Source organism: Pimephales promelas, chromosome 24 (genome assembly GCF_988280905.1).
Source record: "Pimephales promelas chromosome 24, fPimPro1.hap1.1, whole genome shotgun sequence".
Taxonomy (NCBI): Eukaryota; Metazoa; Chordata; class Actinopteri; order Cypriniformes; family Leuciscidae; genus Pimephales; species Pimephales promelas.
Window position 1 is genome coordinate 11,830,532 of NC_142792.1, and position 50,644 is coordinate 11,881,175.

The following is a 50,644-nucleotide window of genomic DNA, read 5'->3' on the forward strand; positions in this document are numbered from 1 at the left end:
AATGGAGGCTCTAGCCCCTTCCAGAGCTGAGATATCGAAACTCAAAAATTAGGCCCAAAAAAAAAAACGACAGTGGTACCCCTTACGTTTTTTTTTTTGGGCGAAAAATTAAGTTTCTCCAATCTTCCAAAATTCTGATAGAGGGCCATGAGACTTAGACCTGAGTGCAAAAATGGAGGCTCTAGCCCCTTCCAGAGCTGAGATATCGAAACTCAAAAATTAGGCCCGAAAAAAAAACGACAGTGGTACCCCTTACGTTTTTTTTTTGGGGCGAAAAATTACGTTTCTCCAATCTTCCCAAATTCTGATAGAGGGCCATGAGACTTAGACCTGAGTGCAAAAATGGAGGCTCTAGCCCCTTCCAGAGCTGAGATATCGAAACTCAAAAATTAGGCCCGAAAAAAAAACGACAGTGGTACCCCTTACGTTTTTTTTTTTTGGGAGAAAAATTAAGTTTCTCCAATCTTCCCAAATTCTGATAGAGGGCCATGAGACTTAGACCTGAGTGCAAAAATGGAGGCTCTAGCCCCTTCCAGAGCTGAGATATCGAAACTCAAAAATTAGGCCCGAAAAAAAAACGACAGTGGTACCCCTTACGTTTTTTTTTTTGGGCGAAAAATTAAGTTTCTCCAAACTTCCCAAATTCTGATAGAGGGCCATGAGACTTAGACCTGAGTGCAAAAATGGAGGCTCTAGCCCCTTCCAGAGCTGAGATATCGAAACTCAAAAATTAGGCCCGAAAAAAAAACGACAGTGGTACCCCTTACGTTTTTTTTTTTGGGCGAAAAATTAAGTTTCTCCAATCTTCCCAAATTCTGATAGAGGGCCATGAGACTTAGACCTGAGTGCAACAATGGAGGCTCTAGACCCTTCCAGAGCGGAGATATGGAAACTCAAAAATTCGGCCCGAAAAAAAAACGACAGTGGTACCCCTTACGTTTTTTTGGGGGGGGCCAAAAATTAAGTTTCCCCAATCTTCTCAAAACTCTGGATTCTGATAGAGGGTCATGAGACTTAGAGCTGAGTGCAACAATGGAGGCTCTAGACCCTTCCAGAGCTGAGATATGGAATCTCAAAAATTCGGCCCGAAAAAAAAACGACAGTGGTACCCCTTACGTTTTTTTTGGGGGGGCCAAAAATTAAGTTTCTCCAATCTTCCCAAAACTCTGGATTCTGATAGAGGGCCATGAGACTTAGACCTGAGTGCAACAATGGAGGCTCTAGCCCCTTCTAGAGCTGAGATATGGAAACTCAAAAATTCGGCCCGAAAAAAAAACCACAGTGGTACCCCTTACGGTTTTTTTTTTTTGGGCGAAAAATTAAGTTTCTCCAATCTTCCCAAAACTCTGGATTCTGATAGAGGGCCATGAGACTTAGACCTGAGTGCAACAATGGAGGCTCTAGAGCCTTCCAGAGCTGAGATATGGAATCTCAAAAATTCGGCCCGAAAAAAAAACGACAGTGGTACCCCTTACGTTTTTTTTTTTTGGGCGAAAAATTAAGTTTCTCCAATCTTCCCAAAACTCTGGATTCTGATAGAGGGCCATGAGACTTAGACCTGAGTGCAACAATGGAGGCTCTAGACCCTTCCAGAGCTGAGATATGGAATCTCAAAAATTCGGCCCGAAAAAAAAACGACAGTGGTACCCCTTACGTTTTTTTGGGGGGGGCCAAAAATTAAGTTTCCCCAATCTTCTCAAAACTCTGGATTCTGATAGAGGGCCATGAGACTTAGACCTGAGTGCAACAATGGAGGCTCTAGACCCTTCCAGAGCTGAGATATGGAATCTCAAAAATTCGGCCCGAAAAAAAAAACGACAGTGGTACCCCTTACGTTTTTTTTGGGGGGGCCAAAAATTAAGTTTCCCCAATCTTCTCAAAACTCTGGATTCTGATAGAGGGCCATGAGACTTAGACCTGAGTGCAACAATGGAGGCTCTAGACCCTTCCAGAGCGGAGATATGGAAACTCAAAAATTCGGCCCGAAAAAAAAAACGACAGTGGTACCCCTTACGTTTTTTTTTTTTGGGCGAAAAATTAAGTTTCTCCAATCTTCCCAAATTCTGATAGAGGGCCATGAGACTTAGACCTGAGTGCAAAAATGGAGGCTCTAGCCCCTTCCAGAGCTGAGATATCGAAACTCAAAAATTCGGCCCGAAAAAAAAACGACAGTGGTACCCCTTACGTTTTTTTTTTGGGGCGAAAAATTAAGTTTCTCCAATCTCCCCAAATTCTGATAGAGGGCCATGAGACTTAGACCTGAGTGCAAAAATGGAGGCTCTAGCCCCTTCCAGAGCTGAGATATCGAAACTCAAAAATTAGGCCCGAAAAAAAAAACGACAGTGGTACCCCTTACGTTTTTTTTTTTGGGCGAAAAATTAAGTTTCTCCAATCTTCCCAAATTCTGATAGAGGGCCATGAGACTTAGACCTGAGTGCAAAAATGGAGGCTCTAGCCCCTTCCAGAGCTGAGATATCGAAACTCAAAAATTCGGCCCGAAAAAAAAACGACAGTGGTACCCCTTACGTTTTTTTTTTGGGGCGAAAAATTACGTTTCTCCAATCTTCCCAAATTCTGATAGAGGGCCATGAGACTTAGACCTGAGTGCAAAAATGGAGGCTCTAGCCCCTTCCAGAGCTGAGATATCGAAACTCAAAAATTAGGCCCGAAAAAAAAACGACAGTGGTACCCCTTACGTTTTTTTTTTTTGGGAGAAAAATTAAGTTTCTCCAATCTTCCCAAATTCTGATAGAGGGCCATGAGACTTAGACCTGAGTGCAAAAATGGAGGCTCTAGCCCCTTCCAGAGCTGAGATATCGAAACTCAAAAATTAGGCCCGAAAAAAAAAACGACAGTGGTACCCCTTACGTTTTTTTTTTTTGGGCGAAAAATTAAGTTTCTCCAAACTTCCCAAATTCTGATAGAGGGCCATGAGACTTAGACCTGAGTGCAAAAATGGAGGCTCTAGCCCCTTCCAGAGCTGAGATATCGAAACTCAAAAATTAGGCCAGAAAAAAAAACGACAGTGGTACCCCTTACGTTTTTTTTTTTGGGCGAAAAATTAAGTTTCTCCAATCTTCCCAAATTCTGATAGAGGGCCATGAGACTTAGACCTGAGTGCAACAATGGAGGCTCTAGACCCTTCCAGAGCGGAGATATGGAAACTCAAAAATTCGGCCCGAAAAAAAAACGACAGTGGTACCCCTTACGTTTTTTTTGGGGGGGCCAAAAATTAAGTTTCCCCAATCTTCTCAAAACTCTGGATTCTGATAGAGGGTCATGAGACTTAGAGCTGAGTGCAACAATGGAGGCTCTAGACCCTTCCAGAGCTGAGATATGGAATCTCAAAAATTCGGCCCGAAAAAAAAACGACAGTGGTACCCCTTACGTTTTTTTTGGGGGGGCCAAAAATTAAGTTTCTCCAATCTTCCCAAAACTCTGGATTCTGATAGAGGGCCATGAGACTTAGACCTGAGTGCAACAATGGAGGCTCTAGCCCCTTCTAGAGCTGAGATATGGAAACTCAAAAATTCGGCCCGAAAAAAAAAACCACAGTGGTACCCCTTACGGTTTTTTTTTTTTGGGCGAAAAATTAAGTTTCTCCAATCTTCCCAAAACTCTGGATTCTGATAGAGGGCCATGAGACTTAGACCTGAGTGCAACAATGGAGGCTCTAGAGCCTTCCAGAGCTGAGATATGGAATCTCAAAAATTCGGCCCGAAAAAAAAACGACAGTGGTACCCCTTACGTTTTTTTTGGGGGGGCCAAAAATTAAGTTTCCCCAATCTTCTCAAAACTCTGGATTCTGATAGAGGGTCATGAGACTTAGAGCTGAGTGCAACAATGGAGGCTCTAGACCCTTCCAGAGCGAAGATATGGAATCTCAAAAATTCGGCCCGAAAAAAAAACGACAGTGGTACCCCTTACGTTTTTTTTTTTTGGGCGAAAAATTAAGTTTCTCCAATCTTCCCAAAACTCTGGATTCTGATAGAGGGCCATGAGACTTAGACCTGAGTGCAACAATGGAGGCTCTAGACCCTTCCAGAGCGGAGATATGGAAACTCAAAAATTCGGCCCGAAAAAAAAACGACAGTGGTACCCCTTACGTTTTTTTTGGGGGGGCCAAAAATTAAGTTTCCCCAATCTTCTCAAAACTCTGGATTCTGATAGAGGGTCATGAGACTTAGAGCTGAGTGCAACAATGGAGGCTCTAGACCCTTCCAGAGCTGAGATATGGAATCTCAAAAATTCGGCCCGAAAAAAAAGACGACAGTGGTACCCCTTACGTTTTTTTTGGGGGGGCCAAAAATTAAGTTTCTCCAATCTTCCCAAAACTCTGGATTCTGATAGAGGGCCATGAGACTTAGACCTGAGTGCAACAATGGAGGCTCTAGCCCCTTCTAGAGCTGAGATATGGAAACTCAAAAATTCGGCCCGAAAAAAAAACCACAGTGGTACCCCTTACGGTTTTTTTTTTTGGGCGAAAAATTAAGTTTCTCCAATCTTCCCAAAACTCTGGATTCTGATAGAGGGCCATGAGACTTAGACCTGAGTGCAACAATGGAGGCTCTAGAGCCTTCCAGAGCTGAGATATGGAATCTCAAAAATTCGGCCCGAAAAAAAAACGACAGTGGTACCCCTTACGGTTTTTTTTTTTGGGCGAAAAATTAAGTTTCTCCAATCTTCCCAAAACTCTGGATTCTGATAGAGGGCCATGAGACTTAGACCTGAGTGCAACAATGGAGGCTCTAGACCCTTCCAGAGCTGAGATATGGAATCTCAAAAATTCGGCCCGAAAAAAAAAACGACAGTGGTACCCCTTACGTTTTTTTTGGGGGGGCCAAAAATTAAGTTTCCCCAATCTTCTCAAAACTCTGGATTCTGATAGAGGGCCATGAGACTTAGACCTGAGTGCAACAATGGAGGCTCTAGACCCTTCCAGAGCTGAGATATGGAATCTCAAAAATTCGGCCCGAAAAAAAAACGACAGTGGTACCCCTTACGTTTTTTTTGGGGCGGCCAAAAATTAAGTTTCCCCAAACTTCTCAAAACTCTGGATTCTGATAGAGGGCCATGAGACTTAGACCTGAGTGCAACAATGGAGGCTCTAGACCCTTCCAGAGCGGAGATATGGAAACTCAAAAATTCGGCCCGAAAAAAAAAACGACAGTGGTACCCCTTACGTTTTTTTTTTTGGGCGAAAAATTAAGTTTTTCCAATCTTCCCAAATTCTGATAGAGGGCCATGAGACTTAGACCTGAGTGCAAAAATGGAGGCTCTAGCCCCTTCCAGAGCTGAGATATCGAAACTCAAAAATTCGGCCCGAAAAAAAAAACGACAGTGGTACCCCTTACGTTTTTTTTGGGGGGGCCAAAAATTAAGTTTCCCCAATCTTCTCAAAACTCTGGATTCTGATAGAGGGCCATGAGACTTAGACCTGAGTGCAACAATGGAGGCTCTAGACCCTTCCAGAGCTGAGATATGGAATCTCAAAAATTCGGCCCGAAAAAAAAACGACAGTGGTACCCCTTACGTTTTTTTTGGGGCGGCCAAAAATTAAGTTTCCCCAAACTTCTCAAAACTCTGGATTCTGATAGAGGGCCATGAGACTTAGACCTGAGTGCAACAATGGAGGCTCTAGACCCTTCCAGAGCGGAGATATGGAAACTCAAAAATTCGGCCCGAAAAAAAAAACGACAGTGGTACCCCTTACGTTTTTTTTTTTGGGCGAAAAATTAAGTTTTTCCAATCTTCCCAAATTCTGATAGAGGGCCATGAGACTTAGACCTGAGTGCAAAAATGGAGGCTCTAGCCCCTTCCAGAGCTGAGATATCGAAACTCAAAAATTAGGCCCAAAAAAAAAAACGACAGTGGTACCCCTTACGTTTTTTTTTTTGGGCGAAAAATTAAGTTTCTCCAATCTTCCCAAATTCTGATAGAGGGCCATGAGACTTAGACCTGAGTGCAAAAATGGAGGCTCTAGCCCCTTCCAGAGCTGAGATATCGAAACTCAAAAATTAGGCCAGAAAAAAAAACGACAGTGGTACCCCTTACGTTTTTTTTTTTGGGCGAAAAATTAAGTTTCTCCAATCTTCCCAAATTCTGATAGAGGGCCATGAGACTTAGACCTGAGTGCAACAATGGAGGCTCTAGACCCTTCCAGAGCGGAGATATGGAAACTCAAAAATTCGGCCCGAAAAAAAAACGACAGTGGTACCCCTTACGTTTTTTTTGGGGGGGCCAAAAATTAAGTTTCCCCAATCTTCTCAAAACTCTGGATTCTGATAGAGGGTCATGAGACTTAGAGCTGAGTGCAACAATGGAGGCTCTAGACCCTTCCAGAGCTGAGATATGGAATCTCAAAAATTCGGCCCGAAAAAAAAACGACAGTGGTACCCCTTACGTTTTTTTTGGGGGGGCCAAAAATTAAGTTTCCCCAATCTTCTCAAAACTCTGGATTCTGATAGAGGGCCATGAGACTTAGACCTGAGTGCAACAATGGAGGCTCTAGACCCTTCCAGAGCGGAGATATGGAAACTCAAAAATTCGGCCCGAAAAAAAAAACGACAGTGGTACCCCTTACGTTTTTTTTTTTGGGCGAAAAATTAAGTTTCTCCAATCTTCCCAAATTCTGATAGAGGGCCATGAGACTTAGACCTGAGTGCAAAAATGGAGGCTCTAGCCCCTTCCAGAGCTGAGATATCGAAACTCAAAAATTCGGCCCGAAAAAAAAAACGACAGTGGTACCCCTTACGTTTTTTTTTTGGGGCGAAAAATTAAGTTTCTCCAATCTCCCCAAATTCTGATAGAGGGCCATGAGACTTAGACCTGAGTGCAAAAATGGAGGCTCTAGCCCCTTCCAGAGCTGAGATATCGAAACTCAAAAATTAGGCCCGAAAAAAAAAACGACAGTGGTACCCCTTACGTTTTTTTTTTTGGGCGAAAAATTAAGTTTCTCCAATCTTCCCAAATTCTGATAGAGGGCCATGAGACTTAGACCTGAGTGCAAAAATGGAGGCTCTAGCCCCTTCCAGAGCTGAGATATCGAAACTCAAAAATTCGGCCCGAAAAAAAAACGACAGTGGTACCCCTTACGTTTTTTTTTTGGGGCGAAAAATTATGTTTCTCCAATCTTCCCAAATTCTGATAGAGGGCCATGAGACTTAGACCTGAGTGCAAAAATGGAGGCTCTAGCCCCTTCCAGAGCTGAGATATCGAAACTTAAAAATTAGGCCCGAAAAAAAAAACGACAGTGGTACCCCTTACGTTTTTTTTTTTTGGGAGAAAAATTAAGTTTCTCCAATCTTCCCAAATTCTGATAGAGGGCCATGAGACTTAGACCTGAGTGCAAAAATGGAGGCTCTAGCCCCTTCCAGAGCTGAGATATCGAAACTCAAAAATTAGGCCCGAAAAAAAAACGACAGTGGTACCCCTTACGTTTTTTTTTTTGGGCGAAAAATTAAGTTTCTCCAAACTTCCCAAATTCTGATAGAGGGCCATGAGACTTAGACCTGAGTGCAAAAATGGAGGCTCTAGCCCCTTCCAGAGCTGAGATATCGAAACTCAAAAATTAGGCCCGAAAAAAAAACGACAGTGGTACCCCTTACGTTTTTTTTTTTTGGGCGAAAAATTAAGTTTCTCCAATCTCCCCAAATTCTGATAGAGGGCCATGAGACTTAGACCTGAGTGCAAAAATGGAGGCTCTAGCCCCTTCCAGAGCTGAGATATCGAAACTCAAAAATTCGGCCCGAAAAAAAAACGACAGTGGTACCCCTTACGTTTTTTTTTTGGGGCGAAAAATTAAGTTTCTCCAATCTCCCCAAATTCTGATAGAGGGCCATGAGACTTAGACCTGAGTGTAAAAATGGAGGCTCTAGCCCCTTCCAGAGCTGAGATATCGAAACTCAAAAATTAGGCCAGAAAAAAAAACGACAGTGGTACCCCTTACGTTTTTTTTTTTGGGCGAAAAATTAAGTTTCTCCAATCTTCCCAAATTCTGATAGAGGGCCATGAGACTTAGACCTGAGTGCAAAAATGGAGGCTCTAGCCCCTTCCAGAGCTGAGATATCGAAACTCAAAAATTCGGCCAGAAAAAAAAACGACAGTGGTACCCCTTACGTTTTTTTTTTGGGGCGAAAAATTAAGTTTCTCCAATCTCCCCAAATTCTGATAGAGGGCCATGAGACTTAGACCTGAGTGCAAAAATGGAGGCTCTAGCCCCTTCCAGAGCTGAGATATCGAAACTCAAAAATTAGGCCCGAAAAAAAAAACGACAGTGGTACCCCTTACGTTTTTTTTTTTGGGCGAAAAATTAAGTTTCTCCAATCTTCCCAAATTCTGATAGAGGGCCATGAGACTTAGACCTGAGTGCAAAAATGGAGGCTCTAGCCCCTTCCAGAGCTGAGATATCGAAACTCAAAAATTCGGCCCGAAAAAAAAACGACAGTGGTACCCCTTACGTTTTTTTTTTGGGGCGAAAAATTACGTTTCTCCAATCTTCCCAAATTCTGATAGAGGGCCATGAGACTTAGACCTGAGTGCAAAAATGGAGGCTCTAGCCCCTTCCAGAGCTGAGATATCGAAACTTAAAAATTAGGCCCGAAAAAAAAACGACAGTGGTACCCCTTACGTTTTTTTTTTTTGGGAGAAAAATTAAGTTTCTCCAATCTTCCCAAATTCTGATAGAGGGCCATGAGACTTAGACCTGAGTGCAAAAATGGAGGCTCTAGCCCCTTCTAGAGCTGAGATATCGAAACTCAAAAATTAGGCCCGAAAAAAAAACGACAGTGGTACCCCTTACGTTTTTTTTTTTGGGCGAAAAATTAAGTTTCTCCAAACTTCCCAAATTCTGATAGAGGGCCATGAGACTTAGACCTGAGTGCAAAAATGGAGGCTCTAGCCCCTTCCAGAGCTGAGATATCGAAACTCAAAAATTAGGCCAGAAAAAAAAACGACAGTGGTACCCCTTACGTTTTTTTTTTGGGGCGAAAAATTACGTTTCTCCAATCTTCCCAAATTCTGATAGAGGGCCATGAGACTTAGACCTGAGTGCAAAAATGGAGGCTCTAGCCCCTTCCAGAGCTGAGATATCGAAACTTAAAAATTAGGCCCGAAAAAAAAAACGACAGTGGTACCCCTTACGTTTTTTTTTTTTGGGAGAAAAATTAAGTTTCTCCAATCTTCCCAAATTCTGATAGAGGGCCATGAGACTTAGACCTGAGTGCAAAAATGGAGGCTCTAGCCCCTTCCAGAGCTGAGATATCGAAACTCAAAAATTAGGCCCGAAAAAAAAACGACAGTGGTACCCCTTACGTTTTTTTTTTTGGGCGAAAAATTAAGTTTCTCCAAACTTCCCAAATTCTGATAGAGGGCCATGAGACTTAGACCTGAGTGCAAAAATGGAGGCTCTAGCCCCTTCCAGAGCTGAGATATCGAAACTCAAAAATTAGGCCCGAAAAAAAAACGACAGTGGTACCCCTTACGTTTTTTTTTTTTGGGCGAAAAATTAAGTTTCTCCAATCTCCCCAAATTCTGATAGAGGGCCATGAGACTTAGACCTGAGTGCAAAAATGGAGGCTCTAGCCCCTTCCAGAGCTGAGATATCGAAACTCAAAAATTCGGCCCGAAAAAAAAACGACAGTGGTACCCCTTACGTTTTTTTTTTGGGGCGAAAAATTAAGTTTCTCCAATCTCCCCAAATTCTGATAGAGGGCCATGAGACTTAGACCTGAGTGTAAAAATGGAGGCTCTAGCCCCTTCCAGAGCTGAGATATCGAAACTCAAAAATTAGGCCAGAAAAAAAAACGACAGTGGTACCCCTTACGTTTTTTTTTTTGGGCGAAAAATTAAGTTTCTCCAATCTTCCCAAATTCTGATAGAGGGCCATGAGACTTAGACCTGAGTGCAAAAATGGAGGCTCTAGCCCCTTCCAGAGCTGAGATATCGAAACTCAAAAATTCGGCCAGAAAAAAAAACGACAGTGGTACCCCTTACGTTTTTTTTTTGGGGCGAAAAATTAAGTTTCTCCAATCTCCCCAAATTCTGATAGAGGGCCATGAGACTTAGACCTGAGTGCAAAAATGGAGGCTCTAGCCCCTTCCAGAGCTGAGATATCGAAACTCAAAAATTAGGCCCGAAAAAAAAAACGACAGTGGTACCCCTTACGTTTTTTTTTTTGGGCGAAAAATTAAGTTTCTCCAATCTTCCCAAATTCTGATAGAGGGCCATGAGACTTAGACCTGAGTGCAAAAATGGAGGCTCTAGCCCCTTCCAGAGCTGAGATATCGAAACTCAAAAATTCGGCCCGAAAAAAAAACGACAGTGGTACCCCTTACGTTTTTTTTTTGGGGCGAAAAATTACGTTTCTCCAATCTTCCCAAATTCTGATAGAGGGCCATGAGACTTAGACCTGAGTGCAAAAATGGAGGCTCTAGCCCCTTCCAGAGCTGAGATATCGAAACTTAAAAATTAGGCCCGAAAAAAAAACGACAGTGGTACCCCTTACGTTTTTTTTTTTTGGGAGAAAAATTAAGTTTCTCCAATCTTCCCAAATTCTGATAGAGGGCCATGAGACTTAGACCTGAGTGCAAAAATGGAGGCTCTAGCCCCTTCTAGAGCTGAGATATCGAAACTCAAAAATTAGGCCCGAAAAAAAAACGACAGTGGTACCCCTTACGTTTTTTTTTTTGGGCGAAAAATTAAGTTTCTCCAAACTTCCCAAATTCTGATAGAGGGCCATGAGACTTAGACCTGAGTGCAAAAATGGAGGCTCTAGCCCCTTCCAGAGCTGAGATATCGAAACTCAAAAATTAGGCCAGAAAAAAAAACGACAGTGGTACCCCTTACGTTTTTTTTTTGGGGCGAAAAATTACGTTTCTCCAATCTTCCCAAATTCTGATAGAGGGCCATGAGACTTAGACCTGAGTGCAAAAATGGAGGCTCTAGCCCCTTCCAGAGCTGAGATATCGAAACTCAAAAATTCGGCCCGAAAAAAAAACGACAGTGGTACCCCTTACGTTTTTTTTTTGGGGCGAAAAATTAAGTTTCTCCAATCTCCCCAAATTCTGATAGAGGGCCATGAGACTTAGACCTGAGTGTAAAAATGGAGGCTCTAGCCCCTTCCAGAGCTGAGATATCGAAACTCAAAAATTAGGCCCGAAAAAAAAACGACAGTGGTACCCCTTACGTTTTTTTTTTTGGGAGAAAAATTAAGTTTCTCCAATCTTCCCAAATTCTGATAGAGGGCCATGAGACTTAGACCTGAGTGCAAAAATGGAGGCTCTAGCCCCTTCCAGAGCTGAGATATCGAAACTCAAAAATTAGGCCCGAAAAAAAAACGACAGTGGTACCCCTTACGTTTTTTTTTTTGGGCGAAAAATTAAGTTTCTCCAATCTTCCCAAATTCTGATAGAGGGCCATGAGACTTAGACCTGAGTGCAAAAATGGAGGCTCTAGCCCCTTCCAGAGCTGAGATATCGAAACTCAAAAATTAGGCCAGAAAAAAAAACGACAGTGGTACCCCTTACGTTTTTTTTTTTGGGCGAAAAATTAAGTTTCTCCAATCTTCCCAAATTCTGATAGAGGGCCATGAGACTTAGACCTGAGTGCAAAAATGGAGGCTCTAGCCCCTTCCAGAGCTGAGATATCGAAACTCAAAAATTAGGCCAGAAAAAAAAACGACAGTGGTACCCCTTACGTTTTTTTTTTTGGGCGAAAAATTAAGTTTCTCCAATCTTCCCAAATTCTGATAGAGGGCCATGAGACTTAGACCTGAGTGCAACAATGGAGGCTCTAGACCCTTCCAGAGCGGAGATATGGAAACTCAAAAATTCGGCCCGAAAAAAAAACGACAGTGGTACCCCTTACGTTTTTTTTTTGGGGCGAAAAATTAAGTTTCTCCAATCTTCCCAAATTCTGATAGAGGGCCATGAGACTTAGACCTGAGTGCAAAAATGGAGGCTCTAGCCCCTTCCAGAGCTGAGATATCGAAACTCAAAAATTAGGCCCGAAAAAAAAAACGACAGTGGTACCCCTTACGTTTTTTTTTTTGGGCGAAAAATTAAGTTTGTCCAATCTTCCCAAATTCTGATAGAGGGCCATGAGACTTAGACCTGAGTGCAACAATGGAGGCTCTAGCCCCTTCCAGAGCTGAGATATCGAAACTCAAAAATTAGGCCCGAAAAAAAAACGACAGTGGTACCCCTTACGTTTTTTTTTTTGGGCGAAAAATTAAGTTTCTCCAATCTTCCCAAATTCTGATAGAGGGCCATGAGACTTAGACCTGAGTGCAAAAATGGAGGCTCTAGCCCCTTCGTGAGCTGAGATATCGAAACTCAAAAATTAGGCCCGAAAAAAAAAAACGACAGTGGTACCCCTTACGTTTTTTTTTTGGGGGCGAAAAATTAAGTTTCTCCAATCTTCCCAAATTCTGATAGAGGGCCATGAGACTTAGACCTGAGTGCAAAAATGGAGGCTCTAGCCCCTTCCAGAGCTGAGATATCGAAACTCAAAAATTAGGCCCGAAAAAAAAAACGACAGTGGTACCCCTTACGTTTTTTTTGGGGGGCGAAAAATTAAGTTTCTCCAATCTTCCCAAATTCTGATAGAGGGCCATGAGTAAATTTTCCCTATGGAAGTCAATGGGGACCAGCAACTGACCACATTCCCACATTATTCAAAATATCTTCTTTTTTGTTCAGCACAAGAAATAAATTACTACAAATTTGGAACAACATTACAGTGAATAAAATGAGAGAATTTTTATTTTTGGGTCAACTATCCCTTTAAGAACAAGCGGCTGCATTTTTATTATTAGGGCTACTGTCACTTTAAGACCTGTACGCGACACGTTTAATATACACGGAGCATTTGACAAGCAGATTTCTCTCAATTTTGTCGGTTTGCTTTGAGTTTAGACATAACCAACTGTTCTTATGTAAACCTTGTGTGTATTTGAGAGTATTAGCGAAATAATACTCAAAAGATAACTTAGTCCAGCAACCAGGCACTGTTAGACAAGCTTTTAATGCATGTGCGCGTCGGGTGTTCGCGCTCAGAACAGCGCATATGAATGACATGTTTAACCGTGAAGGTTTTAAAGCACGTGCAAATTAACTTTTGTGAACTCGCTGAACTGATGTAGCCGTTCCTCTGCGTTAATATTTCTCGCGTTGTACACTAATGCTGTTGAGACGGAGGTGTCAGGACTGCAACTGACAGAATGCACGATATAGCTGCTACATATTTGTACAAAAGCAGTCAGCAGCTTGCTTGGAGCAAGGATCATAGCGCAAATTTGAAATATATCGATATATCGCCCAGCCCTGGTGACCTAAGTTAACTGTGATGTCCTAATCAAATACGTCCTTGTTTAATCAACTGAGGAAGTTTCGTGGTCATATCTATTATTTTAAAATCTTACCCTATTCACCTAGTGTTTGGCCTTAAAAGTTGGTATTTTGCAAATATATATACATAAACGACAACAACAACAACAACAACAAGTTTATTTATATAGCACAATTCACTCCATCAAAGTACTTCAATGTGCTTTACAAAAAGTAAAAACATCATGAAAAAATAGCAGATACAAAACATGCACAAAAAAGATAATAAAGATTTAATAAAAAATAAATAGACAAATTTAAAACTACACAGTATAGCTAAGTTTAAGATCTCAGTCATAAGCTTGTGAGAAAAGAAAAGTTTTCAACTTAGATGTAAAAATCAATACATTCGGGGCACATCTAACATCTTCTGGTAGTTTGTTCCAGTCGTGTACAGCAGAGATGCTAAACGGAGCTTCTCCATATTTTGTTCTAACTCTGTGCTCCACTAGCTGACCTGAGTGTATTGATGTAAGAGTCCTGTTAGGTTTATATTTTTCAAACATTTGGGAAATGTACTCAGGGCCTAAACAATTCAGTGCTTTATAGACTAAAAGCATCACTTTAAAGACTATTCTATAGTTAATTGGGAGCCAATGCAAAGTTTTAAGAACTGGAGTGATGTGCTCTATTCTCTTGGTCCCAGCGTTCTGAACAAGCTGCAGCTGTTTTACAGTCTTCTTCGGAAGTCCGGTTAATAAGCCATTACAGTAGTCCACCCTACTAGAGATAAAAGCGTGGATAAGCCTTTCTAGGTCTTTTTGAGGCACCGATCCTTTAATTCTCGAGATATTTTTCAAATGATAGAATGCTGTTTTGGTGACCGCTCTGATATGACTATTAAATGTATAGATCTGAGTGTATCATAACAACAAGATTACGCACTTGAATCTAATTCTTTAATAACGCTTATTCTTTTATTTTTGTTACCAAACACAATAACCTCGGTTTTATCTTGGTTTAGTTGTAAAAAATGTAGATTCATCCAGGTTTTTATTTGTTCTATACAGTGACATAAAGCGTCTATTGAACTATTGTCATCTGAATCAAAAGCCATATATATTTGAGTGTCATCGGCGTAACTATGGTAATTAATGTCATTATTCTGTATAATCTGGCCTAAAGGTAGAACTGATCCCTGTGGCACTCCGCACGTCATGGCCACCCTATCAGATTCAGAATTTCCGATCTTACCAAAGTAGCTCCGACGATTCAGGTAAGATCTGAACCAATCAAGGACTATTCCGGAGACTCCTACCCAGTTTTCCAGCCTATCTATAAGAATTCTATGATCAACAGTGTCAAATGCTGCACTGAGATCTAATAGAACCAAAACTGTTATTTTATCAGAGTCAGTATTCAGCCGTATATCATTTAAAACTTTGATTAGTGCTATGTCGAGGTCGAAAACCTGACTGATGTGTATCCAAAAGACCACTTAATGTGACAAAGTCATTTAGTTGGGTAAACACAGCTTTTTCAATAATCTTGGCTATAAAAGAGAGATTAGAAATAGGTCTATAGTTATTCATAATCGAAGCATCCATCGTTCTCTTTTTTTAATATTGGCTTAATGGCAGCGGTTTTCAAGGACGTTGGAAAAATGCCCGATTGCAACGAACTATTAACTATTTGCAGCACATCTGTTACTATAGAGCTAAAAATTGTTTTAAAAAAGTATGAAGGCAGTATGTCTAGACAGCACGTGGAAGATTTAAGATGTCTAAGTATTTCTTCTAGAATTTTTTGGTTGATTACATTCAAATGTGACATAAGCAAGTTTTGCCTTGGTGCTTGTAGTGGCGGTACAGAGTCATTATTAGACTGTGTAATACCAATAATCCGTCTAATAGTTGTAATTTTTTCACTAAAAAAACATTAATTAATTACATTTCATAGTGGACGCAAACTCTGATGGTATTTGCCGTATTAGATGCATAAGCTTGTCAACCATGATAAATAAGGTACGTGTATTATTAATACCATTGTTAATCATTTCCGATATATAGAGCTGTCTAGCCTTGCGTAGCGCAATATTAAAATTGCCAAGACTTTGACTTGGCCAAGACCTTTAGAAATAACCAGACCTAAAATATGACCATGAGTGTGTGTACGCTATTGATCCTGGATCTGGATGGACTGGGAGAATCTCGAGAGGGACACGGTGGCTCTGAAAATCGCACGACCACTGCGATCGTCCCACAGGCAACGTGTGGACTCCCCTCTGGATCTGTAGACGCTGGCCAAAATCAGCAGCCCCATGTAGGCCCAGAGATCTGTGGAGAGCAGGAGAGAGAGATCGCTGATTGGGAAAGGACACAGGTGTGCGAGAGAAAAAGCAGAACAAAAGTTGACTCCTGACAATTTGGGGATATCTGTAAAATGAAAGATGATATATTTTTTAAGAACAAAGATTTGTGTAGCTTAGACATGGATAATGATGAACAACTTAAACAGTGAACATGATTGCTGTTGTTGAATGGCAGATATTGAACTTTAAATTGAAAGGGCATTTGCAAAATCTGAAAAGCAGCAATTAGATCTTACGATTGATATTAGAGTTTGTTGAAATTTGTCGTAACATAGGGTGGAACAAAGTACATCGGGCCGCTTTCGGCGGTCGAAGCGGTGTCTGTGATGCACGGTGCTGTGGCAAGACAAATCTGAATCACCCAACCTTAATCTCACAGAGATGGCGAAGCACGACCTGGAGCAACTGTTGGTAAGTATTGTGATGAATTATTTTGTAAATAAATGTTGTGGTGCATGGAAATATCAAATGTTTTTGTTGAGAAAGTTGGTCTACGTTAAGCAAAAGCAGAGGAGGAAACCCGGCACGTCAAGGCTGTTGCCACGGCAAGCAAGGAAACGGGCAAGGAAGAATCGTATACCGTCTCCTGACGGGCTCCACTTTTGCTGAGGCCAGGTTCGAATACAAACTGCACTAATGTAGTAAAACGTAGTACAATATTGACTGTAAGAGAGAATCAAATGATAAATGAATTAGACAAGTTACGGATGGCACAGAGCGTAAATGGGTGAACCGTGTCACTAATGCGGGGGAGCATCTCGCGGGATATGTGACGGCTGAAGTTACGTTAAAAGTAACTTTGGAAGACTCTTGGGCTCCTCATTGAAATACAGGCTGATGGTCGACCTGCTGGGCATCGCCGCCTGTCGCACCTCCACCGGTGCCTTTTGTGCAGGTGTGCTCCACCTCTTTGGCATAAGATGGGTCATCAGCTGGGGACCACCAGTCATCGATGTTTCGCTCCTTTAACCCCGGTACATCTCCTGGTGGCGGAGCGATGGCAGGGATCACTCCCTGCCACCCCCTGCTGATGCCCTAGATGTTACTTGGCCCCCATCCCTTGCTGGCAGATGAACCGTTGAGGACCCAACAAAGCCCCTGCATCCCACTTCAACTGGCCACGTGGTGGCTTTCCAGCCAGCCTCTTTGCAGGCTTCTACCAGATCTGCGTACTTGGCACGCTTCCGTTCGTTGGCAGCCTCCATTCCCTCCTCCCATGGGACAGTGAGCTCCACCAACAAGATGGTCTTGCATAACTCTGACCACATGATCGGGTCTGGCCGGAGCAAAGTTTCCACGATCTCCCTGGGGAATTTTTTTTACAATGACAAGGTCTGTCTACTTTAACAGCACTTACTCAAAATAACAGCAACAACAAAAGAACAAGTAAGTACTTGACAATCTTGCATATGACTAAATAAATTCTCAGTAAATACTAAGTAAAGGGTTTTTTATTTGATTTTTTAAACCCAACTTAACATTCTTCAATCAGTCTTTTAGGTCTCATTGCATGACGACGTGGTCTTCCCCCACCTATCTCAGTGGAAGGTGAGTTTTTTGTGATGTGTTCTGTCAAAGCTGTAGAGCTAGGTGAGTGTTTTCTCAGTTGGTCCATCAGAGATAACTATGTCTGTACTTTCCATACACTTTCAGCAGGTGACGGCGATTTCTTCGCAGTGTGTTGCCATACTCAGTAAGTACCTCGTAGGATCTTGGTGTTGTCTCTTTGATGACCTTCGCTACAGGTCCCCATTTTCCATCACATCTGATGTTCCAGTGGACATAACTGTTTGGCATTCCTGTCATAGGCTTTGCTCTGGCTGTTCACCTTTGCATAATCTCCGTGTCTCTTTTGAAGCCGGTGTTCTCCTGAGGGTAGCCGTGTTCTCAGCTTCCTGTTCATGAGAATTTCAGCAGTGCTAAATAAGGATCCTCTCCAGTCTCAGCAGACGCTTTACAATCTGCAATCTACAGCGGACTCGATGTTACATGCTCAAAACCGTAAGTATCTGCAAAGTCTCTGTAATCCTGACTGCTGAACTGTGGTCCGTTGTCACTCACCACAGTCGCTGGAATTCCATGTCTGGCGAAGATGGCTTTAGTGCGTTTTATCACTTGTTGTGCTGTTGTGTTAGTCAACATCGCCAGCTCCGGATAGTTTGACTTGTAGTCCATTATGACAAGGTAGTCCCTCCCCGCTAGGTGAAACAAGTCTGTACCGACCTTTTTTTGCCGTATTTTGTACTGATTTGGTAAGCAACCGACACCCTGGAACAGATCCTTGTATTCTCTCATTATCTCAGCAGTAGAATCGGCACACGTGTCCATCCGTTTGCTGTGTGCTGTGCCCCTAGTAGTCACTAGAGCGCTATCAATGACATGAAATCGGACCTTTCAGACCTAAAATCGGCCGTCTATCCTCCTCTACTAGAACAAACAGAGCATTTATGGTGCGTCCTTCTCCTTTAAGACTCGCTCTGAAAACACCCATATGTGGAATCGGCTGATCGTTGAATGCCCTCAAGTCCAGTTTGTTTGGTCTCACTTTTGGCCTAGTGCTCATCTTATTGTAGCATTTTCTCGGCAGGACATTTACTTGTGCACCTGTGTCTATTTTTCATTGGCACAGTCACACCATCCACCGTCAAAGGTGCAATCCATTCATCGTCATTACTGTCCATATTAGTCAGAATTCAGAAAAGCGGATGTTAGAACAGCGCATCAGCACAGCACGTGAATGATACGTTTACTTAGCAAGACTTTGACGCACATGCAAATAATGAACTTTTGTGAATTGCGGTGTTGAGGTGAAGGCGCCAGAATTGAACCGATAGAATGCACGATAGCCTACTATAAGTTTTCTTCAAAAGCAGATCAGATATATTTGAATTGTCCACGATCAAAAACCGTGAGACGCACGCACACCCCTAGTTGGAAGTTTAGTTGCTGGCGCTCATGCTTCGTTCGTGGTCGTCACGTGCGCATAGGAAACAAAGTGAGGATTTTAACTCTTTAATTGGCAAATTCATAAATGATGTCCCTGATTTGGGAAAAAAAAAACACACAAAATGACTTATTTTCAATATAAAATATGATTGTGGACTGGATTTTTTTTTTTTTTTACCTTTTATCACAGTCTTGGACATGTGAAAGATTAGAAACAACATTGGTTTTGATGCATTGTTTGTTTTTGTGCAGCATCACAATTTCACTTTTTCTCCCTCATTTACTGTTCGTGGCTGTTTTTGCCCCATTGACTTCCATTATAACCACATTTTTTGATTGCAAAGCCATGACACCATAAAATCGTGCATTTTTGATTGTTGATGGTTTTCCCTGTTGGGAAGAGGTAAAATTTGTCATTTTTACTGTCGATAAGCAGGTGGAACCATTAACCCTTTAGACAGGCCCCTTTATGGAGTATTATAGCATATTACAGTGTGTGTGTGTGTGCGTGCGTGCGTGCGTGCGCGCGCGCGTGAGTGAGAGAGTGTGAGAACTCACCTTGATGCATCTGAGAAAATAAAAATATACAATGCAGCTCTCAAAACTGAAAGTGCTGAAGTTTTTTTTGCAGGAGGTATTGTGTACAGTCAGATCCTGGTTTGGATGTGGCACCCTCGTCGTCATCATCTCAAGCTTCCAATGAAGACGAGGAGGATTCAGAGGGGAGTCCACACGTCTCCTGTGGGATGATCGCAGTGGTCGTGTGATTTTCAGAGCCACCATGTCAGGATCATCAGGATCAAGCCAGGATCTGACTGTCCTGAGTCTGCGGTCAGAGTGAGAAGACAATACCTCCTGCAAAAAAACTTGAGCAGATGCATAAATACACTTACTTTGTTTTTGAGAGCTGAAGTGTATATTTGTATTTTCTCAGAAGCATCAAGGTGAGTTCTCACACTCTCTCACTCATTCACTCACTCACACTGTAATATGCTATTGTAAAAAGCCAGAAACGAAGCTTTTTTTTTTTTTTGCACAGGCCTGTCTAAAGGGTTAAATGGTTCCACCTGGTTATCAACAGTAAAAATGACACATTTTTTAAGAGGAAAAAGTGTAATTAAGACTAAAAAAAAAAAAAGCCACAACAGCACATAAGGGTTAAGTGCAAGTCCAACGAGGCCAAGTAGTAGGGGTGGGCGATATGGAAAAAATATCATATCACGATTTTTTTAGGAAAATCACGAGCACGATTTTTTATCACGATTCTTTTTCAATTTGGTATTAATATTTTGGAAGTGGCTGTTCATTACAGCCAAACTAATGTCCCTATGTTAAAAAACAAAGCCTTAGGTAACAAAAGAAAAAAGAAAGCCACACATTTAGGCCAGTGGCGAAGATAAAAATCTTTGTCATTATTTTTTTTGTTATTAAAAAAATAAGACAAGATAAACATTACACAAATTAATATTCAAATTAAATAAATAGTGCATTAATTTTTCAGATGCACTAGGTGTATTTAGCAGTAGCATTGAAGAAAGTAATTAAATTAAACAAATATGAAATTAAAATAGACTTCACTGAATACATTGATTCTTATTAAAGCTACTATTAAAGTTCTCAGTCAGAGAGTGATTTTCTCCTTGTGTTTTTTTTTTGTTTTCTTTTACTAAAGGGATAGTTCCCTCAAAAATGAATTAGTTTCTTTCTTCTGTTGAAAATAAAAGTTATTTTGAATAATGTAGGTAACCGAACAGTTGCTGCCTGGTCCCCCTATAGTTTTTTATCTATAAAAATAATCTATAGGTTCTCTCCTGGAAGTTAATGGGGACCAGCAACTGTTTGGTTACCCACATAAAAAAAAAATCGTCTTTTGTGTTCAGCACAAGAAAGAAATGAATACAGGTTTGGAACAACATTAGAGTAAGTAAATAATGACAGATTGTTTTTTTTTTTTGTGAACTATCCCTTTAAGGACATGTGGCAGTACTATTTATGGGCTCTATGCACGGCGGTATTTCCGGTGAAGCATTAGGGATGCTCGATAACTTCCGCCGATCATAGAGTCCAATGCAATACCGAGAATTTATATTGAATTTTATACTCCATGGTTATACTAATGAAACGTTAGTCACAAAAACAGATAAAACAGACACCCCTCGTTGTGTTTATGCTTCTTTTTAAAATTATATTAAATAAATATAACTATATATAAAATTACATCTGAACGTGTGTACGTTTCGTTTCAAAGACGGGAGGACAGTAAATTTTGAAGACTCTGCCATAATCCCGTTTTCCTCGGTTCTCCTCCGCTTAAATCTACACAACCGGAAATGGACGAGCATCCTTACGTCAAATGCGGAACTTATGCGTGCATATAGCCCATTCCTGTCGCTTTTAGACCAGCACGCGACGCGTTTAATATAGACGCATCTTACACCAGATGTTCTCTCAAATGTTAGCTTTTACTTTAGACACAGCCTGTTTTTGTAAACATTTTGTGTATTTAACAGTATTAGCATAATAAGACTTGAAAGATAACTTGACAGGCTTCTAGTGCCTGTGAGCGTCGGGGGGTATGCGGTCAGGAAAGCGCACGGTAGAACAGCGCATCAGCGCGTCAATTAAATGTTTAACCGGCAAGGCTTATGCAAATAATGAACTTTTGTGAATTGCAGTGTCCCATACGGTACCTATTCATTCACGTGTGGTGTGTAGGCTACGTCGCGTTTGTACAGTTGAGACGGGGCGCCAGAACTGAACTGATAAAATGCACTGTAACACGATACTACGATATTTCTTCAAAAGCAGATCGTGGAGACATGTTAATCGTCCACGATTAAAAATCGTCATATCGCACACCCCTACCAAGTAGGATCTTGGCCAAGTCCAAGTCCATTGGCTCATTTATTGTGGTTCTGGGCAAAAAGAAGTAAAATCTGGACGGAGGTTTTTTTAGTGTATTTTTTTTTACTCAAAGATACTTAACCCTTGTGCATTGTTCAAATGCACTACCCTTTCGTTATGTTCGTGGCTGAAAAAAGCCACTACTTTAAACCGCTGTAAAAATGTATCAGATAAATATTTTGTTAACATTTTTTTGCATAAATCTATGAACCGACCTCGGTCCTGATCAAAAGTGCTAAATTTTAAGGGAAAAATTGAGGATTTTAACTCTTTAATTGGCAAATTCATAAATGATGTCATTGATTTGGGGGGGAAAAAAAACACACACACAAAATGACTTATTTTCAATATAAAATATGATTGTGGACATGTCAAAGATTAGAAACAACATTGGTTTTGATGCATTGTTCGTTTTCGTGCAGCATCACAATTTCACTTTTTCTCCCTCGTTTACTGTTCGTGGCTGTTTTTGCCCCGTTGACTTCCATTGTAACCACATTTTTTCATTGCAAAGCCATGACACCATAAAATCGTGCATTTCTCATTGTTGATGGTTTTCCCTGTTGGGAAGAGGTAAAATGTGTCATTTTTACTGTCGATAACCAGGTGGAACCATTAACCCTTTAGACAGGCCCCTTTATGGAGTATAATAGCATATTACAGTGTGTGTGTGTGTGTGTGTGTGTGTGTGTGTGAGAGTGTGAGAACTCACCTTGATGCGTCTGAGAAAATAAAAATATACACTTGAGCTCTCAAAACTACATGGAGTAAACAAAAACAAAGTAAGTGTATTTATGCATCTGCTGCCTTTTGATGGTGAGAATTGCAGACTAAACAAAAACAAAGCAAGTGGATAGAAACGCTTGTCATTTGATGGTGAGAAGAGCAGCGTGCAACATGAGAGAGGGCTTGACTTGTCTTGTAGTGAACTTTTAGAGATGATTATGCGGTCTGACCCCTCCAGCGAGCTGCAGGAGGTATTGTCTTCTCTCTCTGACCGCAGACTCAGGACAGTCAGATCCTGGCTTGATCCCGATGATCCTGGATCTGGGTGGACTGGGAGAATCTCGAGAGCGACACGGTGGTTCTGAAAATGGCACGACCGCTGCGATCATCCCACAGGAAACGTGTGGACTCCCCTGTGGATCTGTAGACCAAAATCAGCAGCCCCATGTAGGCACAGAGATCTGTGGAGTCCACAGATCCAGGATCCTCTGAATCCTCCTTGCCTTCAGTGAGCTCTAGGTAGATCCTGGATCTAGGTGGATTGGGATAAATGGTGAAGAATGGTTTTCCACCAATGCGGACACAACTCCCTTTCTTCAGCCTGCAAGAGGCGTGAGTCGAGGGCCGTCACGCTATGCTATCGCAAGGGTCCGGAACATGGATTCTGTGTTCAATCTGTTTTTTACGGAGGAGACGACTGACCTCACTGTCAGCATGACCAATCTCCATGGGCACCGCACAATGAGAAACTGGACTGGGGTGGACTCCACAGATCTCTGTGCCTACATGGGGCTGCTGATTTTGGCCAGCGTCTACAGATCCAGAGGGGAGTCCACACGTCGCCTGTATAGGATTATCGCAGCGGTCGTGCGATTTTCAGAGCCACCGTGTCCCTCTCGAGATTCTCCCAGTCCACCCAGATCCAGGATCATCGGGATCAAGCCAGGATCTGACTGTCCTGAGTCTGCGGTCAGAGTGAAAAGACAGTACCTCCTGCAGCTCGCTGGAGGGGTCAGACCGCATAATCATCTCTAAAAGTTCACTACAAGACAAGTCAAGCCCTCTCTCATGTTGCTCGTTGCTCTTCTCACCATCAAATGACAAGCGTTTATATCCACTTGCTTTGTTTTTGTTTAGTCTGCAAATGCTGGCAAAAACGTACTTTGTTTTTGTTTACTCCATGTAGTTTTGAGAGCTCAAGTGTATGTTTTTATTTTCTCAGACGCATCAAGGTGAGTTCTCACACTCTCTCTCACACACACACACACACACACACACACACACACACACACACACACACTGTAATATGCTATTATACTCCATAAAGGGGCCTGTGTGAAGGGTTAATGGTTCCACCTGGTTATCAACAGTAAAAAGGACAAATTTGACCTGTTCCCAACAGGGAAAACCATCAACAATGAAAAATGCACGATTTTATGGTGTCATGGCTTTGCAATCAAAAAATGTTGTTACAATGGAAGTCAACGGGGCAAAAACAGCCACGAACAGTAAACGAGGGAGAAAAAGTGAAATTGTGATGCTGCACGAAAACGAACAATGCATCAAAACCAATGTTGTTTCTAATCTTTGACATGTCCAAGACTGTGATGTTGAAAAGAAGTCATTTTGCGTGTTGTTTTTGTTCCCAAATCAGTGACACCATTTATGAATTTGGCAATTCAAGAGTTGAAATCCTGATGTTTTTTGTAAAATTGAGCAGTTTTGATCAGGACTGAGGTCGGTTCATAGATTTATGGCAAAAAATGTGACAAAAATATTTAGCTGATACATTTTTACAGCAGTTTAAAGTAGTGGCTTTTTTTCAGCCACGAACAGAACGAAAGGGTAGTGAATTTGGCCAGAGTGTACTGTTGAGTTTTGGAAAAATTTCAAAGCATTTTCCCAAAATATGTGTCAAAATAAGATTCGTCACCAAAAATCATTCCGTTCGCCGAAACAAAGAAAAAGTGACGGCCAAATCGAGACTGGAAAACACCAGACCTTAGTGGCTGAAAAAAGCCACAACAGCACATAAGGGTTAAGAGTGATTTTCCTCATGATCCCAATAGTGCAATATTTGGCTGGGCCCCTTCTTCAGTGACCTGTAATCTTAATCAAATTCAGACTGTACAATAGCGAACAAAGCAATTTTGTTGATGTGGAAGAAAGGAGTTAAAATGGGTATTGGCATTTTCTTAGAAACGTTTGACTTTTAATATGTGTGTATTTGGAGGAGGTACGAGCTGAGGTGGAGGAAGCTCGGGGTGCCTGGACAAAGCGGGAGCAAACAGCTGAGAACTTTGGAAGGCGGGCCTGTCCTCCAGCGCACCATTTCAAGTTCTTGGTCCAGTCGGTGTACGATGTCCTTCCTAGAAAGACCCAAGGGGGCGTGCCGGCAACAGCGAGAGACTGGCACCGACTGGATATGGTTACTGGGACTCGAACGGAGGAAGCCCAGGAAAGAAAGAGGGCCGAGCGTCGGAGGAACGGGTGAAGGAAAGCCCGCCGTGAGCCGGTCGAAGTGGGCTTCGCTGGCCAGAAGCCGCTGAAAAGGCAGCGCGATGGAAAATAGAAAATAAACCTGGACACAATCGCCCGGGTGAGGGTGAGAGCATCGCTGACGACGTGTATTCAAGTACTATTTGTATAGTGGGAATGTGCATTGTATGTTTTTGTGCGTATGTACTTGTTTATTTGATTGGTTTGTAGTATTATTGATGTACTTTGTTTTCTTGTTACTTATATGCTGGCATGGGGTGGGGTGGTTGTAAAAAGCTTGAAATAAAAGATATGAAAAAAATCAAAGATATAGGCACATATGCACACACACACACACACACACACACAGACACACACATTGGCATTTGTCCCCTTCTTTTTGGTTTCCATCCAAAAAAAGAGTTATTAGGCCAGGAAGCATACTTTAAGAGTGATTTGTGTAGATCCATTCAATATTGCAATATATGAAGGTCAAAATCAATACCGGCTGGGACTGTTGTAAAGAAAGAAAGAAAGAAAGAAAGAAAGAAAGAAATGAGAAACTTCATCCTTGTGGCATCCTTTGATAAAAGATGACGCCTGGCTTGCAGAAATGTGAAACACTGTTTAGTTGATTTAAAAGTAGCATTCCTTGATAAGCGTCTACGCTGTATAGGCCTGTCGCATTATCAGTTACACCTGCTTGTTAACTCTGATCTAATTAGCCAATCACAGAGCAGCATGTCATGCATTGTGGCCTTTAAATGGCTCGCTGAAGTCAGAGAACGTCCAGACTGGTTGGAGCTGACGGAAAGGCAACACGGCAGTCACTCGGAGGTACGTGGTGCTGTTTGTTTTTGTGAAGGTCCAAGACTGGAAGTGGTTTGTATGTCAATGGGAAGCCACAGAAATGTCCAGAACAGGGCTGCAGCATTGTGAGTGAAGGTAAAGGTCCAACTAGATTAATGATCAGTTTGTTTGATTGAGTTTGTCAACTGTCCTCTACCTCACTTTCTTCCATTAGGTTCTCCTTTGGTGGTTTCTCTGATGGGAGGGGATTTTGGAAGGATGACTTTTTTTTAGGAGCTTTAAAGAAAAAGCTCAGGTAATGGGATCGGCTCATCTCATCAACGACTCCGTGGAATGAGGTGACAAAGAGGTATTTGTACAGTTTGTTAGATTTGCTGATGTTCCTCAATTGAGAAAGAATTGAGATATGAAATTGAAATTCCTGTGTTTATTTTCTCTCTCTCTCTCTCTCTCTCTCTGAACGGAAATCAGCTGGAGCAGAGGGCGTTTACTGACGGTTGGTTTCCAGGTAGGCCTTGGTGCAAGGCCAGAGAAGAGAAGCATTTACAAACCCAATTGTTGTGTTCTAAGTCCGACACAGTCACCACCCGAGCTGGGTTCATCGCGTCCGGTTTTCACCCGACGGCTCACTGCTGCCGTCCTCTTATGAAGATCAAACGGAGTAAGCTGGCTTTGGTCCCTCTCTTTCTGCAGTGGTTCTGTTGAGGCAAAGTGAAGATGGAAGAGGTCAGAACATACACATGTTTAGTTAAACATTGGAGTAACGAAAGGTGGTGCGTTACGGAGTAATTGAATTTGTTTTCCGTTCTCTGTGTTTGACGTGCCATCTAGGGAAAAGGGTGACGGTCTCGGGTCACACTAGGACGGTGGAACCCTCATGGCACCTCATGGCTTGTGGGAGGAAAGCGGTCTCGCACGCGCAACCGAGCCACCCGTGCGACATCGTGGACTCTGTCCGAAACGGCACTCCCGTGGACTTGCGTCGGTCACCGCAAGTGACGTTTCACTGTGACAATGGAGCGCAACTACTGTGAAGCAGAGAAAGATGTGAAGGCTTGTTTGTGTGAATATGTGTGTAAATGATTAAAGAATGTGTGTTTTTTTGTAGCTCTGTTTGTAAGCGATTGTAAATGGCACGTGTTAATTTGAATATAGAGTGAACGAACGCCAAGGCGAAGCAGTCTGTCTGTAAGTGCAAATGTTTGTGGAACGGGGAAGAGGACTCCGATGCACAGGAGCGCACACGCACGGTGAGTACGGACGTCAACGTTGGAGCTGAAGTTGTTTGGTGGTGATTGCAAGTGGTTTGAAATGGTTTGTGTTTTTGTTTCCGCAGGACTTTGATTGAGCGTCGAGAGGAAGCGGCGCCGGGTGAGTTTGGAGCCTGGTGAGTGTGTGCTCCTGGTCGAGAATAAGCAGCTTTGAGTTGAAGACGTTTTCTTTCCACTGGGATGGCTTGTTGTATTGTTGTTGACATCATTCACTTTGTAAAAGAATGGGACAAGCTATGCTATTGGAAAGAAGTCGTGTTTGGTTGTTTTAAAGCAGTGATGGATTGAGAGGCTGTGAATTTTCGACTGGGAACACAAGCGGTCTAGTGCTTCCAATGTTTGATCCCCAAGTCTAGCGATTGGGCTACAGGGAGGAAAGATTGGAAGCACTAGCAAAGAAGTCATTCGTGAGGCACACCACAAGAAAAGCAAATCCCTCCAACGAACTGTGTCATTGAAATGTGCAGTGTGGATTTGACACTGGGAGATGCTCCAAATGTGTATCGGTTGGGGTGCTTTTTGGTGGTGTGTCTGAGGAATGACTTGTCCGACAATGTTTTTTGGTACCCGCAGTGCAGCGGTTCTCAACTCCGGTCCTCACGGGTTCTGTTCACGAGGGAGACGTCGCGAGGACTGGAGTTGAGAATGGCTGCGCAAGTCATTCCTGAGTCACGGCAGAAGAAAATGTCTCCAACAAACCGTCCCAGAATTTGGAATGAGTGACGTGTCTGAGGAATGACTTGTGCGATAATCTTGTGTTTCTTGCTAGCACTTTTGGCTGAGTAGTTGTGTGCTGAACGGGGTGATGTGGTGTCATCAGCAGAGTTTTTGTTTTGAGATCAATAAAAAGACAAGTAGGAATACACAAGGTTGTTTGTGGCCTGATTGTTATAAAGAGATGATATGAACATGATTAGTATGAGTCAAGTTAAGCTTGGCAGGATAGCAGACATGAATGAAACTCTTGAGAGTGAAAACACAAAGATGAGTGTGTGAGCAGTCTTGGCTGTGGACACACACAGTGAGCTGTTGTGATTGTTCTCTTGACCCGCAGGGAGCTGCAGCGATTGGTCCTCGGACCCCCTGTGAGCCGTAGCGATTGGCCTTCGGACACGCTGTGAGCCGTTGCGATTGGTCGTAGGTAACGAGGAGGCGTGTGTGTCTGCTGACGTGTAACGAGCAACCGCTGTGTGGAGCGTCAGGTGACTCGGAAGCAAGCGCGCGATTGGTTGACGAGTGGAGCGCCAGGTGCGGGCTGACGAGGTGAGCTGTATAAAAGGGTGAGCATTAGTGAAGCGGCAGCGGAAGCGGCATGAGGAGAGCGGCATGTGGAGGGCAGCGTGTTCATCCCTTTTCGTGTGAAGACCGACTCGGGTAAAGACAACGAGCAAGACAACGAGCCAAGACAGCGAGCCAAGACCTGCGAGTGACAAGACCTGCGACTCTACCTGCGCGACTCAACCGAGAAGACGAGACCGAGAGACGCGGGCGGGTAACTCTGACTCTCCCTCTCTATTACTCTGCAGGCAGGCTGCCCTCATCTTGGCTGGGCCCTGGAGGTGTACGCGCTCCTCAGCTTTGCTGCTCAACTCTTCAGGAGAAACCCTGTTTGCAATGCTGTCCCCGCTACAATCCTCTCCCCCAAAACCAGTTGCTCGTGTGTGTGTGTGTGTGTAGTAAATGCTTCAAACCCCTTTGGTCTGGTTATCAAGTCAACAGCCATTTCTACACTCACAAGCCACTGCTTCACTACATACACTCAACAAGCTCAATCGAGTCATGAACCACAAGGTAGCCTTGTGCTAGAACAAGCCACACACCACTACATACACTCAATGAGCTCAGTCGAGTCATGAACCACAAGGTAGCCTTGTGCTAGAACAAGCCACACACCACTGCTTCACTACATACACTGCTCAACAAGCAACGAGCTCAATCAAGTCAGCCTTGTGGTAGAACAAGCCACAAACCACTGCTTCACTACATACACTCAACGAGCTCAATCGAGTCATGAACCACAAGGTAGGTACGCTAAGGCTACCTTGTGGTTCAAGGCTCCATTGAGCTCGTGCCTTGTTATGTGTATGTAGTGAAGCAATGGTTTGTGGCTTGTGGCACCACAAGGCTGACTTGATTGAGCTCGTTGCTTGTTGAGCAGTGTATGGAGTGAGTGTATGTTGTGAACAAGCCACAAGCCACTGCTTCACAACACACACTCACTACATACACTGCTCAACTAACAACGAGCTCAATCAAGTCAGCCTTGTGGTAGAACAAGCCACAAACCACTGCTTCACTACATAGACTCAACAAGGCACGAGCTCAATGGAGTCATGAACCACAAGGTAGCCTTAACATTCCTGAAGCAGTCGTCCTTAGGCTTGTGGTAGAACAAGCCACAAACCACTGCTTCACCGGCCCGCACCTGACACGCATCTCGTCAACCGATAGCGCGCTTGCTTCCAAATCACCAGGGAACATTTTCCCAGCCCTTTGTAGCATTTTTCACCCCCTACATAAATGATCACATACACTTGTTCTCTCAAAAGAATGACACAAACACATTTCTTACAACCAAGTCCTTTATTTGGGAATCATTTGGACCAAAAACACAGCTCACGGAGACGTAACGTCACAAGTGACGGAGATCGGGGGTTTCCTCTTCGCGTATTTCGAAACGAGCCGATGGCGTGCAACGCCTCGGGGCTGCGCAAATCTGCATAGCGTACTCCGCTCCACTCCGTGAGGGACACGCTACCAGCTGCCTACCAGGGGGAGGACTTACAAATACACATATGGCCACATAGGAACGCATATGGAGCACCAACCGAGGCGGCTACTAAAATTTGACTCCAGGGGTGGCAGACGGCTTGCCAAGGGAAGACACATGCTCAGAGAGGCTCACAGTGGAAACACACACGAGACGGTCACCGTGGGGAACCGTGCGCATGGAGGCACCTAGCCGGCGTCCAGAGCGACAGCGGTGGTGCCCGCGTCGTCTGTGCTGGAGGACTCAAGACTTCGATGGAAGAACCGAGGAGATATCGCACTCATCCAGTCCGGGGAGTGGAATGGCGAGCAAGCGAACACGCCTAAGCGGGTCCAGTACCGGCGGAAGCGAGTACGTGAGAGGACACCGGCTCGATTCGCAGATCACACAATCTGGCCAAGGTGTTGGGTGTCGCCCAGCCTGCAGCTCTGCAGATGTCCGTCAGCGAGGCGCCGTGCGCTAAAGCCCAAGAGGAGGCCACACTCCGAGTGGAACGGTAAGACGCACTCCGGCCTTGCTGCCGGTAAGACAAAGCAATGGCGTCCACATTTATCCAGTGAGACAGCCGCTGCTTTGAGAGAGAGCCCTTCCCTTCTGGCTCCCCCCATGACAGACAAAGAGCTGCTCTGAGGTCCCGAAACACCGCGGTGCGGAGAGCACGTACCGGACAGAGCAGTGCCAAGGCTGGGTCTGCCTCCTCCAGGGGCAGCGCTTGCGGGTTCACCACCTGGTCCCGGTAGGGAGTGGTGGGAACCTTGGGCAAAGTAAGCCGGCCCCAACTCTAGGCACGCTTCGTCCCCCACCCTCTTGATGGAAGCCAATGCAACCAGGAGTGCTGTCTTCATGGACAGAAACTCTACCGATTGCAAAGCTTCAAAGGGAGGCCTCTGCAGAGCACTTCAAACTACCGAGAGCTCCCAAGAGGGTACCAGGGGAGGACGAGGCGGATGTAGCCTCGTCCCGTCGAGGAGCCACACTTGCTTGTCTTGTTGGGCCAGTAGGGGGCCGCCAACAAGACCTGCTCGATCTCGTCCTCCTTGATCTCGCACAACACCCGTGCAAGAAGGCTCACTGGGGGAAACGCATACTTGCGTGGGCCCCGCGGCCAGCCGTGCGCCGGCGCATCTGTGCCGAGCGAACCCTCGGCCAGGGAATGAAACTGGGCGCGGTGGGATGAGTCCCGGGAGGCCGACAGATCTGTCTGTGCCGCCCCGAACCGGTCCCAAATCAGCTGGGGCGGACCCGTGACCGCTCGTCGGCTGCAAGGTTCCGGTCTCCTGGAATGCACACTGCACGAAGGGACCTCAGGTGCTTCTGACTCCACATAACAAGAGGTGGCGGGCGAGCTGCGACAACCGGCGTGAGCGTAGGAACTCTGGAACTCGGGGCGAGCCGCGATGCCGTGCCCACCTCGGGACTCGATCGCGTTGCCGCGGCTGCCACGTGCCCCAGGAGCCTCTGAAACGGTTTCAGTGGGACCGCACTCTTGCCCTCGAACTGTCCAAGACAAGTCAGCAGTGAATCCTCTGCAAGGGGCGAAGTTTTAGGCCCAGACGGGCTAGGTGCCGGAGCACCAGGTCTCTGTGTTCGCAAACCTGAGCTCGAGAGTGTGCCGGTATCAGCCAGTCGTCGAGATAGTTCAGGATGCGAACCCCGTGCTCGCGAAGGGGAACAAGGGCTGCCTCGACGATCTTCGTGAAGACGCGAGGCGACAGAGCTAACCCCCAATGGGAGAACCGTGTACTGATATGCCTGGTCCTCGAAAGCAAACCGAAGAAACGGTCCGCGTCGAGGCAAAATGGAGACGTGAAAGTACGCGTCCCCGACAGAAGACACCAGGGAAGGCAGAGCGTTCCACGGGGGTCCGTTCTGCCGGGGGTCTGGCGATAGAGGGGGAAGGGAGTGGCGTAGCCCGGGGACGACACACGTTCCCTTCCGCGCCCTCAGAGACAGAGAGGAACGAGTGGGCTGACGCACTGGGACGTCGAGCGCACCCAATCCTGTCTGTGCGCTCAGTCATGATGTCGAGTCTTTCTTTTTCTTTTAACAAAAGATTCTCCCCCGGCCCTCCACTAACGCTCGCTGGCTGAGGAATCGTCGGGGCTTTGTTCCACACCGTCAGATCACCAGGTCCCCGGGTCGACGGGCCCCCCCGTGGAGGAAACCCATCGCGTAGGGGGGACCGGGACTCTCACTCTAGTGAGATCATTGAGTCTCGACCTCAGTGTCCCGCAGAAGGAACGCGAGTCATCCGCGAACGCTGCTGCTGCATGCCGAATGCCCAGGCATACAAAGCAGCGATCGTGACCATCAGCTGACGACAGAAATGGACCACACCCAGAAGAACGCGGGCGAACCATCTTTAAAAAGACGTGCCGCGTGCAGCTCTTTCAATGAGAGGAGGAAATTCGCTCTTTCAGCGCTGAGGCGACCAGGGAGAAGCGCAAAGTCTGGCAGACCACTGCTCAGATCGCAGTCGATGCAGAACCTCGCCGGGTACCGCCGTCAGGCCAACGCCGAAGAGGACGCTCGTCTCGAAGAGTCTTGAACAGAGTTCTCTTGGCTCCGAAACGAAAACATACTGCGGTTGCGTTCACTTCTCACGGAGTAGGGCGGAGTGCGCTATGCACATTTCCGCAGCCCCGAGGCGTTGCACGCCATTGCCTCGTTTCTAAACACTCCAAGAGGGAACTGCAGTCGTGTCGACGTCCCAACTGGACACTCTGACAAAAGTGTGCGGAGGGTGGCATCCTGCCACAGAAAATAGCTTCTGTAACCCAGTAGGAAATTCTCTGCTTTCACGCAGCGAGCCAACAACCACCACCACATACATCACGCCCAGACCGGGAAAAAGCAAGTTTCGCTTTCTGTCCTCCTCGAAGACAAAATAAGGAGGATGGAAAGAGCGAAGGTTAACCACCAGAGACCGCAATGCCGTGGACAAAACTTTGCTGCTCCAAAAGCAACATTCTCCTGTAGGAATTCCAGCACTGAACCCACTGCCACTTGACTGGGTATATAGTGTGTGCGCCCTTAGAAGTGCCTTACGACAATATAACTGTCTCGCGGAGGAGGAGGAGGAGGCTCTCGCATTCTCAATGAACACCAAAGCTTAAGGCTAACGGCCAGAACGGGGCTACGAGTGGGAGACGAGCCCCGCTCTCCCTCACTCTGGACAGCCAGGAATGCATGCAGCTTCCCCCAAAGATGCAAAGAGCTCCACTTCTGCCTTAACAGAAAATCTGCTGCAAGGTTAAAGGGATACTCCGCCGGGTTTTCGCGTTAAACTACGTTATTCCCTTAATTGAGACGAGCTGATGCATACCTCTCTCGTCTCAGTGCGTGCACTCTATCGCTCCGTATTGCCGCAAAACTATGTTAGCACTTAGCTTAGCCCAGTGCATTACATGTGGGCCAGAAAGAGAAGTGACAAAACACTTCGTCGTTTTCCCCATTTAAACACAGTTACTCGCTTGGTGTAACTCGACCTAGGCTGGTGACACAAAATAAAAGGTGTTTTTCTAAGCGTTTTTAAAATCCATGACTACATTGTGTGGCGGAATACCGTAAAAAAGTGCTTTGGAGCACTTCAACTTGGCGCCGTAACACCTTCACTCGTGAAAAGTCCTCTTACCGGCTCCCGCTTCGTCGCATGTCACGTTGGCTGCATTGACGGAAATAAGAGGGAGGGGGAGAGCGAGGAAGCGGGAGCCGGTAAAAGGACTTTTCACGAGTGAAGGTGTTACTGCGCCAAGTTGAAGTGCTCCAAAGCACTTTTTTATGGTACTCCGCCATGCAATGTAGTCATCGATTTTAAACGCTTACAAAAACACGACGTTTCATTTTGTGTCACCAGCCTAGGTCGAGTTACACTCATCGACTAACTGTGTTTAAATGGGGGAAAACGAGGAAGTGTTTTGTCACTTCTCTTTCTGGCCCATATTTAATGCACTACATACCATAATAACATAATAATAACAAGGGCCAGAGCGACCGCTTCTATAGCTCCCTCGAGGAGAAGGGACGGAACCACCCACCGCAGAACAGAGGCCTCTGAGGCGCCGTCGACTACAGTCAGACACGCGGAACTGAAGCGTGTAGCCGAGCCGAACCGCGTCGAGGATCCGGGGCCAAACCCCTGGCAGATGCCTCCGTTCTGAAAAGAACCGACATGGAGGAAGTGGACTGTTACAACGTGCTGGAGTTTAGGATCCGGTGAACGAGAGGATCGTTTCCCTGCGCCTCTCACTGTCGTGTGTGCCTACGGGCCAAACGCCAGTGGAAAGCGCTCCAACTGGACACTTCGACGCTCACGTGGGCAACGACAGCGATTGTCCTCCACCGGGACACCCTGGGTCGCAGGTCGACGATCGACTTTGTGATCGTTTCATCGGACCTGCGGCCGATGGTGCGTCTTGGACACTCGGGTGAAGACGGGGGCGGAGCTGTCAACTCATCACCACCTGGTGGTCGGTTGGATCCGATGGCGGGGGAGGAGGCTGGACGGGGTTTGCTGGGAACGTTTGGCCCAATCTCCCGTCAGCTCCGGCAGAGCTACGACCGGATCCCGAGGGAGGCCGGAGACGTCGAGTCCGAGTGGACCGTGTTCTCCACCGCCGTTGTCGAAGCGGCTGCTCGGAGCTGTGGCCGTAAGGTCTCCGGTGCCCGTCGAGGCGGCAATCCCCGAACCCGGTGGCCTGCCGTCGAGCTGAAAAAGGAGTCCTATCGGGCCTGGTTGGCGGGTACCGGCAGGCCGAGCGGACTGCGGCCCACCCGGTTGTGGAGGCAAAAACTCGGGCCTGGGAGGAGTTCGGTGAGAAACGGTCCCCCGTGCTGTTTAGTGGGGACGTCGTCGGGCGCTGGAAGGAACGCTTCGGGGATCTCCTCGATCCCGCCACCACATCTTCCATTGAGGCTCAGAGGTGGACTCGTCCATCACCCTAGCTGAGGTCACCGAGGTGGTCGAGAAACTCCTCGGTGGCAAGGCAGTACCTCAAGTCTCTGGATGTTGTGGGGCTGTCTCGGTTGACACGGTCAACTCTGCAGCATCGCGTGGCGGTTGGGGACGGTGCCTCTGGGATGACAGACCGGGGTGATGGTTGTTCCTCTTTTTAAGAAGGGGGACCGGAGGGTGTGTTCCAACTACAAGGGGGAAATCACACTTCTCAGCCTCCCTGGAAAAGCTTACGCCAGGGTACTGGAGAGGAGAATACGGCCGACAGTGGAACCTCGGATTCAGGAGGAACAGTGTGCTTTTCGTCCGGCCCGTGACCGGCTCTGAACTCTCTACAGGGTGCTGGAGGGTTCGCGGGAGTTCGCCCAACCGGTCCACGTGTGTTTTGTGGATTTGGAGAGGGCCGCGTCCCCCGAGGCGGCCCGTGGAGGGCGCTCCGGGAATATGGGGTCCGGGGTCCTTTGCTAGGGGCTTGGTTCGCGTTGCCAGTAATAAGTCAGACATGTTGGACTCCGGCAGGGCTGCCCTTTGTCGCCGGTCCTGTTCATAATTTTTACGGACGGAATTTCTAGGCGCAGCCAGGGGCCGGAGGGTGTCAGGTTTGGGGACCGCACCGTTTCGTCTCTGCTCTTTGCGGATGACGTTGTCGTGTTGGCCCCTTCACACCTCGACCTTCGGCATGCGCCGGGGAGGTTCGCGGCCGGGATGAGAATCGGCACCTCCGAATCCGAGGCCATGGTCCTCGGTCGGGAAAGGGTGGCTTGCTCACTTCAGGTTGGTGGAGGGAGGAATTTGAGTATCTCGGGGGTTTGTTCACGAGTGAGGGAAGGATGGAACGGGAGATTGACGAACGGATCGGTGCAGCTTCTGCGGCGATGCGGTCCATGTGCCGGTCTGTTGTGGTGAAGAAGGAGCTGAGCCGTAAGGCAAAGGGTCATGACCGAAAGGACAAGATCCCGGATACAGGCGGCCGAAATGAGCTTTCTCCGCAGGGTGGCCCTTCGAAGCTCGGTCACTCGGGAGGTGGAGCTCAGAGTAGAGCCGCTGCTCCTCTCCGCATCGAGAGAACACCTAGGACACGCTGGGAACGCCTCGGTGTCCCCCCCAGAAGAGCTGGATGAAGTGTCTAGGGAGAGGGAAGTCTGGCCATCTCCGCTCAGACTGCCGGCCCCGGATGAAGCGGAAGAAGATGACGTGAGAGTTAGGGCCCAGCGTGAAGGAGAGCACCACTGCCTGTTCGGCCAAGATCAAAGGGTCTGTTTGCCCTTTGAACCAAAAACCAAAAGGGAAGAAGGCTCAACACGTCTCCTTCCTCTTGCGCCAGATGCTTTGAACAAACCTGACGAGACCAATGGCTAAGGTTCACAGAAGGAGAGCGAGTAAGAGGTGGGCAGAAACGCTTGCGCGGTCTGTTCCGACCTCGTAGCTCGAGGGCGGCTCTCCTTTTTGTGACCTACAGGTCAAGAACGATTCCGACAAGCTATCCCCGAGCTCTACGTTCCAGCCCCAGATTGCGGATTCCAATGAGGCGGACGGTTTGAGAAGGAGGCTGCCACACAGTTTCCATTTAGACAAGCCTAAAACAGCCTCGAGTGCCCAAACGCTCAACACGCTCACCGTGCGGGTCGTCGTTTGCAGTAAAACAAGGAGGGCGTGGCGGCGGGCGACGACCAAACTCCATGGCGCTTCACCGCAAGCAGAACGTCGCACACCGGACGCGCACTTTCTCGTCAGCGATATCGTTATGTTCGATGACGTGCAAGGAACATAATGTCTGTGCCGTGTCCAATCGAATACAATCGTTGCCGAGTCTGCGGTCCGAAAACGTCACCTCAGAGCATCCGTCAACTGAATCGATTGCCAATCTCGACTGAAAAATCCGATAACGTCAGCGATGCATTCAAAACTAAATGCATTGGCCCTGCATGGGATGGGATTCTTTTTTAAACTTTGGTCTGGGAGTGGGACGGGACAACATTTCTTTCTATGGGAGCGGGACGGGACGGGAGTGAAAATCCACAAAATCCTTTGTTCGCAACAGAACAAAGACGACAACGCGATCACGCTGACGCAGCTGGAATCGGGATTTGTTCCCCACAAGCCTCAAAGGCAAACCTTTGACCTTCACTTCACCTTTGGCTATTCACGCAGGAGCTGCATTACCTTGTATCGTCTTCTCTTACTCTGATTTAGCATCTCTGAGAAACGCACAAGGCAGTGCATTTGACGGCGGGCGCACCTCCGCTTCTGCATCTGCTCAGCAGTCGAGGTGGAAGTGATTCGCCGGTGACGATCCAAAGGGAGTCCGCAGCTCCGCGTTGTGCCGACCTACAAAAACCTTGAGCTCGACTACAGAGGAAAGCTTGCCCCAGAAATGTCGCATCTCTGCGACACGTACGGCAGGAATCGGGATTTGTTCCCCTCGGCACCCTGGCCTTTTTTCCTACTTTTTTACGTTCCTTTCTCAACTACGTGTTGAAAGCTTGGGGTGCGGGTCTGTAATTTACCGCAGGCTACAATGGCTACATACTCAGAATTTAAAAAAAAAAAACCCATTACAACACGATCCAATTGGAAAATAGGAACCAGTGGCACCCTCTCTGTGGAATAAAAGGAAAAAAGAGCCACTCCACATATTGTGCTCAAAAGAACCCACCTTGGAATGCTGAAGACGGCTTCCCAAAAGGATCTTCACGAGGATGGCGATGACGCGTGTTCCAAATTCGACGACTACCCAAAATTTCACAGAAAATCAACACTGTTCCTTTTTAAACATTTTTTATTTGCAGTGCATGCCAATTGCCAACCTATGAAAACCTTGATCTTTCTTTGTGCATTTCAAACACTTTTTCATCACACAAATTTCGCTCTCTTTTCTCGGTCTATTACGCGCTTCTAAACCTTTTGCATTATTGCATTTTTATCCAGTAAGAATTCAATTAGAGAGCTTTACAATTGTAGCAATTACGATTAGAGAGCTCTTTAATTCCATTTTTACTAGTAAAAATACAATTGCAGAGCTCTGCAATTGGATTCTTACACTGTAAAAAAATTCTACAGAAATTTATTGTTTTATCATTTTACAAGTTATTACTGTAATTCGCAATGCATTATGGGTCGAAATGAGTATTACAGTTGTTCACTGTATATTTCCCTGTCAACTGTACATCGATTTACAGGTAAGAGGTGTTCTCACCGTAGTTCATACGTTTTACAACAATTTACTGTGACGTGGCATTATGGGATTGCGCGGGCTGAATACATTTGAAATCTGGTGGACTGGAGCAGGGCAGGATCGAGTTGAAGATAAAAGGCACCATTTACTCAATTTTTGGTAAGTTAACTTCAATTTACGTCCATAAATATTTACAATCTAATGTATTACTTAATGGGCGATTCATATTTTGAACAGAATTCATAACATCGGCGTGTCAGTACATCATGCAATTATTGATCGACTTGTTAACACCTGCGTGTGATCAGGACATTTAGTGTGATGTAAAAGTGTTTGATTCCTATATTTTCCATCGAAACGTTACGTTTATTTAGTAAAGCAATGTGTCTTTAATTTTACATTTCTTGTTTCAGGCGAGGCAATCGCGACGGCGCGCGCTCAGTGGTGAGGCGATCTGAACTTACAAGCACAAGGTAAAACTATCTTAAATGTTATGGACGAATGCTGCCGTTTGTTACAGTTTTATTTGAATTTGCTCTCAAGAGAGTATTTTAGAGCATTGCAGTTTGCAAGACGACAGATCGGATCCACTTAAGTCTTGGTGAGAGTTAGCTTTCTTGACGAAAACATTGGCATGGGCTACATTAACATCGTTGGATGCTGCTATTTTCTCATTTACTTTACCAGTTTTGATTTCGTTTGATTTCGATTTTCGTATGAGAGCATGTAAAACCAGTGTTTAATAAAGGCCTGCATCATAACTATTTAACGCAAATCAATTTGCAATGCCTGTTCGTCATGCTCTCCAGAGAGTATTTTTTCGAGCATTTGCAGTTTGGAAAACAAGGCATGAAGTGCTGTTGAGACAGAACGTAAATACGCACGTGCAGTTAGCTTTGCTGATGAAAAACATTAGAATATGATTTTAACATCGTTGCACGATGCTGCTATTTTTATCATTTATTTCACTAGTTTGGATTTATTATTGAGAGCAAGTAAACCCAGTCTTTAACAAATCCCTGCGTCATAACTAAATACAAAAAATGACTGGCAAAAGATCTGAAAGTTAATTTTATTTTCTGTTCAAAGTTCCCATATTTATCGTTTTCTTAATACTTAATATAACTTGAACCTAAATCTAAATGAGAAATGTATCACTGTAAATTGGTTATCAGAAGTCTCGTAAAGGTGCTAGATTTGACCAGACACAACACTGATTTGCAAGATTGGATACCGTCATTTCACATGCATGTACAACTCTGAATTACTTAATTAGGCATTTTAAAATGCCATATTGATGAGGGCTGGGAAATCTGTCTGTACTGCATTTACTGCACTTAATTACATTACTTTTTTTTTTTTCCTTTTATTATTTTTTTTATTGTAGATGTCAGCAACAGCAGCTGAAGTGGAAAAAAGTTCTACACTCCCAGACTCTTCCAGAATCTTTAAATTACTTAATACATTTTGCCTGTTGTATTTTAGCATACATTTTTATAAACTGTTTTCTTTTTTCTCTTCATTTGTTTTATTTTTAGGTGAACTTCTCACTGCAACCCAGTGGATGCTGAGTATTGAGGGTCAAGTGGTTCTGAATCAACACCCCAATTTCATGGCTGAATTTGCTGCTTTGTTTGCAACTTACTACAACTTTAAAAAGGATTAGTTCATCTAAAAATCAATGTTAGTTCACCTGTCATTAATTAACTACTGGCCTTCGTTCATTTTCGGAACACAAATTAAGATATTTTTGATGAAATCTTACAGGGTTTCTGAACCACACATAGGCCACAAAATCATTGCAACTTCCAAGGTCCAGAAAAGCAGTTAAGACAATGTTAAAATATACCATGTGACTACACTGGATCAACCACAAAATCTCTTTTCTTCTGTGTCAATCTCTGACGCTGTAGTAAACAGTGCATCGCTTCCAGGTTCTACGTTAGAACAAAAAGTATTCTCATCACTTCATAACATTGAGGTTGCTCCACTGAAGTTACATGGACTACTTTAATGAGGTTTTCACTACCTTTCTGGGCCCCGGACGTTGTAATGACGTTGTGGTCTATGTGTGGTTCAGATACCTCTCTGATTTCATCAAACACATCTTAATGTGTGTTCCTGAAAACGAATGAAGGTCAGTAGTGACAGATTAACGAGTAATTAATTACAGAAATGCTTATTGTAAAGTGGTATATTTTCAGAAGTCTGCACATGATCCTAAAGCTTCTGCTTGTATTTTTATGACTGATTTTTGAGCAGATGTTTACCAAGAACATCAATGAAAGTGGAAAGACCTCAGAGAAGAGGAACAACACAGTCAATCCTCATGTGTCTACTCTTCTCATTAGGCTACCCTGTGGACCTTGAGTGGTTAAGCATGCGAGTTGTCAAATGTATATATGAAACAAAAAACTGAGATGTCTATAATTACACAAAATGTAAAAAAGTACTTTGAAACAAAAATAATAGTAATAATAATAGAAAAGCAGAAATTTGAGTGTTAACAAGAGATGCGAGTTAACAATTTTGCCATTCAGTTGTTTGAGCTTAAAGGGATAGTTCACTTTGAAATTAATTTTTGCTATGTTTGATCTTACCTCAAGGGCATCCAAGATGTAGGTGTCTTTGTTTCCACAGTATTTTCAATTTTGACATTTTTCAGTCAAACCGTTGTTGTCCGTCAGTCATACACTGGAGGCTAAGGGGGTCCACCAAAGAGCATGCACAGAGAAGTCAAAATGAAACATGATTTAATGACTCGTAAATGTAAGTACACGTTGATGGCCTGAGACCCGAAACGAGCTGTTTTTGTGAGAAAACGAACAGTATTTATATCGTTTTTACCTCGTGTAACCACAGTGACGTCCAAGTGACCTGAATCAGTTGTTCAATGTCCAACTGAACCGAACTGAATCAGTTCAATGTTACGCCGGTTTTACCTTTTACTAAACATATTTAGATATACCGAAATCATCTTCCATTGCGGTTTCCCGTATATCTAAATATGTTTAGTGAAAGGTAAAACTTCCCAAATCTCTGTATAAAAGCAGAACTTCACTTGCGTTAGCATTCCCATTGACTCCCATTCGTGTTGGCGTCACTTTGACAGCGAATAACTTTACATCTGAGGCGTTTGAAGACCCCATTTGTCCTTTACTTATTTCTAAAGAAACACGACAATGCATAAATAGCTCCATTACCTTGTAGCTTATGTTATGGCCCCGTAGATGCAGTTTTAGTGAAAGTAGGCTAACGATTGCGTCATACCCACGCAACTCTCTGTCGCACAGGAAAGAGATTACCGTACGTACAGGAGGAGAAGGTCGCGCGCAATCGGGGAAACGTGGAGGCAAAATGACAAAAAAATTAATCAGAATACCTAGCAAAAGTGTCTCCTGCTCCTCGCTCATGGACAGCTCCTATTCACACTCTCCGCCTCTGCATGTATCGGAAGGGAATGATTCAGATTTCACACGCCACTGCACTAGAAGACAGACGGTTTGCTCTCGTCACATCTACGTCGTCGAGCTCTATTTGAGTCTGCGCGTCAGGGACGGAAGTGCTAACAAATCGCCAAAAACGGGCTTCAATCGTCTCAATGGAGTTCCGATGAGATTGCTCTGTCCATTTCTTTTACCGTCTATGGTATAAACAAAGAGTGACGTAGGCGCGCAAGCGATCACTTCCAGCGCATGCGCAGACCGAAGCGCCCGTGCCGGCAGATCATTTTGTCATGGCTATGATTACAAGAGGTAAAAACTATATAAATCCTGTTCGTTTTCTCACACAAACCGCTCGTTTCGTGTCTTAGGCCATCAACGTGTACTTGCATTTACGAGTCATTAAATCATGTTTAATTTGGACTTCTGTGCTGCTCTTTGGTGGACCCCCTTGGCCTCCAGTGTATGACTGACGGACAACAACGGTTTGACCAAAAAATGTCAAAATTGAAAATGCTGTGGAAACAAAGACACCTACATCTTGGATCCCCTTGAGGTAAGATAAAACATATCAAAAATTAATTTCAAAGTGAACTATCACCCAAAAATGGAAAATCATTCACCATTTCCTCACCCCCGTGTTGTTAAAAACCTGTATGAGTTTCTTTCTTCTGCTGAACTTAGATATTTTGAAGAATGTTGGTAATCAAACAGTTGGTGGTAGCCATTTACTTTCCATTGTCTGGTTACCAAAATTCTTTTGTGTTCAACAAAGAAAGAAACTCATACAGATTTGGAACAACTTGAGGGTGAGTATGATGACAGAATTTTCATTTTTGGATGAACTATCCCTTTAACTTTTATTGAACCCAGTATCTTGGTGTTAAGCCTTATTTGTAGTTATTTTGTGACTGATTTTGAAAAGATTTTCTGTACTTGAAAAAGTACAATTGCTGTTACCAGTCTTGTAGTAATTTGCTGATTATTTTAATAAATATTTTTCTACAACAGCTTTGACTTTGTGTTTGTTTTTTTTAAATGTTTATTTTAATGCATCTACATCAATATAATGGTAAATAATAGAGTACAGTTTACTGTTAAAATGATTCTTTTCAGCTTTTTAAATGTTAAACTATTACAGCATCTACTTGAATTTTGGGGGTATTTACAGGATTTTATTGGCAACTTTATTGCCAGGTAAATACTGTACTTTAGTGAAATTACAAAATATTGCTGTAAAATAAAATACAGGTTTAATTCAATGTTACTGTAAAAAAAACCCTATAAATTACTGTATACCTATAAATTTCATATACAACAATTAACTGTAAATTGCTTTACAGTATTACACTGTAATCAATTTTACAGCAATGTCCAACATTTTTACAGGATTTTATTGGCAACTTTTTTGCCAGTAAATTCCTGTAAATTCTACAGGAAATTTTTTACAGTGTACTAGTAAGAATTACATTAGAGAGCTCTCTAAATCAGGTTTTACTAGTGAGATTACTAGTAAAGACTGATTTAGAGAGCTCTACAATTCAACTCTTACTAGCAAGAATGCAATTGCAGAGCTCTGGAATTCAATTCGAGAGCTCTTTAATGCAATTGTTACTAGTAACAATTCAATTCTTACTAGTAGCAATTACAATTAGAGAGCTCTCTAATTCAATTCTTACTAGTGAAAATACAATTTCAGAGATCTCTAATTCAAGTATTACTAGAAACAAATAGAATTGCAGAGCTCTCCAATTCAATTCTTACTAGTAACAATTACAATTAGAGAACTCTCTAATCCAATTATGACTAGTGACAATTGCAATTAGAGAGCTCTCTAATTAAATTCTTACTAGTAACAATTACAATTAGAGAGCTCTTGAATTGAATTAAAGAGCTCTTCAATTGGATTCTTACTAGTAGCAATTCATTTAGAGAGCTCTCTAATGCAATTGTTACTAGTAAGAATTAATATTATTGAGCTCTCTAATTCAATTCTTACTAGTAACAACTCAATTGCAGAGCTCTTTAATTCAATTAGAGAGCTCTCGAATTGAATTGTTACTAGTAAGAATGCAATTACAGAGCTCTCCAATTCAATTCTTACAAGTAACAATTCCAACTAGAGAGCTCTCTAATTCAATTCTTACTAGTAACAATTATAATTAGAGAACTCTCTAATTCACTTTTTACTAGTAAGAATGCAATTACAGAGCTCTTTCATTCAGTTACAGAGCTCTGCAATTATGCATATCTTTAATTCGTTTTTTTTTCCAGTAAAAATTAAATTAGAGAGCTCTGCAATTGCATTCTTACTAGTAAAAACTGAATTAGAGAGCTCTCTAATTATAATTGTTACTAGTAATAATTGAATTAGAGAGCTCTCTAATTGTTATTCTTACTAGTAACAATTCAATTGTAGAACTCTCTAATTGTAATTCTTACTAGTAACAATTCAATTGTAGAGCTCTCTAATTAAAAAGTCAATGGAGACATATGACTAGTAAAAATTCATTTGTAGAGCTCTCTAATTGCAATTGTTACTAGTAAGAATTGAATTAGAGAGCTCTGTAATTGCAATTCTTACTAGTAATAATTGAATTACAGAGCTCTCTGAATTGTAATTCTCACTAGTAACAATTAAATTAGAGAGCTCTCTAATTGTAATTCTTACTAGTAAGAATTGAATTGTAGAGCTCTCTAATTGAATTGTTACTAGTAAAAATGCAATTCTGACGAGTAAGGCTGGGTACAATTTAGGCTAAAACGGCTTGCCATATATGACTAGTAAAAATTAATTTGTAGAGCTCTCTAATTGCAATTGTTACTAGTAATAATCGAATTAGAGAGCTCTCTGAATGTAATTCTTACTAGTAAGGCGTAAAAAAAAAAAATAGTTTGTTTCCGGTTTCCGACCGACCCTGTCAATTTATGTGCGACCCAAAATTATTTTATGAGCTTGGGGAAGAAATAATAAAAATTAAATAAATACACAAATAAAAAACTCTGAGGCGAACTATTAATTTACGTTTTTGTACAGCTCCGTCTTTTTATAGCACGCGATGTAAGATGCATCTTGTCCTCCAGCAATCTATTAACAAACGAGGCAGATATCGTTCGTCAAACTGAACTATAATACATATTATACAAGTCTTTTTTTTGTAATTTATTTAATAAAAATATTTTTATTCGTATTCGCACACATACAAATACATGCATTCATAGGCATGCACACACCACATAATACCTCCATCCGCCTAGTTTTATTAAAAAATCATCCTATCATGATCCAATCATGATCCCAATCCCATCTTCTGCTGTCTAGCACTTCTTTCGCCATGTATTTGTTCGTTTCTTTCATTATTTTATGCAATCCAAAACACTCTAACCTGCCGCGGTTCGTATCTCTAGAGCCCGTCTAACTTGTCCGCTTTTCCAGGACAAATAGATTTTTGAAGGACAAGTAAAAGAGATTTTTTCTCGCCCCAACGGACAAGTAGCCTGATTAGAACATCAATAACAAACAAAAAAATAACTAGGGAATCACTAAACCGAGAGAATGATTCTGATTTTATTACATTTATTGCAAGTTGCGATCGATTGTGGATAATAAATGTAGCAGGCAGCAGCTACTGTAAGGTTGCGCTGTTGACGCTCGCGCAGAGAAATCTACACACATGAGCGGAGCACACACACACAGTTAACAACATACTCTGCCTATAAAAAATCGAAATGTGGAGTTTTTATATTTTAACATATGTTAAGCACTAAGCAGCCTCAGTTATTTTTCCTCAATACCATCACGATTGAAAAAGTGACATTGATTTCCTACAACAGTTCAATGAACAGTTAAGATTAAGTCACTTACTGTTTAAGCAATATTGGGTGTTTTTGTTCCATTTTAGCAGGGAAAATAGTTCCAAAGAAAAGTCACAGCAGAACCACGACGCATCTCACAGGAACTCATCCTGTTTTCATTACTGAATGATTCAGCATTTTGAACGAATCGGTTGAGTCAAGGATTCAATGACCCATTCATAAACATCAACATCTGTCTCATTCTTGAATGAATCAACCGTTTGAACGAATCGTTTGAATTAATGAATCAATAACTCACTCATTTATACGGCCGCCTGCCGCCACCTATTGGCAGTTTAGTGTTATGTTTATAAGTAGCCTAGTATAGGCCTAATTCTTTCCAATATTTCTTATTTGCACATTTAAATCAATTTCATAACATTATTTTATGAAATTGTAATTTTTCAGTGTAAATGATTTAATTTCATCAGCCCTACCTAGGGTAACAGTATGCTTCATCTTTCATTTTAAATTCCTAAATTTGATCAATAAATTAAATTATTTAGAATAATAAGACACTATAGGGCATTTAATAATATTGGTGGAGGGGATGCCCTTAAAGGTGCAGATATTACAATTTGCCTTTTTAAATATCAAAGCTGATTGAACACTGATGAGAATATTCCTTCAGAATAAAAAATAAATAAATTTTAAAAATCCGGACAAGCAACTTTTTTACTCGGACAAGTGATTGACAGATTTACTTACTTGTCCGGAGGACAAGCACGTGAAAAGGCTTAAGGGGATAGTTCACTTTGAAATTAATTTTTGATATGTTTTAGCTTAACTCAAGGGCATCCAAGATGTAGGTGTCTTTGTTTCCACAGTAGTTTCAATTTTGATATTTTTAGGTTTGACTATCCCTTTAATGTCGAGCCCTGAATAATTTCCAACCCATCCCTTGCTGCCACTGAAAAAAAAAAAAAAAAAAAAAAAAAAAAATCCCTACCGACCCATGACCTCAACTGACAACCAACCGGAACCAAACTTTTTTTTTTTTTAGGCCTAATAATTAAATTAGACAGCTCTCTAATTGTCATTCTTACTAGTAATAATTGAATTGTAGAGCTCTCTAATTGAATTGTTACTAGTAAAAATGCAATTCCGACGAGTAAGGCTGGGTACAATTTAAGCTAAAACGGCTTGCCATAGCCGTGATGCTGCTCCAAATCACTGTTGACATACACTTCACAGGTTGACGGTTAAGAAAGGACAGGAGACATTGAGACCACGTAAGGGGATCTCGCGATTCTCACGAAATCTTGGTTTTAAAAATTTCAAACATGAAAATTAAAAAATGCTTTAACAAAAAAACAAATCAGACATTAGAAACCAAGTCTGGAGAATTTGTGAATATTAATTTAAAAACATTTACTTTTTGAGCATGATTTCCAAAACAAGTCCTAAAAAATCTCATTACCGCAACAGTGTGAAAACATCAACACTGTTAGAAAAAAAAACCACAGATTATTAACAGCCATGCACAGTTACTTAGAAATCTAAAATAATATTTATTTTTAAATTATTTAATTTTTTTCTTTAATTCCTCTCATTAACACCTTTCACAATTTACAACCTTTTTTAAATATATTTTAATGAAACCTGACACATTTTCAAAATGATGCGACAAACCTGAAAGAACATACTGTGCATGCATTTCAAATCAAACTACAAATAAACTTGACTTTTGTAAATGAGGTTGATTATTTCGCTAATGATAATAAGTTTACTATGTCTCGATTTAATATGGAAAAAAGTATCATATATGCAAAATCATGGATTCAATTTCAAATCTGTTTTATATGGTAGTGCTTCAATACATAACATTAGCAACAACAACAACAAAAAATACAAAAATAAATAACTTTAATGTTTCGTTAAACAATAACTTATAGAAATGTTCAGAGAGGGACAAACCTCTCTGCCTATTGTTGGAAATATTTGTCAATGTCATAAATGCTCCAGCCACACGGAGCATTTATCCGCTCGGCTCAAAGTCCAAACGCTCTGACTTACGCTCTGATCGTCTTGCTCACGAGATCCAGTGAGAAGCGCTCGAGTTCAGCGAAGAACACAAATGTAAAGTTAAAACCAGTTTAAAGGCAGATGAAACGCCGCTGACAAAAAGGAAAAACAATGCGATCTGAATTGATACTGAATCCGTTTAGCCTACCATGGATTTACTGTAAGTTTAGCCTAGTAATATTAACTGCACCATGAAATGTGGGATATACATATTGAATTAAATAATATTATTAATGTAGACAATGTATTAAATGACTAATGGAATACAAGTACAGTATTCAATAATGAATTTAACTGTTAGGCTACTGTTTTTAATACAAATACCACAGAAACCATAAAGTTATGCCATGATAGTGAGGTGCTAAGTTATAGGCTACACCTTCTAAGAGTAGAACAACCAATGGTTGACTTTCCAATGGGGGGAGGATGTAGCGATGCTACAATGTCAAATAATATTTAATTAATAATCACATTAAGTGACACAAAAAATAAATCTACACAACTTTTTCTGCACTGCAAAGACGGGAAGGGATGTGCATGTGCATGTGCCTGAGAATAGACGGGGGTAACTGAGCGAGCTGAAACCTGAACGTCGCCCATAAGAAACCAAAGCCAAAGAGGATTCTGACAGTGAAGTTGAAGACCTGTGTTGGTTCTTTCACTTCGACGACCTGAGATACCTGTCCTAGAGGTAAAGAAAACATTTGCCTTGCAGTGCCTTCCCGGTTAGTCTACTGGTCTCAATAAAACTTTGAACAATAGCAAACGACCCCACACTTCATCGGAAGAATAATGACTAACACTCCTTACTGACTTCCATTAACGGTGTTTGAACAAATTTCGTTTCCATTAGATATTTACTATATTTTTTTAACTGTTTTGGGATTACTTTTGTTGTAGTTTTTTGACTCATTTTGAACTTTCTAAGTCTGAGCGCAACCTCGCCGGTAAATGAGAGTATCGAACTGATTTATTTATTGGTTTTTTTTTGGAGAACTTACTGCTGGACACTGTGTGATTTAAATATATATATATTTTGCTGTTGTTCGTGAAAATTATATGAATCGTCTTAACGATTTAGAGACTGTCGTGATGTGTTCTGTGTTTTCCGTGATCGGAAAATAAAATTGTTTGTCACTTTATTTAAACTGTCTGGCGCCCAATGTGAATATTTAAGTTGGAAAAAAAAATATTTAAGGGGGAAAAAAAAAAAATCTATCACCCTCACCAGAGAGCAACATCTAGAGTCATCTTTTCTGGCAGCGAGTGTAACATGAGGGTCGACCTGGGGAGCCAGCTCCGATTCCCCAGGGGAGATCATGGAAACTTTGCTCCGGCCAGACCTGATCATGTGGTCAGAGTTATGTAAGACCACCTTGTTGGTGGAGCTCACTGTCCCATGGGAGGAGGGAATGGAGGCTGCCAACGAGCGGAAGCGTGCCAAGTACGCAGATCTGGTAGAAGCCTGCAAAGAGGCTGGCTGGAAAGCCACCACGTGTCCTGTTCAAGTGGGATTCTAGGGGCTTCAGTGGACACGCTCTCATTGCGTCATAGCCCGCCAAAATGGGCGTGGCTCGAGGGTATAAAATAGCCAGCCCGAACGCTGTTTAAGGTGGTTTTTCAGAATGAAGAGAAAACGCTAGTAGCGCAAGCACGGCCGGGAACGCAATACTCGTTCCCTCATCTAAAGAGAACCGAGGTTACGTTAGGTAACCGATTCGTTACAAGAGGTTCTCTCGTGTTGCGTAAGCTAGCTTACGCTACGGGAACACTTGGTCAACGCCGTGCGCGCTAAGCATCCCCAATGAGTCCCGGGGGACCCTTATAAGTGGGAAAATAATATACGTGAATATAAAAGGGCCAGCAAGCGGGCCGGTGACTGTGTAGTACATGAGCACGTGAGGGAAGAACAAGCGGCACGCCGGTTGTATGAGTGCAACTCCCAATAGTGCAGCTCAACATAAGAGTTGAAGCATACTGGACTGCTAGTAGCTTTGCCTGCAGGGCGGGTACTTCCAGATTGTAAAATCTGACAAAGGTGGAAAGGGAAGCCCATCCCGCTGCCACGCACATGTCTTGAATTGAAATGCCGCTGGACCATGCCCACGATGAGCCTCTAGTGCAGGGGTTCTAGTGCCTCTAGTGCAGGGGTTCTCAACTCCAGTCCTCGCGACCCACTGCTCTGCACATTGTGTATGTCTCCCTTATTTAACACACCTGATTCAGATCCTCAGCTCATTAGGATTGACATAGAGTTGAGAACCCCTGCTCTAGTGGAATGAGCCCTGATGCCCAGAGGGCATGGCAGGTCTTTGGACGCATAAGCAGATGCAATAGCGTGCACTATCCATTTGGATAGTGTCTGTTTCGAGGAGGCCAGACCCTTGGTGCGCCCACTGAACGAAACAAAAAAGCTGCTCAGAGCGTCTGAACGCTCACACGTCTGACCATCTCAGAGCCCGAACCGGACAAAGGAGATTGGCGTCACATTCGCTATCGGATGCGGGCAGAGCCGATAGGGAAATAACCTGAGCCCTGAACGGGGTACCAATCGCTTTGGGGACATAGCCATATCTAGGTTTGAGGATGACAATGGAGTCATTGGGTCCAAACTCGAGACACGCTGCACTAGGAGAGAGCGCGTGAAGGTCTCCCACGGTTTTACTGATGACATGGCAATCACAAAAACTTTTTTTAGTGAGAGGTATTGTAGGTCCACAGACTCTAACGGTTCGAACAGGGGGGATTTCATGGCTTCGAGAACTATAGAAAGATCCCAAATGGGAACCGAAAGGGGGCACGGGGGGGTTCGTCCTACTAGCTCCCCTGAGGAAGCGGATGACTAGCTCGTCTTTGCCCAGAGACTGAGCGCGTCGGGGTTCAGCGAACGCCGTGACGGCTGCCACGTAAACCTTGAGAGTGGATGTGGACCTGCCCTTTTGCAGCATCTCCTGAAGGAAAACGAGCAAAGACGACACCTCGCACCGCTGTGGGTCTAGGTTTTTGTCGGTACACCATTTTGAGAACAGAGATCATTTTGACGCACAGAGCTTCCTCGTAGAAGCCGCTCTGGCGTTCGTGATCGTGTTTGACACTCCCTCTGGCAAAGCAACGGATAGTCGTTGATCACCCAAGCATGAAGCGCCCAGCGCTGAGGATGGGGATGCCAGATCGTGCCGCGAGCTTGAGAGAGGAGATCTGCTCTGACTGAAATGAGCCACGAGGCTGTCTGCGACAGCTGAGCGAGCTCCGGAAACCAAGTCTGACTCTCCCAACGCGGGGCTATGAGGAGCACCGAGTGGCGTGTTTCCCTGATCCTCTGTAAAACCTGTGGCAACAGGGAGACCGGAGGGAATGCTTAAAAGCGGGGGCAGCTGGGCCACCCCTGGGCTAGCGCGTCCTCGCTCCTTGAGAAAAATATTGGGCATTGAGCATTCTCCTCTGACGCGAAGAGCAAAAACGCGAGCGCGTTCTCGACCGCGATCATCTCCAGACAGTTTATGTGTAGAGAGCTCTCTTGAACTGACCGTTGGCCAGAGGCCGGTGAATCCTCGCAGACCGCGTCCCAACCTGAGTTGGATGCGTCTGTCG

At 43.6% G+C, this 50,644-nt stretch overlaps 1 protein-coding gene and 1 long non-coding RNA gene across 3 annotated transcripts; both read left to right on the forward strand.

Moving 5' to 3' along the window:
- The first annotated feature begins 24,113 nt into the window (after positions 1 to 24,113).
- Positions 24,114 to 27,015, forward strand: LOC120494796 (uncharacterized). The gene is made up of 5 exons (XR_005625893.2): positions 24,114 to 25,695; positions 25,775 to 25,909; positions 26,032 to 26,286; positions 26,392 to 26,810; positions 26,897 to 27,015. It is a non-coding gene; the product is annotated as an uncharacterized LOC120494796 (long non-coding RNA).
- A 6,489-nt stretch (positions 27,016 to 33,504) lies between these two features.
- Positions 33,505 to 40,327, forward strand: LOC120473453 (uncharacterized). 2 transcript variants are annotated; one of them, XM_089127053.1, is made up of 3 exons: positions 33,505 to 38,203; positions 39,644 to 39,867; positions 39,993 to 40,327. In XM_089127053.1, exon 1 carries the CDS (start codon positions 34,007 to 34,009, stop codon positions 34,547 to 34,549), a length of 543 nt encoding a protein of 180 aa, XP_088983179.1. In that variant the 5' UTR covers positions 33,505 to 34,006; the 3' UTR covers positions 34,550 to 38,203; positions 39,644 to 39,867; positions 39,993 to 40,327. The 2 variants fall into 2 exon arrangements, with proteins under 2 accessions (XP_088983179.1, XP_088983180.1); XM_089127054.1 differs by lacking the exons at positions 39,644 to 39,867; positions 39,993 to 40,327 and adding an exon at positions 39,118 to 39,522.
- The last annotated feature ends 10,317 nt before the right edge of the window (positions 40,328 to 50,644 follow it).

Bases quoted from the DNA above. Each gene is read 5' to 3' on its own strand.
- LOC120473453 (XM_089127053.1), top strand. From the start codon at position 34,007: ATGGTGCGTCTTGGACACTCGGGTGAAGACGGGGGCGGAGCTGTCAAC.